Raw genomic sequence first — 71,665 nt, forward strand, 5'->3', positions numbered from 1 at the left:
TTTATTGTTACTGCTTTGTAATATAGTTTGAAGTCGGGTATTGTGATACCTCCTGCATTGTTCTTTTGACTGAGTATTGCCTTGGCTATTCGTGGCCTCTTGTGTTTCCATATAAATTTAACAGTAGATTTTTCAATCTCTTTAATGAATGTCATTGGAATTTTGATGGGAATTGCATTAAACATGTAGATTACTTTGGGGAGTATCGACATTTTTACTATGTTGATTCTACCAATCCATGAGCATGGGAGATCTCTCCACTTTCTATAGTCTTCCTCAATCTCTTTCTTCAGAAGTTTATAGTTTTCCTTGTAGAGGTCTTTCACATCTTTTGTTAGGTTTACACCTAGGTATTTGATTTTTTTGGAGGCTATTGTAAATGGAATTGTTTTCATACATTCTTTTTCCGTTTGCTCATTGTTAGTGTATAGAAATGCTAACGATTTTTCTATGTTGATTTTATATCCTGCTACCTTGCTATAGCTATTGATGATGTCTAGAAGCTTCTGAGTAGAGTTTTTTGGGTCTTTAAGGTATAGGATCATGTCGTCTGCAAATAGGGATATTTTGACAGTTTCTTTACCTATTTGTATTCCTTTTATTCCTTCTTCTTGCCTAATTGCTCTGGCTAGGAATTCCAGTACTATGTTGAATAAGAGTGGAGATAGTGGGCATCCTTGTCTGGTTCCTGATTTTAGAAGGAATGGTTTTAATTTTTCTCCGTTAAGTATAATGCTGGCTGTAGGTTTGTCATATATAGCTTTTATAATGTTGAGGAACTTTCCTTCTATTCCTAGTTTTCTTAGAGCTTTTATCATGAAATGATGTTGGATCTTATCAAAGGCTCTTTCTGCATCTATTGAGATTGCATCATTTGTTGTAAAGAGAGCATTGTTTATCACTTAACAGATATCAATTTGTGAAACAGCTAGAAATGTGAAATCACCCTGTTTACTGTTTCTTAGGAACTTTCTAAGACCAAAGCTCAGATTTAGTCTCAATAGCATAAAGTTTATTAGTCTCAGGGTGAGGTTTGCTTCAGGAGGCCCTTCAAAGTTATATCTGTCCTTTCTCTTTGGTGCATACACCCTGGAGCAAGCTCCAATGCCTGTAATGCTGAGAGCCACACCTATCAAAAGCAAGTACATCCCCAGCTCCTACCTCTTCATCACAGGTAGCATCAAAGGCCATGAAATCAGAGAGTGAAGAACAGTCGTCTTGAACCTGAGGTCATGGTTTGTGATTTCAGGCTGAAGGTTCTGAAGAGATGGAATCAGCCTTGAAATATGGATGTGGAGGCTAAGAGGTACCAACTTCCAAGAAGAATCATTATAGGAATGGCCAGAGGTGCTATCTGAATCGGAGAGCAGCCCTTACCAGACAAAAAATCTGCCAGTGTCTGACCTTGAACTCAGTCTCCAGGACTTTGAACAATACATTTCTGTTGCCTATAAACTGTCTAGTCTAAGATATTTGTTATAGCAATCTAAATGTTTTAGCAATCTGTCTAAATCATGTCAAATGATCTAAACAGGGATCATGGCCAACAATCAATATCACCATTGTGACTATCATTCTTTTGTATTGGCTTCAGTGGGCTTTTGTTCCTTGTGATCTGGCCTTGCTTGAGAGTAGCTCAGAGCACAGTAGCCTGGGTAAGTCACTTCACAGAATTGTTGCAAATATTACATGGCTGATCCCAAGCACCTCAAATTACCATGTTGGAAATTCCACTTATCATCTCATTCTCCAACTTGCTCCTCTTCTCATTTCTGAACTCATGCCTAAGCCAGCAACCTTGTCATTGCCCTGACGCCTTCTTCCTTCATCTCTTATCTGCCTTTCCACACCTTAAATCATTCTCACGTCTACTTCAGTTAGCTAGTACTATGTAAGAAGTCATCCCCAATCTTAGTGGCTTAAAAAGCACACAAAAGCTAGGTGTCTGTGGCTCACACCTATAACCCTAGTTATTCAGGAGGCAGAGATCAGGAGGATCGCAGTTCGAACCCAGCCCAGGCAACTAGTTTGATAGATCCTATCTCAAAAGAAATCAAAAGGCTAGTGGTGTGGCTCAAAGTATAGGCCCTGAGTTCAAACCCAAGTACCCCAAAATGTATATATTTATATATATATAATTATTAATATATATGTATCTATACATATATATTAAGAAGAGTAATGTCAAGGCATAGTGGTGCATGTCTGTAATCTTAGCACTTAGGAGGCAGAGGCAGGAGGATTGTGAGTTTGAGGCTAGCCTGGGATACATAGTGAGACCCTGTCTTAAAACATAATGAGAAACAATGCTTGTAATCCTACCTCCTTGGGAAGTAGAGACTGGGAGAATCACAGTTTGAGGCCAACCCGAGCAAAAAGTCTGTGAGAGCCCATCTCAACCAATAGCTGGGCAGGGTGGTATGGAACTGCCAATTGCAGCTACATGAGAAGCACAAATAGGAAGATCAAGGTCTAGGCCAGCCCAGACATAAAACAAAACGCTGTATCAAAAATAACCAAAGCAAAAAGGGCTGGTGGCCTGAGTAGTACAGTGTTTGCCCTAGCAAGCTCAAGGCCCTGAGTTCAACCCCGCAGTACCACAAAAATAAACAAATAATATTAAAATGAAAATTAAATGAGTTTTACCTATTTAAAATCCTGCAGTGTTGGGCACAGCAGTGCACATCTATAAACCCAATGCTCAGGAGGCTAAAACAGGAGGATTGCAAATTGGACAGTAGCCTGGGCTATACAGGGAGACCCTGTCTCAAAAAGTAAAATACATAAAAATAAAAAAACAAAACCCTGCAGTGACTTCCCATTGTTCTTGGGATAGTCTCAGATCCCTAAAGCCTATGAGGCCCTCCATTAGGGACTCCATTCCAGGGTTCTTTCTGCCCACCTTCTCACTCCCTGTGCTGCCATTTCCCCATCCTTCCTCCAACCACTTGAAGGGGCCACACTCCCATCCCTGGTCTTTGCACTTGCTGTTCACTCTGTCTGCAACATTTTTCTCCACCTCTTCACCTAACCAACTGCTGCTTTTCCTTTAGACCTGAGGCCGTCCCTGGCACTTTGGGTCGGTGGTACCTTTTTTTGTTGCAAGTAAGAAGAAAGTCAGCTCAAACCAACTCAAGCAAAAAGGTAATTTATTGCCTCATGTAACTAAACCATTGAGGAATAAAAGTCCAGCACAGACCTGATCCAAGAGCTTAAAAATGTCCCTGGAAGTCTGTTATGCTTCAAGTCTCAGTGGCGCCCTCCTAGGCTTGGCTGCTTCTTTAGGGGGCTCTTACTCTTTCACCCTTTTATCCCCCCCATTACTGGTTCTGCCTCCTCTGCCGTGTTCCTTGATGTGTACATCTCTAACTGGCCAGGCCTGTAGTAAATATGGGATAAGCCCCACATTTGCTGTATGTACTGGGAGTGACAAAAGGATTGTTCCCCAAAGGAAGAATGGAGTGTTATTACCTGAAGAAGGAAAATGCTTTCTAAGCAGGCAAAAAAAAAAACCCAAAACACAGAAATTTCCTTTCTTTCCTTTGCTAGCACCCAGGCTCTTTTTTACCTTAGGATCTTTGCCCAGCTGCTTCCTCTCCTGGAATGCTTTTTTAGGGAAAGAGAATCTTTTTTAAAAAATGTCTTATACCCGGCCTGGCGGTATACATCCATAATCCTAGCACTCGGGGGGCTGAGGTGGGAGCTTAAGTCTAGCATGGGCCACATAGTGAGAACCTGTCTCAAAAAATCAAGGACTGGGGGCGTGTAGTTCAGTGGTAGAATGCTTTCTTAGAATATGCAAGGCCCTAGACTCAATCCCCAGCACCAGAAGAAAAAAAAAAGTCATATTTTGAAATTCATTACAGAAAATTTCCAAAAGTAGTGCATACCCTTTACACAGATTTCCCCAAATTTTAACATTTTTAAACACATTGGTTTTCTCAGTTATATGTATATGTGTGTGTGTGTGTGTGTGTGTGTGTACACAGATTGCAAATCTATTGATATCTATATTACCTGTCTACAAAATTTATTTTTCCTGAACTATCTGAGAGTAAGTTGGTGACATAATGCCCCGTGATCCCAAAGTCCATCCGTGTGCATTGTGCCTGAAATGTGCTTCTTCTAGATGTCCCCACATCTCACTCTACACATGGTGCACTCTGACCAACTCCAAGTATTTGTTCTAACATCACCTGTCAAGATTTCAGCCTATCCCTATACATAATTCCCCTCCTCTTACCTCTCTACCTGTTCTTCCTCAGCACCTTTCATTCTCCAAGATACTTCAGAATGTATACAATTAGTTTGTCTTAAGCTCCCTAAGGACAGAGATCTTTCATCTTTTTGATCACTGAAATGTCCCAAGCTCCTAAAACAGTGTTTGGCATATAGCAGATTGTCCATAAATACTCATTAAGTGAATGGATAAGACAATCCAAGTTCACAGAGAGTAGCTCACTGCTCTCATTGGTCACACACTGCTCTAAGAGCTCTTCTGTGATGTCTTCCTGGGCTGTCCAGACTCTCAATGGACCCATTTGTGATGCTGTTTTATGTACCCTTAGCCACTGTGTGGTTTACCCAGACAAAATTATGAGATCTCAATTTTGTCATTTCTACCTGTGACTTTGCTTTCTTACCTCTTCCCCACCTCAAAATCACTCCTCATGCAAACATGTTTCTCTCACATGGCAACCATCCCCTCTCTTGCAGCAGGAGGCAGGGAAAAATTGTGCAAAGAGCACTGGACAATGAGTCCTTGGAAAATCACTTTCCTCTCTGGGTCTCTGTTCTCTCCTCTCTGAATCTCATGAACTCTGAGACTCTCTGAGACTCTGATATCATTGACCATCTCCCTACAAATCTCCCTGGGGCACCTGAAGTAAGATTTGTGAACTTTTCTTTTTCTTTTGAATTTTTATTTTATTCATATGTGCATACAATGTTTGGGTCATTTCTCCTCCCTCCCCCCCCCACCTCCCTCTCCCCCCCACCCACTCGCTACCAGGCAGAAAATATTTTGCCCTTATTTCTAATTTTGTTGTAGAGCGAGTATAAGCAATAATAGGAAGGAACAAGGGTTTTTGCTAGTTGAGATAAAGATAGCTATACAGGGAGTTGACTCACATTAATTTCCTGTGCAGGTGTGTTATCTTCTAGGTTAATTCTTTTTGATCTAACCTTTTCTCTAGTTCCTGGTCCCCTTCTCCTGTTGGCCTCAGTTGCTTTTAAGGTATCTGCTTTAGTTTCTCTGCATTGAGGGCAACAAATGCTATGTAGTTTTTTTAGGTGTCTTACCTATCCTCATACCTCCCTTGTGTGCTCTCGCTTTATCATGTGATCAAAGTCCAATCCCCTTGTTGTGTTTACCCTTGATTTAATGTCTGCCAGGCTAACCTCACTCAGAATGATGTTCTCCAATTCCATCCATTTACCAGCGAATGATAACATTTCGTTCTTCTTCATGGCTGCATAAAATTCCATTGTGTATAGATACCACATTTTCTTAATCCATTCGTCAGTAGTGGGGCATCTTGGCTGTTTCCATAACTTAGCTATTGTGAATAGTGCTGCAATAAACAGGGTGTCTCTGGAGTAGCCTGTGTCACATTCTTTTGGGTATATCCCCAAGAGTGGTATTGCTGGATCATATGGTAGATCAATGTTTAGCTCTTTAAGTAGCCTCCAGATTTTTTTCCAGAGTGGTTTACTAGTGGGTACTAGTTTACATACCCACCAGCAGTGTAGGAGGGTTCCCTTCCCCCCACCACCGCATCCTCTCCAACACCTGTTGTTAGTGGTGTTGCTAATGATGGCTGTTCTAACAGGGGTGAGGTGGAATCTTAGTGTGGTTTTAATTTGCATTTCCTTTATTGCTAGAGATAGTGAGCATTTTTTCATGTGTTTTTTGGCCATTTGAATTTCTTCTTTTGAGAAAGTTCTGTTTAGTTCACGTGCCCATTTCTTTATTGGTTCATTAGTTTTGGGAGAATTTAGTTTTTTGAGTTCCCTATATATTCTGGTTATCAGTCCTTTGTCTGAAGTGTAGCTGGCAAATATTTTCTCCCACTCTGTGGATGGTCTCTTCAGTTTGGAGACCATTTCTTTTGTTGAGCAGAAGCTTTTTAGTTTTATGAAGTCCCATTTATCTATGCATTCTCTTAGTTGCTGTGCTCCTGGGGTTCCATTGAGAAAGTTCTTGCCTATACCTACTAACTCCAGAGTATTTCCTACTCTTTCCTGCACCAACTTTAGAGTTTGGGGTCTGATATTAAGATTCTTGATCCATTTTGAGTTAATATTGGTATAGGGTGATGTACATGGATCTAGTTTCAGTTTTTTGCAGACTGCTAACCAGTTTTCCCAGCAGTTTTTGTTGAAGAGGCTATCTTTTCTCCATTGTATATTTTTAGCGCCTTTGTCTTTGGACAAGTTGGTTATAGTTGTGTGGCTTCATATCTGGGTCCTCTATTCTGTTCCACTGGTCTTCATGTCTGTTTTTGTGCCAGTACCATGCTGTTTTTATTGTTATTGCTTTGTAATATAGTTTGAAGTCAGGTATCGTGATACCTCCAGCATTGTTCTTTTGACTGAGTATTGCCTTGGCTATTCGTGGCCTCTTGTGTTTCCATGTAAATTTAAAGTAGATTTTTCAGTCTCTTTAATGAATGTCATTGGAATTTTGATGGGAATTGCATTAAACATGTAGATTACTTTTGGGAGTATAGACATTTTTACTATGTTGATTCTACCAATCCATGAGCATGGGAGATCTCTCCACTTTCTACAGTCTTCCTTAATCTCTTTCTTCAGAAGTTTACAGTTTTCCTTATAGAGGTCATTCACATCCTTTGTTAGGTTTACACCTAGGTATTTGATTTTTTTTAAGGCTATTGTAAATGGAATTGTTTTCATATATTCTTTCTCAGTTTGTTCATTATTATTGTATAGAAATGCTAATGATTTTTCTATGTTGATTTTATATCCTGCTACCTTGATGTAGCTATTGATGATGTCTAGGAGCTTTTGAGTACAGTTTTTTTGGGTCTTTAAGGTATAGGATCATGTCGTCTGCAAATAGGGATATTTTGACAGTTTCTTTACCTGTTTGTATTCCTTTTATTCCTTCTTCTTGCCTAATTGCTCTGGCTAGGAATTCCAGTACTATGTTGAATAGAAGTGGAGATAGTGGGCATCCTTGTCTAGTTCCTGATTTTAGAGGGAATGGTTTCAGTTTTTCTCCGTTAAGTATAATGCTGGCTGTAGGTTTGTCATACATAGCTTTTATGATGTTGAGGTACTTTCCTTCTATTCCTAGTTTTCTTAGAGCTTTTATCATGAAATAGTGTTGGATCTTATCAAAGGCTTTTTCTGCATCTATTGAGATGATCAAGTGGTTTTTGTCTTTGCTTCTGTTAATGTGGTTTATTACATTTATTGATTTTCGTATGTTGAACCACCCCTGCATCCCTGGGATGAAGCCTACTTGGTCGTGGTGAATAATCTTTTTGATGTGTTACTGAATTCGGTTTGCCATTATTTTGTTGAGGATTTTTGCATCAATGTTCATTAAGGAGATTGGCCTATAGTTCTCCTTTTTGGAGGTGTCTTTGCCTGGTTTTGGGATAAGTGTAATACTGGCTTCATAAAATGTGTTTGGCAGTTTTCCTTCCCTTTCTATTTCGTGGAACAGTTTAAGGAGGGTTGGTATCAGTTCTTCTTTAAAGGTCTGATAGAATTCAGCAGAGAATCCATCAGGTCCTGGACTTTTCTTTTTGGGGAGACTCTTGATTGCTGCTTCAATTTCATTTTGTGTTATAGATCTATTCAGGTGATTAATATCCTCTTGGTTCAATTTTGGATGATCATATGTATCTAGAAATCTGTCCATTTCTTTAAGATTTTTGAATTTATTTGAATATAGGTTCTCGAAGTAGTCTGATGATTTCCTGGACTTCCATGGTGTTTGTTGTTATCTCCCCTTTTGCATTCCTGATTCTACTAATTTGGGTTTTTTCTCTCCTCCTTTTAGTCAGGTTTGCCAGGGGTCTGTCGATCTTGTTTATTTTTTCAAAGAACCAACTTTTGTTTCATTAATTCTTTGTATGGTTTTTTTGGTTTCTACTTCATTGATTTCTCCTCTTATTTTTATTATTTCTCTCCTTCTATTTGTTTTGGGATTTGCTTGTTCTTGTTTTTCTAGGAGTTTGAGATGTATCATTAAGTCATTGACTTGGGATCTTTCAGTCTTTTTAATATATGCACTCATGGCTATAAACTTTCTTCTCAAGACTGCCTTTACTGTGTCCCATAGATTCCGGTAGGTTGTGTTTTCATTTTCATTGACTTCCAGGAACTATTTAATTTCCTCTTTTATTTCATCAATGACCCATTGTTCATTAAGCAATGAGTTATTCAGTTTCCAGCTGTTTGCATGTTTTTGTCTTTATTTTTGTTGTTGAGTTCTAGTTTTATTGCATTGTGATCAAATAGAATGCATGATATAATTTCTATTTTCTTATATTTGCTAAGGTTTGCTTTGTGACCTAGGATATGATCTATTTTAGAGAAGGTTCCATGGGCTGCTGAGAAAAATGTATATTGTGTAGAAGTTGGATGAAATGTTCTGTAGACATCAACTAGGTCCATTTGATCTATGGTATATTTTAGATCTAGGATTTCTTTATTGATTTTTTTGTTTGGATGACCTATCTATTGATGATAATGGGATGTTAAAATCTCCCATGACCACTGTGTTGGGGTTAATATATGCTTTTAGGTCCTTCAGGGTATGTTCGATGAAATTGGGTGCATTGACATTGGGTGCATATAGATTGATAATTGTTATTTCCTTTTGGTCTATTTCCCCTTTTATTAGTATGGAATGTCCTTCTTTATCTTGTTTGATCAATGTAGGTTTGAAGTCTACTTTGTCAGAGATAAGTATTGCTACTCCTGTCTGTTTTCAGGGGCCATTGGCTTGGTAGATCTTCTTCCAGCCTTTCATCCTAAGCCTATGCTTATTTCTGTCGATGAGATGGGTCTCCTGTAAGCAACAAATTGTTGGATCTTCTTTTTTAATCCAGTTTGTCAAATGGTGCCTTTTGATGGGGGAATTAAGTCAGTTAACATTAAGCGTTAGTACTGATAGGTATGTGGTGATTCCTATCATTTAGTTGTCTTAGTTGTTTGAAGGTTTGATTTTGTGTTGAGATTACTCTCTACATTCTTTCCTTTTCCTGTAGTTTGGTGCTGCCTGTCCTTTCATGGTTATGTTGGGTTTCACTTTCTGTGTGCAGAATCCCTTGAAGAATCTTTTGTTGTGGTGGCTTTGTGGTCACATATTGTTTTAGTTTCTGCTTATCATGGAAAACTTTTATTGCTCCATCTATTTTGAATGATAGTTTTGCTGGGTAGAGTATCCTAGGGTTGAAGTTATTTTCATTCAGTGCCTAGAAAATCTCACCCCACGCTCTTCTTGCTTTTAATGTTTCTGTTGAGAAGTCTGCTGTGATTTTGATGGGTTTACCTTTGTATGTTATTTGTTTTTTCTCTCTTACAGCCTTCAATATTCTTTCTTGGGTCTGTATTTGTTGTTTTAATGATAATATGCCCTGGGGTAGTTCTGTTTTGGTCTAGTCTGTTTGTTGTTCTGGAGACCTCTTGCATCTGTATGGGAACAGGTTTCTCTAGATTTGGGAAATTTTCTGTTATTATTTTGTTGAATATATTACACATTCCCTTTGCTTGCACCTCTTCTCCTTCTTCAATGCCCATGATTCTCAGGTTTGGTCTTTTGATGGAGTTAGTGAGTTCTTGCATTTTCTTTTCACAGGTCTTGAGTTGTTTAACTAATACTTCTTCGGTTTTTCCTTTAATTACCATTTCATCTTCAAGTTCTGATTCAGTCTTCTGTTTGTTCTATTCTGCTGGATTGGCCTTCCATTTTGTTTTGCAATTCTGTTTCATTCTTTTTTCTGAGGTTTTCCATATCCTGAGTCACTTCCTCTTTAATGTTGTCTATTTTCATCCTGAGTTCATTTATCTGTTTATTAATTGCGTTCTTTGTTTCACTTTGGTGTTTATACAGTGCTTCTATGGTTTCTTTTATTTCTTCTTGTGCTTTTTCAAATTCTCTATTTTTGTTGTCTTGGGATTTCTTGAGTGTCTCCTGTACATTTTGGTTGACCATATCCAGTGTCATCTCTGTAAAATTCTCATTGATTACCTGTAGTATTTCTTCTTTTAGATTATTTTTGTGGGCTTCATTCAGTTCTTTGGCATGGTTTATCTTCATTTTGTTGGAGTCTGGATCTGAGTATCTGTTTTCTTCATTTCCCTTTGGTTCCTGTACTAATTTTTTGCTGTGGGGAAACTGGTTTCCCTGTTTTTTCTGTCTTCCCATCATTGTCCTTGGTGTTGCTATTGTCCCTGTACTGTGTGCAATTAAGTATTTTCTAGCTTGTAATAATAACAATGGTGATATTTAGAATGGAAGGGTGAGAGGAGAGGGAAAAAAAAGAAGTTAAAGAAAAAGGGAAAAACAAATAAACAAGTAAAACAAAACAAAACAAACAAAAGTTTCAAAGATATAAACAGGGAGAGATAGTGTACTAATCAACAATAAGCTAAACAGGCATTAGAGAGACAGAGAGAGGATTGAAAAAAAAATCTCCAAGTTCAAATGCAATAAAGTTTCTGTCTTAATAATTTTGGTGTTAGTCCCTCAGCCTCCAATCCTGAAGATGGTGTCTCAGAAGTAGTTCTGTCATTGTCTTATCAAAGGGGAAAAAAACCAAACCAAACCAAACCAAACCAAACAAAACAAAAAAAACCCACAAAGTGTCCCAAGTTCAGATGCAATACAGTTTCAGTAAGTTTTTCAGCATACAGGTGTAATTCGGTTGTTGTCTCATCAAAGGAAGAGAGGAAAAAAAAAAGAGTCTGGAGACAGTTCTGTGAATGTCTATCTGAGGCTGTGGCTCACCTGCCCACTGGTGTCAGCCTGCTGTTGTTGGAGGCTTTATTTATGCAGATCTCAGGAGTGAGCTTAACACTCACCTGGCTCCTCAGGCTTTGTTTACTTAGAGTTCTCCTGGGTGTGACCGCCACTGCTACAAGCTTTCCCCTTTCCAAGCACACTGGGGGAGGTGGCGCTGCACCCGCTTTCTCAGGCCAGCGTATTTATTTACAGTTCACATGGAAAGTGAACTCCTGTGGAGTTTTCCTCCCACCATCACTTTTACAAGCTTTCCTGCTCCTGGTTGCTGGGTGTGTGCCACCACTCCTGCCTTCTTTGGTCAGCTTGTTTATTTACAGCTCTGTAAAGGATTGCCCCTCCCCCCTTTGGTGCTCAGGGCGCCCCACCCTCTTTGCTATGTGTCTTTTTGGTTGTTGTTTATTATTCAGTTTCTCTTTTTGCCCTGGGCGGGGGTCAGTCTGACCAGGGGGCTATGCTGATCTGGCCCAGGATTGTCTGTAGGAGTAGCATGTGCCTCTTAGCTCACCTTGTGGTCTGCGTCTTCCCAAGTGGTCTGTGTGCTGGCGTCTGGCAAGGCAGGAGCCCTGCTGGATTCTCCATTTAATGTGAAGTGGGAATGCTATGCACAGGCTGGAGGTGTGGAGGAGTCAAAGTTTTGCCTCTTCTGGGTGTTTTTCCTGTAAGGTGTATCTCCAGCATCTCTCCAAGATTTTACTTCAGGAAGCACGCTTTCTGCTTCCTCCCTCTAGCTGCCATCTTGGAATCTCCGCCATCTTCTGTGAACATCTCTGATCGCAGAACGTATAGCTCATTATCTTATAAAAAAGAATCACCCTGTGGTTTTGTCCAAGTTTTGTTTGCTGGGACACTATGCAGGTAAAATTGGTTAGGGTTATTCTAGGGGAACTCCTGGTAGTTACAACTCAAAATGGCTACAATCATGTCAAGCTGAATCTACACAAAGAGTAAATAAAAAGATGAATGCAAAGTACTTTGCATATCACCCGGCACACAAAAAGATTCCTGGGTGGATTCCTGCTGCAGCTGAGTACACACATGCACAGCAGGTGTTTGTCTGGGCCTGTGCAGCTTTGTAGGCTGTTTAGTAGGTGGGGTCTGTGGCTATTTTGGAGACACTAGTTCCTGATTCTAGACAGAGCTCCCTGCCCCTTATCTCCCAGTCTTAGAGGCTGAGACCAGAAACCTGAGTCACAGAAAACATTTGAAAGTCCCTGGGAAAAAAGAAAAATGAGACTTGTTGAAACTATTCTAAGAAAGGGGGAAGGAGGATAAAAGGAGAATGAAGGAGGAGGTGTATTTGACTAAGATACATTGTAAGCACTTTTGCAAATGTCACAATGTACCCCCAATACAACAATAATATGATAATAAAAACTTTAAAAAAAGAAGAAAGTCCCTGGGAAGACCATTTGGGCCAGGAGTACTTTGAATATTTTCACCACATTTCAGTCTACTGAAATATCATCATTTATTGCTACATAGCAAATAACTTAGTGATTGTAAACAACATTTGTTTTTTGTTTGTGTGTTTGTTTTTTATGGTACTAGGGTTTAAACTCAGGTGTTCAGGATTACTAGGCAGGTGCTCTTACCACTTGGGCCACTCTGCTACCCCAAACAACAATTTCATGTCTCACACAGTTTCTTTTTCTTTCTTTCTTTCTTTTTTTTTTTTTATGTGTGTGTGTGTGGTACTGGGATTTGAATTCAGGGCCTACACCTTGAGCCAATCCACCATCCCCTTTTTGCAATGGGTTTTGTCGAGATGGGGTCTCACAAACTATTTACCCAGGCTGGCTTCAAACTTAGGCACTCCTGATCTTTGCCTCCTGAGTAGCTAGGATTACAGGTGTGAGCCACCAGCACCCGGCTCTCACACAGTTTCTGAGGGTCAGGAATCTTATGAGTTTGTGGTCAGGCAGTCATGTAGAACTACACACACCTGAAGGCCTGAACTGGGTCTGAAAGATGCACTTGGAAGCTCATGTCATGCTGTGGGGCAAGAGGCTTCAATTCTGTGCCACATGGAGTTTTCTACAGGGATGCTGAACATATGACCTACTCCAGAATAAGTGAGGAGAAACAGAGGAGCCAGAAAGAGAAAAAGAAGACAAGACAGAACTCCAATGTCTTTTATAACATAATCGCAGAACTGACAATGCAGCATTTCTACCATATCCTCTGGGCCAGACAGACCAACGTGATACAGTGTGGGTAGCGATGACACAAGGAATATACACCAAGAGGCAGGGGTCATTGGGGGCTGTTTTGAGTGCTGCCTGCCTGCCACAGGCATAATTTACATATAATGAAATTGACAGATCTTAAGTATACTGTTTGATCTTTTTGTTTGTTTGTTTGTTTGTTTGGTGGCACTGGGGTTTGAACTCAGGGCCTCATCCTTGCTAGGCAGCCACTCTTACTGCTTGAGCCACCCTGTCAGCCCCAGTTTGATTATTTTTAACAACTGGACATTCTAATATAACCCATTCTTCTATCAAGGTTCAGAAGATTTCCATTGCCTTTCTTTCATGCCCCTTTCCACTCAATCTCCCCTCACCTCAAACAACTAATGGCTTTATTTCTATCCATATATAATCCATAGTTTTGCCTGATCTGGGACATGATGAAGCTGGAATCATACACTATGTACTCTTTCTTCTCCTGCATAAAGCATAATGACTTGCGATTCATCCACATGGTTGCCTGTGGCTACGATTAATTCCTTTTAATGGTTGAGTTTTGCATTCTTCCTTTGTGTGATCTTACAGTAAGTATGCCCTGTAACAGGACACCTGACAATTGGCTCCGTATGTTTCCTTCCCACTATTCTGGGACCTATTCAAGCACACAGGTTGTACCTCATTTATTTCTGAATCTTCAATGAGCTCAATGCCTGGCAGAAAGTAGATGCTGAGAACTGTCAAATCCTGGGAGTTGGGAGTTCAGCATGATGGGAGGAAGATTGGCAGGGAGTTGTGAGGAAGGTAGGACATCTGCAAGAAACCAGTGACCCCAGACCCCATAAGTTCAGAGGGATCTTCGGTCAGAAGTTCCAGGACAGACATGGGGTTCCATGCCAACAAACAGAAAGACAACAGAAAGTCCATGGCTTTCACCCCAGGGTCAGCCTTCCAGCCACTGGAAAGCTCATTGACTAGGGACAGGCATGAAAAGAAAGTAAAAATCTATTCTCCTTCTCTTGTTTCTCCTCCCTTTCACTTCTAATGTGCATCTGACAACTAGCCCCAACCTTCAGACTCATATTTGTAGGGCCTGCCTCCTATGAGTACCTCCCTCCAGTCCTAATCTCTCACATTGTTCACCCCCCCCATCTTCATAGGAGCCCTGAAGACACAAGGGATTAGGCTCCTACACCTGTAGGTTTTCTGGAATTCCAGGGCCCCTGAAGCATGGACATAGGGGTCAGAGCTGGCACTGAATTCCTGTTGTACCAGCTTGCAGGTGTGGCCTCCTCTGTAAAATGGGCTCATAATTCCTAGCTAGGATGAAGGATGCAGGATTAACAGAGGAAAAGGACTAAGTACAGTGACTGGCAGAGAAAGGGAGGGGTGACTTGGTGGGGTGAGGTGCCAGGTGGGACTTCCTGGTTTTTCAAAGGTAGGATCTGTACCAGCATCCTCAGCTGAAGACAAAAGCAAGAAGCACTCCACTTTCAAGCCTAGAAGGAGCTGGCTGCCCTCAAGGCAGGATAGGAAATGCCATAACAGAACTAGCACTATGCACAGTACTGGGCTCATGCATGGCTTGTGAGAAGAAGCCACTTGTCCCTCGCTCCCCCAAGAGCAGTTCAAGGAACAACAGATTGTTTTTTCTCCTCAAGGCAGGGCAGGTTTGGCCAACTATACTGTGCAAAGGTGGCTTTTGTAACATCTTCCATCACACTTGCTCCTCTGCAACCTGACCATATCACTCCTCCATCAAGAAGACCAAATTTCCCTTCCTTTGAATGCAGACTGGCCTTGGTAACTCTCTCGTAACCAAGAGTATGCTGCAGAGGTTACTCTGCACTACCTCCCAGGCCAGACCAAAAGAAATTTTGCAATGCAGCCCTTTCCTTAATCTCTTGCAAGCTAACTCTACTGAACACTACTGGAACACAGCTGCCCTGGAGAGGCCACATGTGGGTGTTCCAGATGACAGTCCCAGCTCAGGCACCACATGTGTACATGAAGCAGCTTTCAGAAGATTGCAGGCCTCAGCCATATGAGTCCTCCCAGTTAAAGCCTAGACGTCATGGAAGAGTGTATTAATTATCTACTGTTACATAACAAATCTTTCTAGAACATAATAGCTTAAAACAACACTCAAGCAGTTTGTGAAAGTCAGGAGCTTAGGAGTGGCAGATCTGAGTGGTTCTGACTCAGGATCTCTCACAAAGTTGCAATCACACTAGCCAGGCTGCGGTCATCTATAACTTTTCAGCTCATTCACATGGCCATTGTCAGGACACCTTAGTTCCTCTCTAGATAGCCTTTCCACGCATGAATGTTCTCACAAGGATTACTCAGAGTGAGTGATCTGAAAGGCAGGGAGCTGAAGGCCACAATATCTCTTAAAAAATCTGGACTCAAAGTGACATACTAGACCAGTCTGCTTTCTGCTGCTGTATCTGAGGCAGGGTACTTTTTGAAGAAACAGTTTACCTCAGTTTTAAGACTGAAAGTCTACATTAGGCATTCCCATCTGTTTAGCCTCTGGTGAGGGTCTCATGAAGGAGGGCATCACAATGACAGGAGTGTGTATGGAAGAGATCACATGACAAGACAGGAAGTGAAAGGATTCAGGGACCAACTTTGCACTCTTTATAACAACTCCTTCTTGGGAAAATTAACTCACTCCACAAGACCAACATCAATCCCTTCTGAAGGGTTGCCCCTATAACCCAATCACCTTCCACCAGGTTCTGAGGCAGGATGGGTAGATAAGAAGATGGGAAATTACATTATTTTTAATAAATATTAAAAGGGCCAGACTCAGCCAGGTGCTGGTGACTCACACCTGCAATCCCAACTACTTGGAAGACTGAGATCAGGAGGATTGGGGTTCAAGTCCAGACCAGACAAAGTGAGATTCCATCTCCAAAATAACCAGAGCAAAATGGACTGAGTATGTGGTGCAAGTGACAGAGCTCCTTCCTAGCAAGTACAAAGCCCTGAGTCCAAACCCAGTACCAAAACCACCAAAAAAAAAGGAGGGGCCAGATTCAGACATTAGAATGAGAAAGTAAAAACTAAAAAGCCAGAACAGCTAGACCCCCTCCCATCTCCTTTTAGATGTTAAATTACAAAAACAGGGAGATGTAAAGGGTCTATCTGTATGTGCCTTCCTCTTTGAAAGATTTAGAAGCTGCAAGGCTCCTTAGATGAGTAGAGAAAAAGAAGAAATGAAAGGCACTGCAAAAGGAAGTCCTAAAACTCACCTACTGGTCCTGTGTTTTGGGTAGGCCTAGATAACATCTCCATGTTTTAGCATCCATCTTACCCAGAACCATTGCCTATGGTTAGACACATGCATCCTAGCTTAGAAAGTATAAGACTACAGGTAGGAACCACCATTTGTAGTTGTTTTTCTTTCTTTTTTTTTATTCATATGTACATACAATGTTTGGGTCATTTCTCCCACCTACCCCCCACCCTCTCCCTTAACCACCCCACCCCCCTCCCTCTCCCCCCACCCCCTCACTACCAGGCAGAAACTATTTTGCCCTTATGTCTAATTTTGTTGAAGAGAGAATATAAGCAATAATAGGAAGGACCAAGGGTTTTTGCTAGTTGAGATAAGGATAGCTATACAGGGAGTTGACTCACATTGCTTTCCTGTACATGTGTGTTACCTTCTAAATTAATTCTTCTCCAACTAACCTTTTCTCTAGTTCCTGGTCCCCTTCTCCTATTGGCCTCTGTCACTTTAAAGTATCCGCATTAGTTTCTCTGTGTTGAGGGCAACAAATGCTATCTAGTTTTTTGGGTGTCTTACCTATCCTCATACCTCCCTTGTGTGTTCTTGCTTTATCATGTGATCAAAGTCCAATCCCCTTATTATGTTTGCCCTCTAATGTCTGCATATGAAGGAGAATATACGATTTTTGGTCTTTTGGGCCAAGCTAACCTCACTCAGAATAATGTTCTCCAGTTCCATCCATTTACCTGCGAATGATGTAATTGTTTTTCTTGTGGGGAGCAGGAAATGTTTCTCTTCCCCTCCTAATTCTCCCTACTTTATTCTATTGTACTGAAATAAATCCTGCTAAAACTTTACCTTATGAGACTCCCCTTTTTATGAGACACCTCGAAAGGATTTTCACATGTGGATTTCAAGTACCTGTGATTTTGCGTGGAAACTGGGAAGCTGTGGGAAACTCCTCATCCTTCCTCCAGGAACAGTTACACAATCTCAACACAGCCACACCGGGGACCAAGCTTCTAGCACATGAAACTTTGGGGAACACACTCAAACCAAATCCAAACTATAGCACACACTATTTCTTCTGCCATATTCTGTTGATAATACAGACCCATGCAATACAATGTGGGAGACAACTTCACAAAAGCAGGGGTTACTGGGGCCATTTTTGAGGCCTCATGCTACAAGTAGAGACCAGTCATGCCTTAGCAAATTCCTGACTCAAACTCTACAGGCATGATAAAATGGTGACTGTGTTATGCTACAAAGTTTGGAGTGATCTGTTACATAGCTATAAATAACTGGATCAAAGGCAAATGAATTATTCATCTGGTTTGGGGTACCACCAGAGAGCATCTGACTTCTCATTCCTTGATGGTGTGTTGAGTGATTCACAATGCTGATGACTGATTACTACTGAAATAGGGGATGGGGCAGTGAAGAGAGAAGGTCAAGGATATGACCAGGTAGGAAATGGTCAAGGAGTGGTGGGAAGACCAATTTCTTCCACATCCACAGGCCCCAGGGTTTGGGCTGCAGAGAGATGTGATGAGGGCAGCTGGCCTGCTGTAGGCAAAGAAGTGAGCTGCCAGTGGGGAACAAAAGAGAGGCCACCAGCAAAGGAGCCTCTCTCTTTGGCACCCAGCCCTTAATCAGTCAACCTGTGGGGATTCCCCCCACCCCCGCCACACATACAAATCATTAATATAGACAATGTGCTGAGCAGCTGTGATGACAGATTGAACAGGAGCACAGCCATCTTGGGAGCTGAGAAGAAAGGGTGGACCAAGGAAAGCAGGGGACACCTAGACAAATAAGTCCTTTATTTCCTTTTGATTCCTGCCCACCAGAGGGCAGGGCACAGTGCAGACTATGCCTACTTCCTTTCCCGCCTGCTAGATTTTGAATCAAGTAGATTTACCTTTGAAAATGGAAAGACAGTTAATACCTGAAACAAGAATCTGCATTAGTAACTAGAGGTCACTGAAAATTTTTAGATCAAGCTGGAGGTGTCATCAGGTGGCCAAATGCACATCAGGAAAGGGGGAATGACAGATTATAGTTGGTAGAAATTATTTTAAAGAAAATAGTGATGTTTAGTTTAAGATGTTGATATTCCTCAATCAATCTTGTTTTTAGGATCATCGTTATTACTGTGCTTGTCTCCTTCTCTTTTACCTCATTCATTCATTTATTCACTCATTAGTATTTATTGGATGCCAGGAATTGTGTTGGACACTGATCCCAGGATTCTCAGATGAGTAAAACAGACTCAGTCCTCATGGGTTTTTGATCTACTTGGGAAGAGAGACATAAAACAGCTAATTGCACAAGTAAATAAATAGTTTTGGACTATGTCACATACAGTTAACTAGAAGTATAGCCAGTTGGTCACTATGTCCTGTCTATTCAATTTTCACATCATTTCCCCTTAAGTTTTTGGTCACTTCTCCCCATCCCAGATGTCTCTGCCTTTGTTTAAGTCTCAGTTTCTCTCATTGGAGTTGTTTCATTGGCTCTGATATCTCACCACCCAACCCATCATCCCTCTTTCTCCAGAGAGATCATTCCAAAAGACAAATAGGATTGTCATTCTCTGCTGCAGAAAGCTAGTCATCCCCCAGCATCCATTCTTTCTTTAGTAATAGAACCTCTTCCTTTTAACTGAACATATGTCTGCTCATAACAAAAACTACACTGACCAACACTTTGGTAGCTAGTTTTGGCCTTGTGACATGAATGAGGGTGATACTGCAATTCCACATCCTTTAGAGGGGAAGGGTGGTCTTAACAATCCCTTTTCTCCTCCCTGCTAACTGAAATGCAGAAGTTATGGTTGAAACTGGAGCCACCCTCTTGGACCACAAGAAGGAAGCTGCATGTTGAAGACATCAAAGCAACCAGCTAGAGGGAGCCAGGACTATTTATAGGAGAGTCACCATGCCTATTCTCACTTGCCTTCCAGAGTTTTTACATAAGCAAGAAATAAAAGTTTTATCTTGTCAAGATCATTCTTATTTTGGAGTCTCCCTTATAAAGACTAAGCCTGTTTCCTAAATAATAAATACACCAACTCAAAACCCTTCTACTGGCTCCTTCTCTCTTCAGGTTAAACCTGAGCACCTAAACCCTGCACTTAAGGTCTTCAAGATGTATCCCTTATCAGTCCAGTCTCCCATACTCTTTCCTGTCTTTACCCCTATGCTTTAGTCATGCCAAATGACTTGCACTTATCCAGTGCACTAAACTGATTGAGACCTCCAGGCCTTTGCTTAAGCTGCTCTCTTGTTCCCCTTTCTTCTTTGCTGCCTCCTTCAGTTTTGGGGTCATATTCTTTAAAAAGTTATCCCAGGACCCTGCCCTCACACTAGTCCAAAACCCTTGGCCCTTTGTACCTACTTCTCATGTCTGGTAGACTCTCAACTTCAAGAGGACAAGGATCATCCCTGTCTTGTTTATACTAAATGCCCTGTCCTTAGCACAGCATGAGAGCTCAATAAGTAAGCATCAGATGAATGAGTGAATGACTAAATTAACTCATCCTAGCAGGTGTGTCTTAGCACCCCTGATAACTTATTTGTCTGTCTCCACCATCAACTGAATTTCCTGACTCGGGGACCATAGAGTTGTGACTGCAAGCCATAGTAGATGCTCAATAAATGTTGTTCTAGTAGAACTTCACATCCAATGCTTTTGCTGTGCATTGTCACTTTCCAACAGAACATCTGGCTCATTCCACAAGGGTTTCCTCACAGGCTGTGTCTAATGTGTAACATTTCTCAACTGAACGTGTTATTTGTTGAGACAAGTATTCTTTGCTTGGTCAAACAGTAGTCAGGATTTGGAATCTTTGCTAGGCCCATATGTGTACTTTCTCATGAAGTCTAGGTTTAGTAAAGAATTCAGCTAAATCAGCTTAGCAAAAACTTACTTTACATCTGATCATCCTTGGTATCTGGTAGTTCCTCATCTTCCATCATCCCATAGGAGATGTCTGATCACCCTGGCCTGTTTTCTGCAAGAATTCCATTAGATGGATTTAACCAGAATACCCCTAATCTTTCATATTTCTTCTTGGTAGTTTTCCATCCTCCTCTCCACCCTTCAGTTATAAATTCCCACTTACCCCTGCTGTATTCAGAGTTGAGCCCAAACTCTCTCCCCTATTACAGTGGTCCTTATACCTATTACAATGGTCCTAAACAAAGTCTGCCTTACCTCACATTTTCTTCAACAGTTGCTGCTAATACCATAAACCTTTTTTTGGTGGGGGGTTGAAAGGAGGCTGGCAAATTTTATAGAAATCAGCATTTGGCCACAGTGACCTCAAAATGGTAGCAGAAAGATTTTGCTTATTCAGGTGGCCTGAGCTTAGTCAGTTCTTTAGAAAGCCACATTTCACTGCTGTCGCTTGAGTGGCAAAGAAGCAGAAAGTATATTACAGAAGTTGGAAAGGGGCACCAGGTCAGGTGGGCTTATGAAGCCCAGAAAGGGCACAGAAGGAAGCATGTTCCCTGTGAGGTGGGAGTAAGTTGGTCTGTGCAAATCCAAGCCCCTAGAATTCAAAGTCTATGCCTCCAATGACCAAGGTAAGTAGATCTTGACCCACTTTGTTAAAATGTCCTGTCCAGCCTCTGTTCTGACTCAGTGAGGAACAGATCAGTTAGGATGGCTGAGTTTTGCTGCAGTAAGAAACACCTGGGAAAATCTCAGGAGCTTAAAACAATAAAACAATTCTTGCTCACACTATATGTTCATTTGACTTCACTAGGAGGCTCTGTTCACTGCAGTTTCTCAGGTTGATGGCGATTCCATCTTAACACAAGCTTCCTTGACCACCGAGGGAGGAGAAAAGGGAACATAACAATCCTTCCTAGGCTCACAAAAGCTTCTGCTCTGAAGTCATACATGTATTACTTTTGCTCTGCTCAAGTCATATATGTCCTATCCAAAGTTTAACAGAACAGAGACATACAATCCTCCTATCAGGAGAGATAGCAAATGTTTGTGAAAAACTGTATAGTATACCATAAAGCAAAATGCTGTGTGGTAGGAGATTTCACTAGCTGCATGATTCCACGCAAGCCAATTGAACCTCAGTTTTCCCATGCATGAAACAGGAATAACAGTAGTTTTGACACAGCAAGAATATTGTGATGATTCAGTGAGACTTTATATGCCAGGGTGAACAAGGGCCTGGTACAAATTCTTGCCCAATAAATTGTAACTTTCCAAAATTAAATTATGAAGAACTTCAATTGCACAAGAGGAGACAGTAAAATGGAAGCCTCTGACACTTCTGAAACTGAAACTGCTCCCTTGTTAAAGATCATGGATGATGTCCTTGAGGCTGATTCCAAGAGGTTTCTCTCAGTTCTTACCTTTGATGCTCCATGAAGACAGATTGGTTTTTTGGGGGTTTTTTGTACTGGGGTTTGAACCTTGAGACACTCCACTAGCCCTATTTTTGTGAAGGGTTTTTTGAGATTGAGGGTCTCACAAACTATTTGCCTGGGTTGGTTTTGAACTGAAATTCTCCTGAGCTCTGTCTCCTGAGTACCTAGGATTACAGGTGCGAGCCACTGGTGCCTGGCTCAGATTGTATTTTTATTCTTTAATACTCACTGTCTCTCTGAGGGGACTCTCCCAGTGGGAGAAGCTTCTGGCCCCACTGGCAACAGCTTGGCTATGAGATTACTTTGGCAAGTAAAATAGAGTGCATGTCACCATATCACATGACACTGCTGTGACCTGTGCCACTTGTGGACAGAAGCTTTAAGGACCTATGTGCACACCACTGTCTTTTTCCAGTGGTGTGCTGGCAAATGTCTAAAAAGCAGCTATTCAAAGCTGACTTTGGTAGTGTAAATACAGCCACCAAGCTGTCAATGTGACATCATTGAGCATGGAGTTGGAAAAAGATGTACACCACCAGCTCTCTTCAATGGAAGCCAACTCCAGCACATCATGTATCTTTTCCTCTCCCTGAGAACAGCATTGATCTAGACATGACTAAAAACTGCTCCTTCAGCTTATATCCCTGATATGCAACAGAGCCATACCTGATCCACATTGACATGTAATCCTTTCTGTAAACTGAACTGTGGGGGTTATTTGTCACTGCAGCACAACCTGCCTAAAGCTGACTAGCATATTCTCTCTTTTTTGACTTTGGTTAACACTTGTCATCTTTTCAGTCAACAAACATTTATCATCACCCACTGCCTAGGAGAGACGACACAAAAGGCAGACCATCTGAACTTGTAGTCCAGCTCTGCTACTTTCTAGTGATAACCTTCAGCAAGCCACTTAACCTCTCACTTCTTAAATTTCTTCATCAGTAACATGGACTAATAACAGCACCTACCTAATCAAGTTGTCTTGAGAACTGAATGATTTAACACATGTAAAGCACTTAGCACAATGCCTAGTATCAAATCATAGCTTTTACTCTTACAACTACTACTAGGCCCCAAGTGAGAGCAGGAGATTCAGTCAGGGGACCTCTGCTCTCAGGAGTTCATTCATGGTCTGAAGCAAGAGACAGATTCAAGAGCAGAAAACCACAATAAACCATAACATATTCAAGAAGGGCAAGCTTTGGGACACAGAGCATTAGAACAACTAACTTGGAATATGACACTGGGGGCCAAGTGCCCAGGAACACTTCACAGAGAAAGGGATTTTCATTCCAGATTTTAAGAATTAATAGGAGCTTTCCTTGTGAAAAAAAGGAATAGTAGGTAGAATGAAATGTCAGGTTTCTCTCTTAACTCTCTAATCATTCCCTGACTCCTTGGCTGTTCACCTCACCCCTCAAGGGTTGGTTCCCCAGATTTCAGTCTCCATTCTCCTCTCTAACCTCTCGCAGAACAAACTCATTAACTCTGTGGTTTTGCTGAGTGCTGGGCTAAATACTTCATATGTTATCTAATTCAGCATGCACTATGATCCTGGAGGTAGGTACCATCAACCTGATTTTGCAAAGAGAAACTGAAGCCCACGGAGATCAAATGATTTGCAGTGTCATATAAGGTGCTTTCAGCAACAGGTTCCCAAATACTCAAATAAACATGGCTTGAACATTAGGGGTTTATCTCCCATCACAAGAAGTCCAGAGAAAGGTGATACCCAGGTCTTTTAATTCAACCGCCCAGTGACATCAGACCCTCATTCACTTGGCTCTCCCCTCAGGGTCCCAAGATAGCTGTTGAGCTTCAGAGATTGCATCCTCTGTCAGCATTCAAAGGCAGAAAGGGAGTTTTTCCTCCCTGGCACCTCCTTTTTTACTGGAAAGCAAAGCCTTCCCCAAAAGTCCCCAGAAGAAATTCCCATGGGACCCTGCCTCCCCTCTCTCTTTATTCTTCCCTGACCCTATCAGGTTGTAACTCCAGTCAGAGTGATCCTCTCCTGGCTCAGTGTTCTTGGTGGCAAAACTCAGCAGTGGGTGAATTTCTTGAACAATGTGGAGTTCTCACAAATTCCAAACCCAACTAGGAACCAAAAGTAATTAGTCTGAGATGTAGTTCAGGCAATACCTGGCTGGACGGACACCACTGGCTACCAACTGGTGCTGGACTCTCTCCACACCAAGACCAGGCCAGGCCCCCACATCTCTCTCCTTCAAAGGTCAGAATCCTGGGAAGAAATATCCAGATGCCACACCTGGGCACGTGCTCACTCCCCCATTGCCAGGTGGCAGGCAACATTCACCCTTTACGCTGCTGCAGAGTGAAATGTGGCTGTGTTGTCCACCGAGTCCCTTGCAACAGAGGATTTCCACAACAAAAAGAGGTGTTCTCCTCAAGTGTCCACAGTCTCTCTTGTCTCTAGGCCTTTGGACACACTGTTCCCCTGGAAGTCTGCTTCTCTCTCTTCACTAAGCAAATCCTCCTCATCCTTAAGGCTTTATCTAGTTGGATAAAATTTCCCTTCAAATCTAAAGAAGAACCAGGCACCAGTGGCCCCACACCTATAATCAAATCCTAGCTGCTTGGGAAGCTGAGATGGAGAGGATCAGAGAATTGCAGTTCAATCCTGGGCAAATAATTCACAAGACCCCATCTCCAAAATAACCAGAGCAAAATAGACTGGAAGTGTGGCTCAAGCAGTAGAGCACCCGATTTGCAAGCACAAAGCCCTGAGTTCAAACCCTAATCCTGAAAAAAAAAAATCTGAGCTAGATGCACCTCCATTGTGTTCTCTCTGAAGCTTGTACTTTCCTCAGCATGGCCTCCACACTTACTTGCATTTTCCTGCCTTAACTCCAAGTTCTATAAGAATGGACACCCCACCCTCATTCATCACTGGATCCTCAGCACCAACCACAATACTGGACACATACTAAATGCTCATTAAATGTATTTTAACTGAATCAAGAATAAGAGATGAATATTAATGGTATCACTCCCCCACACCATAAAGAATGGTATCAGACATTCTTTATCCCTGTCTGGTCTGGAGTCAAGTACCGTTAATTCTACCTCCATAGTCTAGACTCTTGTTATCTTTCTCCGGGACCCTTGCAGTAGCTCATCCGTTGCAGAGTACATCTGTTGTTTCTGCTTATGCAATAGCTCTTTCCTGTTATTTAGGAAACTGCCACCATTTCCTTTTTTTTTTTTTTTTCAGTACTGGGGTTTGAACTCAGGGCCTACACCTTGAGCCACTCCACCAGTGTAATGGAGTTTTTTCAAGATAGGGTCTCACAAACTTTTCCTGGACTGGCTTTGAACTGTGATCCTCCTGATCTCTACCCTCTGAGTAGCTAGGATTACAGGCATGAGCCACTGGCACCAGGCTCACCGTTTGCTTTTAAAGAACTACTTCTCTCATTCATTTCTTGGATTTTTTTTTTTGAGGGAACTGTCTGTATATAAACTGTGGGATGAGTCATAAGGAATTGTTCGTGGGGTTTGGGAGTGGTCTCACCCAAGTTTAGAGCCAAATAAAGTGATAGCCACAGTAGTAAGGCAGAGGAAAATGTAAATATCATCTTTATTCCTGACAAAGCTGTTTGAGATATGTCTTTACTGGTGGACAAGTGGGATGATTAGTACTGAACACCAAAATTAAATTTCTCTACTCAGTCCCAGGTAGTACTAGAAAATCACAGTCCTTTTGGGCTCAGTGGTACATGTCTATAGTCCCAGCTACTTCAGAGGCTGAGGCAAGAGGATCGGTTAAGCCCAGGAGTTCAAGGACAGCCTGGGCTACATAGGGAATCCCTGTCTCAAAAGAGAAAAAAAAACCATAGTACTCTTTATAATGGCTAGACCCTGGGAATTTTTGAGCATGTAGGAGCACAAGGAAAAAAAACATGTCATTAGGAAGATCTAAAAGAGAGGAAAAAAGGAACAGCTAAAATAATCTCAGTTCATTCTTCCAAAACTCACTAATTAGCGATTGTATATCATTCCTGCTCCTCTGAGAACTAACAGGTAGATAAAGGGAAGAAGCAAAAATCTCACACTAAATCATGCACCATTGGCTGTAATCCTAGCTACTTGGGAGGCAGCAACCAAGAGGATCACAATTTGAAGCCAACCTAAGCAAATAGTTCTCAAGATCCTATTTCAAAAATACCCAATGCAAAGATAAGGCTGACACAGTGGCTTAAGTGGTAGAGTGCCTGCCTAACAAGCTTGAAGCCCTGAGTTCAAACTCCAGTACCACCAAAAAAAGAGAATGTCACACTAAAGTAGGTTCCTTCACATGGAAAAGGGTGGAACAAGGAGTAAATGTTCCCCTTAGCAGGATTCACTTATTTCTGGTATCTAGATTAGTGACCCTGGTCCCTATCATTCTTGGGGACCATGATTCTACAACTATATCCTCCCAATAAATTCCTTTTTTGCTTGGTGTAGCCAGATGCTATTTCTGTTATTGGCACACAAAGAACTTGTACTAGTTTCCTATTGCTGCTGTAACAGTTACCACAAACCCAGAGCAATACAAATTTATTGATACAGTTTTGAAGACCAAAAGTACAAATAGGTCTCTGGGGCTAAATTCCACGCATCAGCAGAGCCATGCTCCTTTCCAGGAGGAGAATCCAGTTCCCTCCTTCTCCAGCTTCAGAGGCTGCCATCATTCCTGGATTTGTGACCCCCTAAGCCAGCAATCATGTCACTCTGACCTCTGTTTGTGTCATCACATCTCCTTCTCTGACTCTCCACCTTCCTCTTTCCCCTCTGAGGACCTCTGTGATTATATTGGGTTCAGTCGGATAATCCAGGATAATCTCCCCATCTCAAAATCCTTAATCACATCTGCAAAGTCGCTTCTACCGTGTAAGGTGACATAGTCACAAATTCCAAGGATTAAGATGTGGACATCTTTGAGGGGCTATTATTTTTGACTGCCACAAAACATTAACTAAAAGACTGTGCTTTTTGTTGTGGTACTAGGGTTTGAACTCATGGCCTTGTGCTTGCTAGGCAGGTACTCTACCACTTAAGCCATGCCCCCAGCCCTCTTTTTGTTTTAGTTATTTTTCAGGTAGGGTCTTGAATTTTTTGCCCAGGGTAGTCTGGACTGCCCAGTCCTCTGATTTATACCTCCAAAGTAGCTGGGATGACAGGCATGAGCCACCTGACGCGGCTCACAAATATCTTTTAACTAGTCTTGCAACTACCACTTTCTCTCTCTCCAGTCTGTCCTCTACATGATGTCTAAATAATGCAAATTTGGTCATGATTGCCTTACCTAAGAAACTTCCCAATTCCCCAAAGCCTACTTAATAAAACCCACAGCACACTTGCTTTTCCCTGCTCCTGAAGGTTTGCTCTGAGTGTTCTCTCAGCCTGAAATGTTTTCTGCCACAAAGTCAAGTCCTCTCTATCTTTTCAAGGTCCTTCCATTTCACTCTAGCCCAGATGGACTGTGAGCTCCACGTCTGTTACCTGACAGTGCTGGATACTAGCCAAGCAACCAGATCTAGCCTCAAATCTCTGCTAAGCCACAGGCTAGTCATGTGACTTGAGCAAGGTACAATATTTAACCTTTCTGAGCTTTAGTTTCCTCTATTTAAAAAAAAAAAAAAACTACTGATAATAGGTGGCTATAAAAACTAAACAAACTAATGCATATAAATCTCTTAGCCCAGGGCTTGGCACATAGTACCCAGTATTAGGTAGATGGGAGCAGTTATTATTAAAAAGTAATAGTTGAGTTACTAAATGAATGAGAGACTCCCTCAATGGAGCCTCGTTCCTTACCAGTCCCCAAAGCCTAGAACATTTTAAATTGAATGAATAAGTCTTTCATTTTGTGTATTTATGTGTAGTCTTAGTTGCTTTCCCTCCTGGGGGTCCATGCCGGTCAGAATCATTACAGGGATTGGTGATGGAAGGAGAAGGTTGCTCCTACACCCCTCACCCAATGCCTTGCTCAGAGCAAAGCTCAACAAACTCTTTTTATTAGATTGACATGAGTTTTGGCTACATAGATGCTTCCACCAAAGAGAATGTGCTTGCTCCCCATAAGCACTGTGCTGTTTAGGGCACCAATTTGTCATTCCCAGTCTTAATTTTAAGTCTGCTATGGTGTAACTTTGGACTGATCACTGCATAGCTCTAGACTTCAGCTTCCTTTCTGAAAAATGGGCAGAACAATCTCTGCTTCCTTCAAGGTCACTGGGAGGATCTAACAAGATCAAGCAGACACCATGTAAAAGAGCAATGTGGAGATGAGAAATGAATATTAACTTCTTCTGTGATGTAAAGTAGAAGAGACCATAGTTTAAGGGATAGCAGATTCATTACTGAGTGTAGAAAACAGTTGCTATGAGCCTGTGGGGACACATAACGGTTTCCTAATCACACTCTCACTGAAGGCCCAAAGGGGTTTGGGGGGCTGGATGAAACTTTCACGTACCAAAAATCTGTAGAAATTATTTCCCTGTCCAAGCAGGGAAAAACTATCTTCTTCCTAACTTAAAAAAATGTTGTTGTTTTTCTCTTAAAGATATTACCTGTGTATTACAGAATTTATTAGAGGAATTTTTGGAAATATAAAAATGCACAAAGGAGACATTATGCATGCTAGAGAGGTCTCCACTTGTTACTGTCAAACGAAATTGAGATTTTGTTGCAACTGCAATTTTACATCCTGTGGATAAATGTTTTCCCATGTGACTAAATAGTCTTATGTGACAGGGGAATTTAGTATACAAATTTGTTGCAATTTCTTTAACCAATCTCTTCTTGAACATTTAGGCTATTGCTGTTATTTTTTGGTTTAGGGTTTGGGGGCTGTATCAGTGAGATAACCTTTGTTACACAAATCTTCACAAATCCTTTGGATTCCTGGAAATGGAATTGCTGGACCAAAGAGTATGTGATTGATACATACTGTCAACTTATTTTCTAAGAGTGAGTTCACCCATTTACACTCAATTTCATAGTACTTAAATGGAGTTGCGGTTGTCATTAACTGTCAAATGTAGAACTAGAACTCTGCGCCCAGGCTCCTGCCTTCCTTCACGTTTTCCCGCCCCGCTTCATGAACACCCCGCCCCACTCTGTCCATGCTGACCCGCCTCTTCCTTACTGCTGCACCTATTTCATCCAATCAGAAGCAGTCTTCCTCGGAGTCGCCACACGATTGGTAAGATGAAGTGTCCGTCGCTGTCAGGGGCGGGCGGAGAGGGCTGACGGACTCCGTAACCGGCCAGTATGAGCGTGGCGTGCGCGGTGTGCGTGGTGCGCTGGCCTGGAAGCTCTGGACCTGTGAGGTGTGCACGCAGGCGGGCGGCGGCAAGAGCGTTTGGCCGACATGGCTCCCAACGTATTAGCTACTGAACCCGAGTATCCTAAAGGCATCCGGGCGGTGCTACTGGGGCCGCCTGGGGCTGGCAAGGGTACCCAGGTGAGTGTCCAAGCCGGGCTCGGCGTTTGAGTCCGCGAAACTCCAAGGTCAGGGCAGTCAAAGCTCCCGAGAGCCCCTTTCTTTCCCAGGACCCGGCAGTGGGCTAAGGCTGGTGGGGGTGAGAAAAACCTTTGCTCGGGTCTCGAGTTCTGGTGACGTGTTTAGTGTGTTCAAATTGGAAATCGGGGAGTTCGGATTACGATTGGAGTAAGGGATCGTGTTAGAGGATCTAAGGGCTGTTAGATGCCTTGGGGGTTAAAGATTGAAAGGTTCAAGGGGACAGGGGCGCCCGAGGCTGAGGCTCTGAATTACAGGCTGAATGGAGACTAGAAGCGTTATGGCCCAAATTCCTTGTCAATTGGGAGTGGGTTGTCCTGAATCGGGATTACATCCAGCAGTAGGGGTAGCAGAACTTTTTTGATAGTGATTAATGACTTGGGTGAAGGACTGACGCAAACACATGCGGCAGAGTGGGAGCTGGTGCGTGCTGATTAGGAATATTGCTTAGAGAAATGAGGTATAACCTATGTGAGCCACTTATGTTGGGGGTGGGGGGCGGATGGAGAAAACCTGAAGCCCTTCCTGTTACCTGAAAGCTGGGGGTGGATGTGTAGATCTGGTTGGGAGATCAACATATGGCCTTGGGAGTCTGAACCACTGAGTAGTGCCCAAATTAAGAATTGGGAATGCTTATGCAATCTCTGGTTATAGTTGGGATCTGAGACTGCTGAAGGCCAAACAGATTTGGATGACTCAAATGATTTTAGATGAGAGGGAACTTTAAACAACTTACTGGATAACAGGTAAGGAAACAGGCCCAGAGAGGTCAAATGGCTTTTCCTAGTTAGTAAAATTGGTTCCGTGGAGCCTAGGATCTCAGAAACCTTGGATCTCCAGAGGATTGGAGTCTGCAGTTGCCTTCTGCCCTAGCAGACTGCAGAGCCTCACTTGGCATGATCTGGGCCATAATGGGGCCATAGATCAGAGTTGGAATTTATTATCTTATTTAGGACTTGAAAACCTATAGGTTGGGTTATTGATGTACCCTTTCTGCCTGGGGCTTGGCATTGTCCCCCCAGGCTTTAAGTGTTGGGCTCTTATTCATTATTAGTCTTTAAAAAGGGAATTTCTGAAAATTTGGACTCTAAGTAAATGAGGACGACTCTGTGCCCACTTCAACTGGCACTTGCCAAGTTCAAAAGTTTTGGCAAATAGAGTATCTTACTAATTCTTGGAACCCTGTGACATTACTTGACACTTAATGGGATTACTGGAAATGGATCAATGACACAAATTAATGTGGGGAATTCTGCCTCTGGGCACTAGGTCAGGAAGGACCACTTTCCTTTGTTTCTCCATCAACTGAGTTGATTCTTCCTTGGGGTTCCACCAGTACCCAATGTACGCAGTGTATTCAGTGATGTTGACATCTCCTCTTTCCTGTTGCTGCCAGTTTCCGTTATTAGGTAACCTGCAGCTTAGGGATATTTAATCCTAGACTTGGTGGACTTTTGCTGTGAATGGTGAAATATAAACAGGGTAGTTCAGGACTGGAGGTGTGGCCCAAATGGAAGAGTGACTGCTTTGCAAGTGTGAAGCTTTGAGTTCAAACTTCGGTCTCACCAAAAAAAAAGGTTAAACAGGGTAGCTCAAATGCATTGATTTGAAGTTGATAGTTTGAGTAGTTGTGAAATGAACAATCCATCCTGAGACAGGGGTTTTATAGTCTAGCAAGCTATGTGATTTCTGGACCTCAGTGTTCTCACCTAAAAATGAAAAGTTTACAAGGATACTGGCAGATTATGTTCTGTACATGTATAAAGCTCCCTTATGTGCCTACATGATGGTGTGGCAAATAACAGGTGCTCAGTGAATGTTGACTCTCTTTTAGTAACGCATCTTCCATCCCCCAACTCCAATTTATTTTGGTGTAAAAGCTGATATAGTCAGAAAGTTTTGAAGAAAATTAGACTTATAAGCTGGTTGGTAAGGATATAGGAATGATGGGAGTAGTTCAGAGAAGGTTTTATGAAGTAGAGAAGGTTAGAAATGGCAACTATGAAAAAAGTAAGATTTACACAAGTCATTTAACCTTTGTATACCTCCCTATTCATAGTGGGAACAATAAAAATACTGGTGGTTGTAATTTTATGGCGTTGAAAGGAAGTTCATAAATCATTGGTTGCAAAGTGGCAGTCTACAGCATCATTTAGCCTGAAGACACACCCAAACTTTTTATTATGAAGACCTTTAAATACACAAAAGAAGACAGAATGGTATAATGAGCCCCAGTAACCATCACCTGCTTCCCCATCCAGTCTCCCTACAAATTGCAAATTATTACAACTTATTATAAAGCAGCTCTCAGGTGTCACAATACATCATTTGTAAATATTTTATTTATTATCTCTAAAAGACAAATTCTTTGTTAAAAAAAAAAAGTATCCCTAAAAAGTTAACATTTCAATAGCAGTTAGTGTTCAAATTTCCATTGTCTCACAAACTATATAAAGTCCCTTTTAATTTTTTATTCCTTTTCCCTTTTCCTATCCTGTAGTTTGTAGAAGAAACTAGTTTGTCCTGGGAATATTATCTCTCCTAATAGGAATTTTCCATTCTTTTCCTCAGTATTTAACATCTTTCTCTCTGTTCTGTTTCCTTGTAAATATTTAGTTTGCTGCAAATGCTTAATCAGATTCAAGTTCTTTTTTTTTCCCAACTACCACAGGTGCTCCATTCTCCACTAATAAGCACTTGATATCTGCTTGTCTCTGGGATATTTGTAGCTATTGCTATTAAGTGCCTAGGTCCAGTCATTCATTATGGTTGGTAAAATGGTATTGTCCTAATTATATCATTCCTTTTTCATTTCTTGCCTGAGATATTTCTAAAAATATTCCTTCCTTTATTCATTTACCAAGTGCTATGGTTTGTATAGAAAAGTCAAGATAAATGCTTGATTTGTTCCCTTTGTCAGCTTTCAAAATATTAAGATGACCATGGGCGTGTTTTCAGTTGTGAAATTTAAGAACCCAGAGCTCCAGTTTCTCTTGAGAAATCAGATCTGGAGCAGTGGGTCTCCATTTCAGGCTGGCAGAAGTCCCTTGCATCTGAGTGATATTACTACTTTGGATGGTCCGTGTGCTCTCCTGTACCCTGTACAGTCCCCCTTCACTGATTATTGCTTACATCACCCTCGTTTCATTCATTGGCATTGCTTGTCTGGTCCCCATTGGCAGATGTTCGCAATCATTGATGTAAAATCCCTAACCTGGGTTTAGTGCCTAGTGCCTGCTCAGTGATATTTGTTTTCTTCCCACTACTTCTTCCTGTTATATCTGCACAACTCAATATTTCATGTGTTTTAGTTGGTATGAAATAATGTTTCTTTTTAAAACTCCTCATTTAGAAACAGTCATTTGAAAACTGCCTGCTTTTGTGTCAATGTAATGTTTTAAAACATCTAGAATACTTGATCATTTTGTTTGTGTGTTTACTTATTTATTTCTTGAACTCAGGAACTAGTGCTTGCTAGGCAGGTGCCACTTGAGCCACACTTCAGCCCTGTTATTTAAATAACTTTATTTTACCCTCTGTTTCCCTTCTGATATTGGATGCTCCTGCAGTGTGGTCAAAACCAAAAGTGTGTTTCTTAGCCAGATGTGGTGGAGCATGCCTGTAATCCCAACACTCAGAAGCCTGAGGTAGGAGGATTAAGAGTTCAGAGCCATTCCTTGTTTTTCTTTTTAAAAAGAAAAGAGAGTCTGTGTGCCAGGTGGCTCACACCTGTAATCCTAGCTACTCAAGAGACAGTGATCAGGAAGATAACAGTTCAAAGCCAGCCCTGGGCAAATCCTGGCAAATCGTCTTTGAGACTCTGTCTTGAAAAAACCCATGACAAAAAAGGGCTGTTGGAGTGACTCAAGTGGTAAGAGCACCTGCCTAGCAAGCATGAAGCCCTGAGTTTAAACCCTAGTGCTGCCAAAAAGAAAAAGAGTTCAAGGCCAGCCTGGGCTACATAGTGAGGCCCTGTCTCAAAAAACCAAGGGAGGGAGGAAGGATTGGGGATGCAGCTCAGCAGCGGAGTACTTGCTTAGCATGTACAAGGCCCTGAGTTTGATCCCCAGCACTGCCAAAAGAAAGAGAAAGAAGAAGATTCCCTAAGGTAGTACCTAAGAACCCCTCCATCATAAACTGTAAGGGTGGGCCTGGCATTGTAGTTTAAGCAAGTACCACAGGTGATTGTGATAACACAGATGCTTCTTGACTTTTTATAGGGTTACATCCTGATAAACCCATCAGAAGTCATAAGTTGAAATACATTTACTACATCTACCAAAGATAACTTAGCAACACAGAGTATCAGTTGCTTTAATTTAATACTGTAGAACATCAGTTGTTTCCATTCATGTGGCCCAGCACCACAAAAGAGGCATACCACATCTTGCTAGCGTAGGAAAAGAACAAAATTCAAAGTACAGTTTCTATCGAATGCAGATCTCTTTAAGGGCATCATAAAGTCGAAAATTCATAAGTTGAGAGGATTGGGGAGGCAAGTGTCATATCAGGCTGCAAAGGTGGCAAGAAGAAGCTCCTGAAACAGCCAAAGAAGCAGGCCAAAGAGATGGACAAGGATCTGGCAAAAATTAAGCAGTTCCATAGGCCTGAGATGATGGTGACCCTGATTCCATTCCTATTTAAATGCCTGGATTCTCTGCCATATCTTTTGCTACCTATAACTAGAATGAAATACTGTCTTGGAGTCTGGTGTCCATTTAAGAATAAACTTGTATTTAAAAAAAAAAAGAGAAGAAGAAGAAGAAAGAAAGAAAAATAATTCTAAGAATTTCATTCTAGTTATAGGTAGCTAAAGATGTATGGCTCCAAAGTAATTTCTTTGCTTGAATTGAATCAGCCCATGAATCACAAACCAGAATTTCCTGCCTTGAGCCTCATCTATTTACCTTTATTGTGTGCACTTAAGAAAACTCCCAATGCACTGGCTTAAACTGGGATCCCAGCTGCTTATTTTCTAAAACTGAACCAGAAAGCTAGGTATTGAGCTCCTTGAACTGATTCAGTTCCCTGTGAGATCTGCATCCTGGTTTATAGTCCATCAAAGTATGAGCTCTTTTTGCAGTGCTGGGTTTGATTCCTACGGCCTTGCACATGCTAGGCAAGTGATTTACCACTGAACTATATCCCCAACCCAAACTATGAGCTTTGAGGATAGGATCTATGTCTCCTATTCATCCATTTCCTTGACTCTCAATAGGATTCTTGGAAGAGACATGAGTAACATAAATGTTTCTTCCTATAAATGAAAGTAGAACTAGAGAAGAGCTAATTCTCACTGAAGACTTACATACTGTGCCTACAAATGCCAAATTCTTTAGAATCTGCTCATCAACACAGTGATATAGGTACTATTACCGTCTCCATTTTACTTAAAGGAAATTTTTTATTTTCTTTCTTTCTTTATTTTTTGTGGTACCAGGACTTGATCTCAAGGTCAGCACCTTTAGCCATTCCCTTTTTGTGTGAGGTATTTTGGGGATAGGGTCTGGCAAACTTGTTGCTCAGTCTGGCTTCAAATTGCAATCCTCCTGATTTCTGCCTCCTGAGTAGCTAGGATTACAGGCGTGAGCCACCAGCACCTGGCTTTAGGGGAAATTTGAAACCTAGAAAGGTAAAGTAACTTCTCAAGTCACATATGTAGTGGTTAGTTTACCAAGAGTCCAAGACCCAAGGAGTTTGACTCAAGTCCGTGCTCTTAACCAAAAGGCCATACTGAGCTAGATGTGACCTGTGACTATAATCCTGTCTACTCAGAATCATGAGTTCAAGGCCAGTCTGCACAAAAAAGGGGGGTGGGGCTGCTACATTCCCTCCTAAAACTAATTCGTAGGTGTTTATTATTTACCAAGTGTTTTGCTTAAATATCTCATTTAAGCCTCACAGGTACCTTCTGAGAAGGATCTTTTTTTGCTTTATGTTAAATAGATGAGGAAGCTGAGCCTGTGAGAAGTGATTTGGCCAAAATAACAGAGCTACTTAGTGACAGGAAAGGGGGAGGAACCCAGTTCTGCCTGGGGGGGGCAAATCCATGTTCTTCACCCTGCCCCTCGCTGCCAGGTCCAGTAGCTGTGATACCAGACAAAAACACATTCATTCCTATGGCAACACTCATTTAGCATACTATGTGCCAAGCCTTGTGCCGTGTGATTTAAGCTTCACAGCAACTATGTGAAGTGTTGAGAATACTGCTACTTTATTGTTCCCATTTATAATAGGGAACAATCTTAAGTGTCACTAGTGTGTGTAGTAGGAGTAGTATAATAGGTAATATTTATGGTTTTCTGTGTGCTAGGTATCCTGTTGTAAGTACATATTTTATCTCATATAATTCTTGCCATAATCCTGTGATCATTTTACGTTAGAATATATTGTAAAGTACTTTTATCCCTGTTACAAGTGAGGAAGTAAACATTTGCTGAGTTCACAGAGCAAATAAGTGGCAGGACTTGGTTAATCCCAGGCAGTCTGACTCCAGGATTTGCAGTATTAACTCTGTCTTGGTTTTTACCTTTTTTTCCACAGGCACCCAAATTGGCTGAAAACTTCTGTGTCTGTCATTTAGCCACTGGAGACATGCTGAGGGCCATGGTAGCTTCTGGCTCAGAGTTGGGAAAAAAGCTTAAGGCAACTATGGATGCTGGGAAACTGGTAGGTTTGGTTTGTGCCAGTGAATGTTGATATTCCTCAGAGTGCAGATTTGCACTGTCCAGTTAAAATTAAACATGTGGCTGTTTAACTTTAACTTAATTTAAAATACAGTTCCTCATGTGTACTAGTCACACTTAAAGTGTTTGGCAGCCAACACAGATACAGAACTTTCTATCTTCCTAGAATGTTCTGTGGTAGAGGTGTTTTGACAAACTGACAGGCAATATGAACTTTTAAGGTAGCAAATTACTTGGTTTAGTCTGAATTTATGACAGTTTATTCATAGTGTGAGGTTACTTTGAGCTAATGCTTTTTGTACTGCACCCAAATTTTAGGACCAAAAATGAAACTGCCATCCCTAGGCCAGACCTTAGGGGTCTATTCAAGAGAAGACTTAGATGGTCACAGAAGTGTTTGTTTTTTTCTTTTGTGGCTCAGTGTTCTGTATCTCTAAAAAGGGAGTTAGTTGGCAGTTGTGACAAAAGTAGTCCTCCTACCTGAAAAATAATGACAGCATTTTTCCTTGGTTTTAGGCCAATTGGTCTAATTGGAAAAATACAATGTATTGTCTACTAAATCTTTTATTAGTGCCAGAGTTTAATTCTAGCTCTTGTTAGAGAATTTGACCTCTGGAAATCACTTTCAGAAGTCATTTTGTGCTTGGTCCTATGCTTTTTTTTTTTCTTTGTCATGCTGGAAATTGAATCCAGGGCCACTAAATGATACCTCTTAACCTCTCTGGTCTTTTGTATCTGAGAATGTTGGTAGAATAAAGTCTGAAATTTGCTTTCATCCCCAGGTTACATCCTGTTAGGCTTTGAGATACTACAGTTGCATTGAATAGTATCATTCCCTACCCACTCACCTGTCCATTTATTTTTCTTACTTTCCCTTTATGTTTGTGAGGCCTTGAATCAAGCCAGAAAGCTAGGTATTTTGGACTTTGGGTCTGGGCAGAAAATTCTGTACTGAGAAAAAATTGGGATGTGGCAATGAGATTGCTTATCTCAAGCCTTCATTTAGTCACAGAGTTTATAATTTGTCCCCAAGTTCATAGCTGGTCCTGAGAGATAACGGGCTGTCAAGATTGGCAGCCTTCACTGTAATATAGGGCGGGAACTTTTATTTCTATAAAGGCTCAAGAAAAAAAAAAAGTTCTTGAAAGGAGGGAGGGGTCCTTACTGGGAATTTTAAGGAGGCTCAAAAGTGTATTAGATAGGAGCTAGGGATCTAGCTCAGTAATAGAGTGCTTGCCTAGAATGTATAAGGCCCTGGGTTCCATCCCCAGTACTGGGAAGGGAGAGGGGAAGGGTGTATATTGAGTTGGTTCTTTTTTTTTTTCTTTTGGTGACCATGGCAGGACTTGAATTGGTTCTTTTGTTCCTTGTTTCTGACCCAATTTTACCAATTCTGTGAATTTCTTTGTTCATGTCCAGATCAGCCCAAACTTGTGACCAAGCATACATCTCAGTCGTGATACTATTAGCCTAATGAAAATTGTGAATCAGGGATAGTTGGTACCCTTTCAGTCTAGTGGCAGGATAGGCCTTCAGGACCTAAGACATGAAACTCTCCTACCAGACAACAGGCTGTGGAATCCCTTTTCTTTTATTCAGCTTATTGGAACACAGGAGAGTTTCAAGGGAACTACAGAAGTAGTCATAAAAGTGGGCAACAGAGCCTATGTTAATCAGCTTTATGTCACAATGACAAAATACCTGAGAAAAATCAACTTAGAAGAGGAAATATTTATTTGGCTCACAGTTTCAGAGGTTTCAGTCCAAGGTTGGTTGGCTCTATTGTTTCTAGGCCTGTGGTAAGGCAGAGCATCATAGTAGAGAGCACGTGGAGCAAAGCTGCTCGCTTCGTGGCAGCCAGGAAGCAGAAAAAGGAAGAGAATGAATATACCTTTAAAGGCACACCCCCAGTAACCTACTTCTCCCAACAAGGATTTACCTCCCCTAAAGTTTCCACCTCCTCCCAATAGCACATTAAGGTAGGAATCCGTAAATGGATTAATCCACTGATAAGATGAGACCCTTCATGATTAAATCACTTCCCAAAGACCCTATCTCTGTATACAGCTGTATTAGGAACCAAGCCTTCAACACATGAGCTTCTGGGGGGCATTTAAGGTCTAAACCATAACAGAGATACTCCTCATTCGCTCTGATTCTTGCTTCTTCCAGGATAAGCCATCTTGTCATTTAGTAATCAAGTTATATCCACAAACTCTTGACCTTTTGAAGTTGAGATAATGTCACCTACTTATAACAGAATTAAGTATAAGGCTGTTTTGTTCTTCTAGGTGAGTGATGAAATGGTAGTGGAGCTCATTGAGAAAAACTTGGAGACACCTTCATGCAAAAATGGCTTTCTTTTAGATGGCTTCCCTCGGACTGTGAGGCAGGCTGAAATGGTGGGTAGTTTAATGTTTCTGTTACTGTTGCATGAAGGCAAACTTGGGCTCTTTATCTCTTAATTCTCTGAAGGAGATGGGTCTGACCTAGCTCTGGTAGCTTAGGTGGATCACATACTCTCTTACAGCTTGATGACCTCATGGAGAAGAGGAAAGAGAAGCTTGATTCTGTGATTGAGTTCTGCATCCCAGACTCTCTGCTGATTCGGAGAATCACTGGAAGGTATTTGTTCCCTGAAAGCCCCTCCTTTTTATGCTTCCTCAGAGCTTTGTCAGACTACAAATTTATTAGTCTGTATTCATTGTACAGGGGGGATTCATTGTGCTGATTCTCAATAGCCTTACATTGGTTAAATCGTCCCCAACGAATTGCTCTTAGCCTAATCACAGCCATGAAGCTTAATGCCATTTCAGCAGGAATTAGCCTTATTTGGTAACATATGAGGGATATTCCCTCATATGTAGCATGAGGTTAATAGTATCTGCCTTAAAGAGCTATTATGCATGTTAGGTAACATAAAATACATAGCTCAGAGCTTTGCTTATAGTGTGTGTTTAAAAAATGTCACATTCTTTAAAAGCATGTCTCTTATTTTTAGTGCTTTCTAATTTGGTTTCAGTTGGAGTTGCCATATTTTGATGTAGGCTTTTTATTAATTATAAAAATACTGTCACTACACGCAACTTAGGAAATGGAGGAAAAATTTGTTCATAGTACAGCCACTTTACTTTTGTGCGTTTATTTCTCAGGAATAGGGTCAAACACAGAAATGCTCTGCTTCTTAGTAAATTTGTTCTGAAAGATTGCTTTAAGCTGCATTATCCTCTTCCCTACTTCACTAATCACTTTGCCATCTGCTTTGTGCCTTCCACAAATGTTAGAAGCTGTCACTACTATTGTACCCTCCATTCTTTTCTTTATTGAGAGCTGTAGCATTTTTATGTCTTTCGTTTGTTTTTGTTTTTTGAGTTACTGGGGCTGAATCAGGGCCTACACTTCGAACCACTCCACCAGGCCTTTTTTGAGATGAGTTTTTTCAAGATAGGGTCTTGTGAACTATTTGCCTGGGCTGACTTGGAACCATGATCCTCCTGATCTCTGCCTCCTGAGTAGCTAGGATATAGGCGTGAGCCACCGGTAGGTAGGCTGTCTTTGTTATTTTGATGAAATCTCAGGAATGTGGTAAGCCCACCATCTTGAACCAGGCATTTTTTGTGATGGTGGTACTGGGGGTGGAACTCAGGACCTTGCACTTGCTACGCAGGCACTCTACCACTATGAGCCACTTCCCCAGCCCCACAAATATTGTTTTTTAATTGTTTCATATTTCACGGTATTAGGTGAGCCATTCTTTACTTAATTATTCCCTTACTGTGTGCATTTGTGTTTCTTCTAATTACCCACTGTTAAATTGATGCTATGATCATTAGACAGTATGTCATTTCTTTCTTTCTTTCTTTCTTTCTTTCTTTCTTTCCTTCTTTCCTTCTTTCCTTCTTTCCTTCTTTCCTTCTTTTCTTTCCTTCTTTCCTTCCTTCCTTCCTTCCTTCCTTCCTTCCTTCCTTCTTTCCTTTCCTTCTTTCCTTCTTTCCTTCTTTCCTTCTTTCTTTCTTTCTTTCCTTTCTTTCTTTCCAGTATTGGGGTTGGAACCAGGGCCTCATACTTACTAAGCAAGCACTCTACTATTTGCTATTTGAGCTATGCTCCTACCCCTTTTGTTTGTATTTTATTTTTGAAATTGAGCCTGACTAATTTTGCCTGAGTTGGCCTCAAACTCACAATCCCCCTGCCTCTGCCTCTGGATTAGCTGGGATTACAGGTATGTACTACCATGCCCAGCTAATTTTGGAATTTAATGAGGAAGAAAATGTTTTGATTTCCTAATGAGGTTAGACATATTTTCATGTGTCTATAGTCCATGCCTTCAAGAAGAGAGGCAGACATGTGGATAGAGAGGAGAGTGTGTGTGAGAGGTGTTATCCTGGAAGGCTATATGAAATACAGTTGGATCTACTTTGTGTTAATTTTCTTTTCACATGTCCAAGTTTCATGTTTTCAGCTTTGCTCTAGGCTCCTTCAATGTGAAGGTTTTTGTTTCTTTGCATCCACAGAGTAGACACAGTTAATGGAGGCTGAGAAGCAGTAAGGTTGACAGTAAGGGACATCACCATGTCTGGGGTCCCTGAGGTGCAAAGCAGATGTTAACAGAACCAGGAGGCTCTGAAGTCCTTTGATAGGATGGATCCAGCATCCTGAGTACCTGCTCCCTGCATAGCACAATACTAGCCCAGGGGACAGAGGACCAGGAGAGAACAATGATGCTCATTTCTGACCTCAGAGAATCATGTATGAAATCTGGGTTCTAGATGTTTGGTTCAGTGTGCGGTAGGAAGTCCAAGATGAGAGCCTGGGGACAGGTGGGGAAGGCTGCCTAGGAGAGCTATAACATCAGCTCAACTTGGATGAAGAGAGTTTTAGTGAGGCTTTCCCAGAAGGGAGTAGAAATAGGAATGAATATGGGCTGAGGGAGGGGTTATTAAAGCTGGGGCCCAGAATTTGAGGTGTGCTCCGGAGGATTGGAGATGGAATATGTGCCTTTGGGAAGAAAGGATAGGAACTCAGCAGGTCTGCTTGACAAAAGAGTTAAAGTCATGGTATTGGGGCAAAAACAGCATTCAAAGAGCATTGCCTCGGTGCTGGCAAATTTACAAGGTAAATTTGGGGAGAGGAGAAACATAAGGACCCCATTCAGGAGACTGCTTGTGATCCATAGGAAGTAAATGGAGGCCTCTGACTGGTTGGGGGAATAGGACAAAAAGATTCTGAACAAGCTGCAGAATTGCAGTAGTGGGAGGATGGGGAAGACTTAGTCCCTCAGTTTGGGAGTGGTGGTTTATTATGACCCCCTCCCTCACAAAAGAGGACCCACCCACTCCCTCACAGGGCATATCAGACTGGTGAAGGTGTTTTTCCAAGTTTACTTGGCAGGTGAGTGAGGGCTAGCAAAAGAAACCTGCTTTCTGCTTCCTAGTATGCTGTGCTGATGGTTGGAAGAAAGTAATACTTCCTAATCAATTTAATGTGGATGTCGTTTAAGTCTGAGGTGATACGGACCTCACTTTAACGTCTTCTGAATTAGCTGTGACCTCACTTTTAATAATTTTCAGTCATTATTTTGTTTCTTGAATACGTGTGGTTGGTGGTTTTGTTTTGTTCTTTTTTTTTTTTTTTTTTCCACAAATTCAGTATTGGCTCTCTGGTATCACTACCCTGATGTCCAGTACCATCTAAACTGTAGATGAGAAAACATGGGTCTAAAGTGCCATGCTTAAGGTAGCAGTAACTGTAGAATCCCAGCCCCGATTGCTTCCCTCCTGTGCCTCTGCCTGAAGGCTGGCCAGCGGAGCTGTTTTGGTTGGTACTTGAGACCAGTCCTATTTTGAGAACTCGGAGAATTGATTCCTTTGATTTTTCCTTTCTTTGATTTTTACCTTCTATGTTATTCTAGGGAATGAGCCTTGCATTCCTCTTAAAAATGATGTTTCTGAATGGGGAAAGAGCAATGTATTATATGTAATCAGGGTGCTGAGGGAATGTGGAAATTTATGAGCAGTAGTATAGAACTGTGGAGAGGAGAGAGTCCTATTTGTTGTAGTCTGGCTGCCAGGTGCCCTAATTCCCTAGAAGGGGAAGAAATGCCACTGGTCCACATCATGCCCCAGCCCTTCACAAGGGGCAGCAACTGAGCCCAGCAGCCTATGCTCTCCCTCATCCTAGACCTCCCATTTCTGAATGGCTGTGCCAGAGGAACCCTCTCAGGGACTCAAATAATGGAGGCCTAACCTCCCTGTACACAACTGCAGTCACAGGTCCACTCACTGTTCAGTGTAGCTTATTTCTGTGCTGTCACTTCACCTCCCCCCATTAACCCACTGTCACCTTACGCCAAAATGGATCACGTTGACCCTCCAATATGCTGTATTAAAATGCAATATTAAATTTTGCTGTTAAGTGGCTTTGATAGTATAAATAGAATTTTCTAACCTATGTGCTAAGATACTGACCCCCCACAGCCTTCAAAGCAACTTGGTAGGCCCCCTGAGGGCTGTGCAAATACTGTGTGCATACCAAAAAAAGGGAAGTGTTAGGACGAGCTAATCTAACAGACCTTCATGAGGAGAACAGTCATCAGTTAAATAAGCAAACACTTGGTGAGCAGAGAGTTAGGAAAGTACACAGCTCTGGCTGTTGAGCAGAGTTTGGCTGCCTCTACTTCTTCAGTTTCTGGGCCCTTCTATGTGGCCATCTCCAGGCAGGAACATGGACTTTTTGCCTAAGGGGGTTCAGCACAGATGCAGCTACCAGCCAGATTCTAGTGCCGAATGAATGCTTATTCTTGAGCTCTCTTTCATGTCTCGTGCTTGTTTTGTGAAGAACCTATCCCTCTTGCACTGACTGATCTCAAACTCCTGGGCCCAAGTGTTTCTTCCCACTTTAGCCTCCCAAGCAGCTGGGACTACAGGCACACACCACCGGGCCCAGCTTAATGATTCATTTAATAATGTTGTTTTTCCTAATAACCTGAATATTGCCCCACAATGGTTAGGCTGTCCTTTATCTATATGGTCACAGAGTGTGTTGCATTGTATAATGTCTATATTTGCATCCATAGAACATCTTTTTTAACACTTTTGTGCTTTTGAAACCAAACTAGGTTAGAAAGTAGGGTTAAGCCACATACAGTGGTGCATGCCTATATAACCCCAGCTACTTGGAAGGAGGCTGAGGCAGGAGGATCATGAATTTGAGGCCAGCCTGGGCTGCATATAATCTCAAGAGAAATAAAGAAAAGAGGACTGGAAATGTGACTCAAGTAGTGGAGCACCTGCCTAGCAAGCATGAAGCCCTGAGTTCAATCCTCTGTACTGCCAAAAGGAAAAGAAAACAGGATTAAATTTTCCAGCTTCTGTCCTCCATAGTACTATGTACAAATCTCTGTTAAAGGATTGTCCTTTTGTTGTAGTTACTTATTTCCACAATTGTATCCCCCACTAAGCACTGCTTATTGAGCAGAGAACTCAACTCATTGCTTCATAGCCCCTGGATTCAGCTTAAGATCTTAATTGCACTAGGAACTTATTGGCGTTTGTCAAGTAAGTGAAGAGAGTGGGTGGCTGTGTGAGATCAGCACCACAGTTCCTTCTCTCAAGTCCTGAACTCTGCTATTGGTAGTTATTGGCCTAGTTATTTTCCTAAGCAAGGTCAGTTATTTTCCTGAGGGGTGCCAATAGCTGGGTTCTTTGTTGGGTGAAAGTCTTAACATCAGCTTCTGTATCTCTGCTTGTTGTTCTGGATATCCCTGGGACTCAGGGGCACTTCCAGGCAAACTGACTCATGGTTATTTGCTGTCTTTCAGGCTGATTCACCCCAAAAGTGGCCGGTCCTACCACGAGGAGTTCAACCCCCCAAAGGAACCTATGAAAGATGATGTATGTAAACTCAGCACAGGAAATTTTCTTTCTTTCTTTGCTGTTTTCTTGTTGTTGTTGTTGTTTTCTTTGTTCTTCCCTTTTACCAGTATTACTGACTTCACCATGAAGAATATCCCTGACAAGTAAATCACACGGCCTATGACAGACCTGTAGTGTCTCCCAGATGGTTTATTGCTTAATCAGAGTAGCTGCCAGAGCACAGATTGTACTGTTCCTTTCCAGAGCAGCCCCATGCTGGTGTCATGGCCTTCTATGCAGTTACCTAGTCAGAATGTTAATAGGTGTGAGGGCAGTTCAAAAGAGAAGTTTTTTGACCAGTCCTGCTCCAGAATATGTTCCTCTCAGAATATCCCAGTGACCAACCATTCTGTTATGTTCTGGGGTCTTGTACACGATCACTAAAATAGACTTGTGGTCTATTTTAGAGCATTCAGGTAGCAGTGAGAATTTCCCAGATTTACCTTTGTCGTATGAGACAAGTTCATCAGGTCATCCATGTTCTCTAAATACATGTTCCAAAGCTATCATATCAACTTAAGTCACATTTCAAAAAATTGGTAATGTTTACCCTTCAGAATTCTTTCCCACTTTACTTGCTGCTTTTAGAATGATTAGTGAGTGATACCCTAGTAATTGTGTTGAATATTTAGGCACCTAGGATTCTACTTGATAATGCAGCTCTGATTTTGATGTACTCTTCTAGCCTCAGAGGCCTCCATCTTCCTTCTTCTGACCCTAGAAGTGTTCATCTTGGAAGCTAAACTGCTTGAGCACAGAGCTGTGAGAGAAAGGCATTGCCCATCTTCCTCTCATGAGTCCCTTTCCTCATGGTTGCTGTTTGTGACAGGGCTCTGTGACTTCTCTGAAACAGGTGGTCTGCTTCTAGGAGTAGCACGGTTCTTCGTTGGAGAGGATCTAGATTGTCTGTCTTGGCCTCTGATGAACAGTGGGATCAGATAGCATTCCAGAAAGAATAGTCCCATCTCAAATCTGCATCTGCCATGGGTAGGGAAGCCTTGCTAATCGTCCTAGCCTTTCACTTCCCCTTCTTATTCTCAGATCACTGGGGAACCCCTGATCCGTCGATCAGATGATAATGAGAAGGCCTTGAAGATCCGTTTGGAGGCTTACCACACTCAGACCACCCCACTCGTGGAATACTACAGTAAACGGGGGATCCACTCTGCCATCGATGCATCCCAGACCCCTGATGTTGTGTTTGCGAGCATCCTAGCAGCCTTCTCCAAAGCCACATGTAAAGACTTGGTTATGTTTATTTAATGTCAGGGTCAAAAGGAATTTCTATCCCTATTAAGGGAGTGGGTGGGAATGGCAGGGCAGGTAGAGGGAAGCTTCCTTTCTCATTCTAGCAAGAATCTCTTTTGATGTATTGATTAAAAGGCACTTACTTGATATATCTTTGATGTGTGTGCAACTCTCCTCTCATCTCTCTGTGTGTGTGTGTGTGTGTGTGTGTATGGTATAACTATGTGTTCATTCCTGCTTTCTATGGGGCTGGGTTGCTTTACCACCTATTTACTTCCTTAGCCATGCTGTATTTAGACTATCACATGTATCTGCCAGGTACCCTATTTCAAAGCCTCCATATCATTTATCCCATCTCCAGCAGCTGATTAGAAGACCAAGGTCACATGAAGTCAGGCAGGGTCACGGTTTCTGATGCACATTGTTGGCAGAGAATTCTACTTGTTTTCAGCCTTCATGAGTCAGTGGGTGGAAAGGAATTATTAGCTTTTTTCCCCTAAATGGAAGAAAGAAGGCACATTACAGATTCCAGAAATTATTAAGAGAGGATATCACTGTAGAAAGAGCCAGGCCAGGTTGAAATATTTCTGTGATCTTCACTGTGGTGCTCTAAAGTTGAAATCATTTGGGAATTTGATTAGAAAACTAATCAAAGAGAATTAAGCCACGTGAAGGATCCTTTGGAATTCAGATTGTCTTCTGAACATCCAGGCTGGGCATCTGAGAGCCACCAAATCCACTTCCCCAAAGAGAAAATATGTTAGGTTTGTTGGTTTGCTTTGGTTTTTAATGTTTGCCTTTTTCCATGTGTGAGCAAAACAGTAATTTGGGGGTGATCCGTTTTTTATTTCATTTTTATCAAAATTTATTCTAGCCCAGTCTGTCCAGGATATAAAACTCAAATGTGTCCTTAATAAACACAGACCCCCCTCCCTCCCAAATCCAAATCCAACCCTTCACCCCTTATTTCATGGCAATAGTGCCACAGACTCCCCAAGAAAAAAAATCATCTAAAATAAGATCACCTATGTCAGCAACTAGCATTTTTTTGTTTTTGTTTTGTTGTTTGTTTGTTTTTTGGGTATTTTTTTGTGGTGGTATAGGGTTTGAACTCAAGGCCTCATGCTTGCTAGTCAGGCACTCTACCACTTAAGTCACTCTACTAGTCTTTTTTGGTGTTGGGTATTTTTGAAATAGGGTCTCGTGAACTATTTGCTCAGGCTGGCTTTGAGCCTCTATCTTCCTGATCTCTACCTCCTAAGTAGCTAGGATTACAGGCATGAGCCACCGGTGTCCATCTAGTCACCAGCTTTTATTTGTAACCTTAGCTCTCTAGCCATTTCCTAGGGTCTATGCTGTGCTTTTGGTCTCTTAAGTCTGATTTGTAACAGATGAATTACTAGGCACTGTGAAGCGATCTCAAAACCTGTGGACTCTGGAAAAACCATTAGAAAGTCAGTGGCACATCCAGTACACACTGCTGCCTACCTCAGCATAATCTGCTGCTGACTAGGTACAGTGAGCTGTAAAGTGCCTGGTCCCCATCTGATCTGAACTCTCCTGCTGTCTTTGAGACTGCCAGAGGGTTTGTCCCTTGTCCACATGGACAATGGTATGAGGCCCTCTTGCTTCCCATTTTGCCTGTCCAAGTGAGTGTCTGCCGCCTCTCCCCTGCCTTGTTTCCCTGGCTCTATGCTAACTCCACCCACTCTTAACAGAAAGCCAGTGCTTTATGTGTTTCTGGGAAACACATGACTGCTGGGAATGGGCAAGGAAAAAAAGAGTGAAACCAAAACTATCAGCTGTGCCTACAGGAGTATGGAATCCTGAGGGTGACCTCATGAATCTTTGAATTGCCTTCCCTTTGACTGGGAGTGGTTACAGGCACTTGGCCTGAAAGACGGGACCCTGAATATTTTCTAATTGAATGTGCATATCACAGGCATGTGCTTGTGATATTTGGGCTGCAGGTAAGAACTAGAAGATTACAGGCGATACCTATGTCCTTCTGAGGGTGGTTAGAATTATATCTTTGCTTCATTTAATTGCAGTCTTAACCTCAGCAGGCATGAGAGCTTTCACCTGGCAGAGAAATGTCCACTGTTTAATGCATTTGGATGCATGCCAGCCTTCCCTGATATTTACTTGGTTCTTAAAAACCCATTTTGTTCTCTCTTGTTTCCTCTTTCAGCCTAGTAACAGAAGGCCAGGCGAGACTGCAGCACTGCTCATCACCCTGCGGCATGATCCCTGCTCTTTCTTAGGTGCTGGGCGGAGGGAAAAGGGTGGCCAAGGGAAGGATGGAAAGGAAGGGGTGGTGAGGGGCTTGAGAAGTATTTGGAAGAGCAGCAGGGTTATTGTAGTGCGTGGGATTTTTTTACACATAGCTGGAAATTTTAAAAGTATAAGGAGAAGATTAATTTAAAAAAAAAGAACACTGTGATTAGAGGGTGTGGGTACAAATAGGGAGATACAGTATAAGCAAGTGGGTTTTTGTTTACTCTGGACTGATGACAATTTTTTTTAAAGCCAATTCTCTTAAGACCTCAGTTTTTATCTCAGAACCTCATGAGGTGCTGGGCCAAGAACACAGGAAATCAAACTGTGGTCCTATCTGTCCTGTAGCTTGGAACAGGGAGTGTTTGACTGCTGACTGGTTCCTCACACCATAAGATCAAAATATCATCTCACATTTGAAAGAGATAAGAGATGTGTTTGTGCAGGTGGTAGCTCAACAAATCAAGTTTACTGTAGTCATGGGGGAAGGAGGAAGCAGATCTCACTCTCATCCCCTCAGCAGCTACCACAATCCCACAGTCTTGCCTTCTTTCATCCATGGTGTGTGAAGGAACCCTTTTAAATGAGCAAAGAAAGGGCTGGAGGTGTAGCCAGAGGTAGAGCGCTTGCCCAGCACATGCAAGGCTCTAGGTTTGATCCCCAGGACTGCAAAAATAAATAAAAGCAGATGAGCAAGTGTCCTAAACTGTATCATCCAAAGATTATCCTTCCATCCTCAAATCCTGTGACCGGGATCACTCGACAGCACTGTGATGTATTCGTTTCAACAAGGTGCCTTTCTTAACTTACCAAATGCTGCCTTGTTTGGCCCCTAAGTCAATAAAAAATGTTAAAAATTCGTATCCCCCTGTTGTGGCATTTTTGGGGGAAATTTGGGCTACAACAGTGACATTGAGTTCTGGGCCTGGCATGGAAACCCTTTCTTACGATCACTAGCAGCTGTGTGATGTGGGGGTGAGCCTGCACCCTCATGACCTTCAGTTCAAGGTAGCGTGGTTGGAGTTCAGGGTACCCAGGACAAATTCCAACAGCTAGTCACCACTGTGCTCTTATATTCTCATCTGAAAAAGGCCTGTGATGTCACCCTCTCAGACTTACTGGCATTAAATGAAGTTTATAAGGAAAAGCTTGGCTTGGTGCCTACCACACAGCACACACTGGATAAATGTTAGTTGAATTGGAACATATGCAGAAAAATATCTGCTTCCTGCAGAGCTGGCTAATTGTGGAATGGACTGTTGTCCACAGCCTAGAAAACCAGTGCTTCTAACCCCTAAGCCAGGTCTTTGGCTGCATTTTCAGCTGCTCCTTTTAACACCTTTGGTTTCTGCTTAGTGTGTTCTAGTTTAAATTCACTTACTCCCCCAGCAAAAGTGAGCTTAAATCATTGCTCCAAACTGAAGCTCTCATGCTTTTAGAAAGCTGCCTTTGCCAGTGAGGTTTCTGAGAAATTGCTGCTGTTCCCAAAACCAGACGGAGCTGGACCGGAAGCCCCACCATTCTTCAGCCATCTTGTGACTGAGAGGCAGAGTCCTTGCTGGCTCTGAGCCAGCCCCTCCCTCATCTGCTTTTCTGTTCCCCACCTAAGTGGAGTCTCTGATGCCAACATGACTGATTTGCTCAGATCTTTTCTTTTAAATGCCAGTGAAAAATGTCTTCCTTTTCTTGGTCACCATACATCTAGTTGAAAGAAAAGTTAGTTAAACCAGCCTGGTTGAAAGGAATTAAACTGAGAGAAGACTGAGTGAGCTGTTAATTTATAGGGCCTTGGTTTCCTCCTTGCAAACCAATATTGGATGAAAGAAAAATTGATAGCCCTCCTGACATCTTGCCAGGTACTATGCAGAGACCTCACACCCTGCACATCACCCTCACAAAGCACTCCAGACAGTCAATCTGTCCTCCTGCTTTACAGGTGAGGAAGACACCTGTAAACATTGCTCAGGTCACACAGAAGAGGCAGAGTTGGAACTCGCATGCAGTTTCCAACACCAATCGATTCTTAACTTTGTTGAAATAATTTGGTGATTTGTGCAGCTGTACAGACAAGACAGGCCCCTCAATAACATTCTTAATGTGGACACTCATGCTGTCAGGTTGATTTCGAAGAAGTCACTGCCATTTCTGAGGACCCAGAATATGTCTTAAGATCTCTTGTGTTCAGAGTGTCACAGACAAGAGTGGGGCAAAGAACAGTGTCCTCAGAAGTCACAGTCTTTCCTCAGAAGATGTTTCAGCAGCAGCTCCTCCCTGAGAGTTTGGGCACCTTATCTCCCCCATTGGTGGAATGGACTGACCCCTACTCTCAGACAGGCTGAGGCCTGACTGGTGACTAAAATGCTCATGTGGGTCGGGATGGCCAGTACACAGCAGGTGCTCAGTAGATGCCGAAGAAATTCAAAGAAAATGTAGGTATTGGTGAGAGCTGATAATCCTCTTGGGTATAAGGAACCGACTAAGAATTCTTCACCTGAGGATCCACTAGAAGTCATGGACCTCCAAAATTCTTTTTGGAATTTTTTTTGTGTTTTCATAACTAATAGTTTAACATAAATGGGATGCTTATTGTGTGGAAGGGTCAGCATACATTATTTGTACCACATGGATGTAAGTACTGCTGTCATCTTCATGTCATGTCCATGCACTTTGAGGTGCATGGCAGAACCAGAGCCTGAGCTCAGGTCTATGACTCCACATCTAGCCTTGTTCCACTGTGCCAGGGGCTCTGACATTTTGCTGGGGAGGGAGAAAAGGTTCTCAGAAGCATTCATGAGATACAAAAGGCTATGAGCCATGCATCAAATGAAAGAAGAAAGCATGCAGGTGTGCTCTGTCACAATAAAGGACCTGAGTGGGGAACATTACCACAGGTAAGGCCTTTTCCTATTTTATCGTGCTGTGGCTTCCTTCCTATTGGTGCAAAACTCCTGGAACCGCCCCATTCCAGAGCAGCAAGAGGAGTAAGTTTCCCCACCTCTGGTTTTGGAAAGGGTGGCGGCAGGAGGGCATGTATACTGGCTCTATTTTACAGTTATCTGTCTCGGACTGCAGCTGTGTGTGGCTGCTGGCATTGCGTCATTCATAGCTGCAGAGGGAGCACTGCGCTGCTGATGTTGCAGGATGTGACAGCCCTGTGTTTGGAGTCAGGTAAGACACTGGTGATGAGCTTCCTGCACAGGGGCCCCTTCCGGGTGCTGGTGGGGGTAAGAAGGGGAAGAAAAGGTATGGGAAGGCGAGGCCAGACTCAGATCCTGTACAGGTAATCCTCCAGCCTATTAAACCAAGCAGGTATAGTACTTTTGTGATAAAGTTGTGGAGCAAATCATCCCATTGAACAGCGTCCCTTAAAGAAAGACTTTTAGGGCAAGTTCTTATGACATTAGACTAGGAAGTACTTATGCTCCCTGTTTAGCTGGGCTGCATTCTTAAAAGTAAGAAGCATTCACTTCTGTGCTTTTCCTTTTTGCTCTGGCTGTGAGGAAGCTTGGAACTAAGTCTTGTATTCAGCTGCTATGCTTTTCTCTGCTAGAGTTTCTTAATAAAATTCTCGCCCCACCCCTGTCTCAGTTTCTTTATGTTTAGTGTTTTTGTGTTCGTGTGTGTTGTTAACTGCCTTAAGTCTACTCTGGAAGAAAGCAGGTGTAAAGGAAGGGCTAATTATTTGGTACAGGAGGTCAGAGGCTCCATGCAGTGGAGGAGAGTCCAGCAGGTCAAGGGAAGATACGGAGGCCACTGTACTAGAGATGCTCTAACCTAATGACTAATCCCTAGAGTTCTTGGGAAATCTTCTGGTCAGAAATAGTATTTTTCTCTTCTATGGAAAATAGAAGAGAATATTTTTAGTTTATGAATAATGTCAAGAACCCAGAAGAGCAGAAGACAAGGATAGGTACACAGAGAGTTGATGGCCCCTTTAAGTTCAGCCCAAGTGCCATTCTTCCTCTTTCCTGACACACCATGGTCTGTGCTTTTTTTTTTTTTTTTTTTTCCTTTTGGCAGTACTAGGGTTTGAGCTCAGGGCCTACACCTTGAGCCACTCAACCAGCCCTTTCTTGTGTCGGGTGTTTTTGAAAAAGGGTCTTGTGAACTATTTGCCCAGGCTAGCTTCGAACCTCAATCCTTCTGATATCTGCCTCCTGAGTAACTAGGATTATAGGTGTGAGCCACCAGCACCCGGCATGGTCTGTGTTTTAATGATGAATCAGGAGATTCTCTGCTGTAGGACTGAAGAGAAGGGATTCCTCAATTTTGTTGTCAGCTTTGTGTTCCAGGCATATGCCCAGTGGTGTGGGCATGAGTTCTGGGGATGACAAAGATGATCTGTAGTTAGATCCTGGCAATGGCAGTAACTCCATGTGTGCCTTAAGGGAGACACTTAACCTCTAAACCTCAAAAAACTGATTGTAAAGTGAGAAGTACAACACCCATGTAGAAAGGTGGCAGAGTTCATATAAATTGAAAAATAGCTGTCCAATAAAGAATCCTTTTATCTCTTTTCCTTTTAATCCTTATAATCCCTTTATCTCATTGCCGTTTGCCAAGGAATAAAGGACCTCACATGGTCACCACATATTTCAGAATGGATATTTTCTTCCATTCCTGTTCCCCCAGAAGCCAGAGTGGAATGCTTTACATTGGGGTGTTTTCTGAGCTGCCTGATGTGGGGATGGGAATCATTTCTCTTCCCTGGAGCCCTAGGGAATTCTTCTCCAAGTTGGCTGGAGGAATGTGGACCTGACATGGCAAGTGGTCAGATAGGAATGGTAAGTGGTCAGATAGGGATGGTTTTGATACCCACAGGCCCAAAGCTCCCTGAGCAAGAAATGTATGGTTGAAGATGAGGGAACTGGAGCCGCTGCTGAAACCATCCCTTGGGGTGGCTGCACCTGCTCAGTTTCCACAGACCCACTGCACTGGCTGTCATGGCTGCCTGCAGAAACTGCCCTTCAGGCCAACCTGGGCAGGAGCACAGAAGTATGTGATAAGATCTGTGAGACTATGACACAGGGAGGGAGTGGTCAGGAAGAGGAGTGAGAATCTGTTGGCTCCTGTTTTGAGAACCTTTGAAAACTGCCCTGTGTAGTCTTACTCCCATTTCCTGCATGGGGAGCAGGAAATGTTTCTCCCTTTTTCTCCCATTCCTCCCTATTTTTATCATGTTATACAAAATTTCTTTCCTAATAAACTTTACTATCATTTTATAGTTGAGAATAAAGAAAAAGAACACTGCCATGTAATGGAATGAGAGAGTACCTCCTTTTTGGTGAGGTGGACAGGCCCAGGTGGTAAAGATCAGGTGCTGTAGGACAGTGGCACCCAAGTGCTCAGCAAGCAGTCCCTAGCTAGTGAACCTAGCTTGTGGATTCCAGTTTGTCTTTATCCTGAGGACATGAGTAAGTAATGTGCAGAAAGCACTTAGAACAGGGTAAGAACTGGAAAAAACCTAAATTTCCAACAGTGACAGATTGATTCATTTATGGGATGGAATAGTATGTGATCAAAAAATAATCATTTCAAAATAAAAGTTTTATAAGCTACTATAAAGTTATAAAACAATACAGAATGGGTTTATGTTTTAAAGTAAACTTTTTTGAATAATTCTTAAGTTTACAAAAAAGTTCCAAAGGTAGTTAGCATTTCTGTCTGTCTATAGGTCATTATTTCCACTAATGTTAACATTGTCCATAGCTATGGTACATTTATCACAGCTAAAAGATAATATTGGTACATTACTAGACTGACTATATTTTTTACTAGCTTTCCATTAATGTCCTTTTTTCTTTTCTAGGATCAGCCCTTGATACCACATTGCATTTACTATTTTTGATTTTTAAAAGCTTGAGTATCTAGAAATGTGTCTGGCAGGGTAGAAGTGAAAATGTTAACAGTGATCATGGCAGAGTGGTGGAACTAAGGGGGATATTTATTTAAAAAAATAATAGTGCTTTCTCCTGGGCGCCAGTGACTCAAACATGTAATCCTAGCTACTCAAGAGGCAGAGATCATGAGGATTGCAGTTTGAAGCCAGCCTGGGCAAATAGTTCCATGAGACCCTATCTCGAAAAACCCTTCTCAAAAGTAGGGCTGGTAGAGTGGCTCAAGGTGAAAGACCCTGAGTTCAAGTCCCAGTACTGCAAAAATAAAAAATAATAGTGCCTTCTAACTTTTCTGTGTTTATTGTGTCACATAATTTTAAAACATTAAAAACCCATCTTGAGGCAGAGTTGGTGAACTCTGATTATTCCTAGTGTGGTTACACTGAATTGTGATTGCTTGTTTGCTTGCCCTTCTCTTTCTTTTTCTTTTTTTTCCCTTTGGCAGTACTGGGGCTTGAACTCAGGGCATCATGCTTGCTAAGCAGGTGCTCTTACCACTTGAGCCACTCTGCCAGTCTTTTTTTGTGTGATGGGTTTATTTGAGATAGGGTCTTACAAACTATTTGCCTGGAGCTGGTTTTGAACTGTGATCCTCCTGATTTCTGCCTCCTGAGTAACTAGGATCATAGGCATGAGTCACCGGCACCCAGTCTGCCCTTCTCTTTAGACAGAGCTCAAGAGAGTTCCCCTTCCCCATCTCGAAGCACAGGGCCAGGCATGAGAGAAAGCAGTCTTAGCACTCTGTTTTTAGCTTAAGGAAACTCCAGGTTTACGTTTCCTGTTCAGTGACCCCAGCCGAAGGACAGGACATGTTTGTAAAGTTTGCAGTCTTAAGGCTGACTCTCATGCCTGTCACTGAATGAATCGCTATGGCCAGAAGCAAGTTGGACAGGCCTTTAGATGACTTCCCAAAGAAAAGTCAGGGTTCTTCTATACAAAGGAGAGGAGTAGATGCTGAGCAGGTTAAACACAGCACCAGAGCCAGACCCTGAAGCAGGCATTTCAAATCTAATTCTTTTTTCTTTTCTTTCTTTTTTTTTTTTTTGTGGAACTGGTGTTTGAACTCAGGGCCTACACCTTGAGCGACTCCACCAGCACTTTTTTTTTGTGATGGGCTTTTTTTTTTTTTAGATAGGTTCTTGCAAAGTATTTGTTGGGCCAGGTTAGAATTTCGATCCTCCTGATCTGTGCCTCCTGAGTAACAGGATTACAGGCGTGAGCCACCAGCACCTGGCTTAAATCTCTAATTTTTTCCACCAGACTGTAAGCTTCCTGATGAGAGTAGGACCACAACAGCTGAACCTTAAGTCCCTTGCATGCAGCATAGTTTGTGGCATGTAGCAGAACCTAATTATTATGTAAGTGAATAAATACATCTTTTGGTAAATGAAACAGTTTAACTAGATGGCATTTCAACCAAGATGCTTTGAGTTAGAAATAACAGAAAAGTTGCTTAACAGTAAGGCACACACACCTGTTGGTTCATGTCTAGTGGAGCCTGGAAGTGAGGCATGGTTCTATCAGGCTTCCCATTTCTCTTTTAGTCTCCTGACTTCCCTCAGTATCATTCTCAAGTTGCTTTCAGGTAGCAAAATGGTTGCAACAGTTCCAGACATCATATTTGGATTTTGTGTCATCTAGATCAAGAAAGAAAATAGAATCTGTATCCCAGAATTCCTAGCAAAAATCCTGACATTCACTGTGGACCAAATAAAGTCATGTGTGAATTAGCCATTAAAGTCAGGGGTTGTATTTTGGCTTAGCCTAGATCTCATATCTGGCTAGCACCTTCAGCCTGTGCTTCTGGTTACTGTGCTGAATGGACTCTGAAGGTCATCACCTTGTTTTTTTAGATCATGTTCCATGCAGCTGTGCTCTTTGCACTTCACATTGTTGCCTCTGGTTTAATCAGGTTCTAATCAGTTTGGTCAAAAGGACTCTCAGCCTGGAGACTGGCCCCGGAGTCTATAATCCAGTGGAGACATTGCTCCAGGTCTTCTTTCTGAGTTGCCCATGGAGAAGTGGCCTGGCTGTCTCCCCAAATTGCTGATGGTGCAACCTTTGGCAGGGGCAGCCAAAACCCCATGCTGCTGTTGGTTGAGAGCCCAGCCAAAGGGAATGAGCCAGTACAGACTGAGCAACTGCAAGGCCTGGGCCCCTGGGGCCTCTGACCCCCTGGGTTAATGCCTGGACGCTGTTCTCAGCTGTCATAGCCAGAGCTGGAGACCAAGTGTCAGGACCACTGGGTTCCAGGCTCAGCTTGGTGGCTGGTGCACTGTGGGACCTTGGGCAAATCTCTAACCTTCCATGGGCCTCAAGTTTCCTGGAAGGTAAATGAGTAAGAGCTCCCCTGCCATTGGCCTTCCTCCTGAATATCACTCCTGACAGACTAGACATTTGGAGTACCACAGAGTAGTCCTGCCTGTCTAGAAACCAGCCCCTAGGTTATTTAGATTCTCTTCTTGGTGGCAGACCCTGCTGGACATTGGGGTCACAGAGGGAAGCTGAGCTGATGTCTACCTCAAGTAGCACACAGATGGCTGCAAAACCAGCCCAGGGTGTTAAAGTTTGTTACTTCACAGAAAAAAGGATGCCCACGTAGTTGTGGGGCTCCAAGGGGAGCAGCTAATTGCCTGCAACAGCCTGAAATCCTTCCCAGTGGGAGGAAGGTAGAGTTGAATTGTACGTAGCATTTTCCATGTGGAAAAGGAATGTGCATTCCTGTTGAAGGAACAGTGTGGGCAAAGGCTAGAGCAGAAAGGACTGCAACTGTTGAGGAAAGGGTGGGCCCCATGTGACAGGTGCAAGGAGAGAACAGTGTGTATGTTCGGGTGAGGAGACAGAGCTAAAGGGGAAGGAAGGAGACAGCAGGGGCTGACTTGAGCACAAAAGGATCTTGAGCCACAGCTAAAGCCTCCAAACTTAGAATGAGCAGACCATAGGACTTACAGGCATGGGGAGGGCCTAAGCCTCTGGAGTCCCAGCTCAGCCCACACCACTTCCTCCCATCCCTGGAGGCCAAAGGTCATACTATGCTGTCTGTTCAGGTCACTGTACCTCCCCCAATCTCAGATAAAGCTCTTCACAAAGCAGCCCATCATCCCAAACACCTCACAGTGGGCATATCTTCTGCCTTCTGGGCTTTCCCAGCAGCTTGGCGAGACAGCTGAGACACAAAGAACCCATAAATTGGTACAGAAACGGTTATTGAGTTCCGAAGGGCCAGGCCCTGACTTGGCCTCTGAAGAGCAGCAGACACAATTCCTGCTGGGAGCCCAAGTGTGACTGGGGAGACAGATACAAATACATAATCATGCCAATAATTATTTACAATTATTTATGAGGTAGTTGGAGAAGTTTTTAACAGGGAGTTGGCTAACCGGGGAAAGTGTCCCTATGGAAGTGACGCTGCAGTTTGAACCTGAGGATGCAGGGATGCGAGTTACTGAAGCAGCAGGGGGAAAAAGGTTATGTTATCAAGTGTAAGATGACCTCTCAAAGGTCATCGGGCCAGCAAGAGGCATCTGGGGCTCAGACTCTGGTCTGACCTGTTAAACTTCAGGCCTGCTGCCTCACAGACCCCTCTCATTGGTATTTTTGTCTCAAAATTCAAATGTCAACAGCAAAGAATGTTTATCTCCTTGGTCTCGGTGGATCCTCAGTGAGGTAGGGCCCTTTCTCCCCATTCCAGTGCAAAATGAAACTTAAGAAGTCTGAGTGATTCTTTCGTGTCCACACAGAAAGTCAGAACCAAGACAAGAACACACATCTCTGCACTCAGAGATAACCTGCTGAGATCATGGGAAAAAACTGCCCCTCTTCCCAGTTTTGCCTTGGATCAGGCCATCCCTGGGATAACAGACACTCAAGGGACTTTCCTGAGAAAAACTTCTGGAGACAGATGAGAGTAGCTCCAGAGATACGTTTCACTTAGGGACAGCCCCATCCTGAGACTGAGAGTGCCCAGGAACCCCAAGCAGTTGTTTTCCCATCCTCACTGCACCCCAAAGCAGACACTTGGACTGTGGTTCTTCCTGATCTTGAGATGTTGAACAGGGTTGCTTTTGGATGAAATGGAGTCGCATGAGCCCCAGACTGGGCAGACTGGGCAGGCAGTGTAGGCCTCTCGTTCAATCTCCCTAGGATGTGTGAGCACTACCATCAGAGAGACCTGAAAGCTGCAGACAGCTTTGGGTCCTAAGAGAATTTCAACCACCATTCAGGGACCTCGAGGTCCCATTGAGAGTATGTCTAGATCCTTAGGGAGAGGAGCTTTGGGGTCTGACAAGGGATTGGGTTGACTCTGGAGAGAAAATTCCAACAATAACAGATCACTTGTCAACAAGACAGGAACAGTAGAAGTATTTGAGTATATCTGGGAAATATATATTTGCTGTGTCTGTAGTTGTTTCAGTCCCTTTCATTCCCAAAGCACTCTCTCCCTGATTATCTCATATGTTCCACACTGACCCTCAGAACTGCCTTTTATGGAGCTAATGAGATTAAAGATGGAGAAACAAAGAGAGCTGCCCAAGGCTGCACAGAGAGGAATGAATCTGGACTCAGATCCATCCCTTCTTGACTGCCTCAGATCTGACCCTTTCCTGCAGCCTCTGTCTGCCCCTGCACCCTCTGCTGAGCTAGAGGTCTTAGAGGCCAAAGAACCAACCCCTACTCCTCCCTAGAGATCTGCCCAGGGAGGTAGGATGAACTGGACCAGATTTAATTCTGGTTCTGCCTTCTTCCCTGAGTGGCTCTGAGTTTGAGAATGTGGATCCAAAAATATTTTCATAAACTGAAAAACATTGAATCAGCACAACGAAGGGGAACCATCACTCTGCTGTTGGATACCGACATGAGTGACTTGGAACCAGGCCTTCCACAGGCTCACAGTCTTGGGGGAGGCAGATATGCAGACTCACAGCCTCAGCATGGCACATATAATGCGACAGCCAAGCAAGACAGTTCCTAGGAGAGTCAGAGAAGGCCCTGAAAGGAGTACGTGTTGGAGATGGGCCCCAAGAGATGTATGGGAGTTAACCAGATAGAAGAAGAGAAGAGGTGCATTTCAAGGGAAGGGACAACTTGTGCAAAGGCACAGGGGCTAGAAAGGGAATGGAGTCCAGTTGGAGCAACCAATCATGATGGAAGAAAATGAGTCTTGGCAAGGCTGGCCTGGACAGGGCAGAGAAAAGAAGATTTGGAGTTCTCAGTAAATAATGGAAGGGGAAAAAAGCAGGGAAGTGGCACTTGTACTAGGAATTACTTCCTTTTTTTTTTTTTTTTTTTTTACAGATTTAGAACAAACTCAAAGTGAGCAAGCAGACTGCCCAAGGCCTATGAATTAGGGAAACAACCAATAGCAGCTACATATAATCACATGATTATAGAGACCAGCAAGTCCCAAGGTCTGCAGAGTGAAATGTCAAGCTGGAGACTCAGGACAGCCAATGCTGTAGTTCCAGTATGAGTCTGAAGTTATCTGGACACTTCATGGCCCAATCAAGTTGATACCATCAAATTATCAAATGGCTAAAATTAACCCTCATAGCCTCACATCTACAAAGTGCCAGAGCTGGGGTTCAAACCCAGGTCTGTCTAACTTGGGAGTTCTTTGCTGCTGCAGCATTAGGCAGAGATTCAGGACTATCCTTTCCTAGCCTGGACTCCAGGGCTGAGCCAACTGGAGAGAAACAGTCAGTCACCAGCCAGGTTAGGCTATAGGCCAATTAGGTAACAGAGCAGGGCTTGGGCAAGGAGCTAACCAGCATCCTCTGTTTTAGGCAAGACTCCACAAAAGGCTTTACACCCTCTTGTTGGTGGGAGGAGACACAAGGACAAGGGATGGGGCTTCCTACCTCCACAGTCAAGCATCTAGACAGCTGTTTTTGTCACCCTTCTCCATTCGCTCCCTAGCTTGGAGAGCCATTGCTTTCAAAGTGGTTGGAACTGGAAAAGCTTGGAACCTGCCGTTCAATTCCACACCACGATGTAGGAGGCAAAATAGAGGCCCAGGGGAATAGGTGGGGGGCTTCCCATGGTCATTCAGTTTGTCTAATTCTCCAGCCATGTTTATAGATATTACTATAAAATTCCTATAGCAGACCTATAGGTTCTACTTGTAGGGGTTTAATATGTAAAGAAAGTGAAAGCCAAGAGGCAAGTCCAGGATTGTGGTTATGTGACCTTTTCCCTGCCAGCCACTGAGAAAAACATAGACCCACCTGTGTGTCTCCAGTGTCAGCACAGTGCCAGCCATAGAGAATATGTGTGTCCATTCAACTGTGTCCCTACATGTTCCTAGAGGTCTGGGGTACATATGAGAGACACAAAGGATAGGTTTTCAGCAGAATCTTCATGGCTTGGGGCTTGTTTAAATGTGGATACAGAGAAAATGAGCTGAGGATAATATAACCCAGGGTCCATCCCCCAGGTACATGGGTTAGCCTCTGATTTTAAGAACAGTGGAAAAGGAGCAGAACTGAAGGGACATTGATAAGTACAAGTGGACATTGAAGCGTAATGGTCAGGCGTTGGAAAAGTACAAGCTTGTTTGAGGAAGGTTTTTGGTGTGTCTTAGAAAGCAGGAAGAGCCAGGCAGGGTGGCTCACACCTATAATACTCAGGAAGCAGAGATCAGGAGGATCACAATTTAGCCCCAGGCAAGTAGTTTGTAAGACCCTATCTCAAGAAAACCCATCAGAAAAAGGGCTGGAGGAGTGCCTGCCTAGCAAGTGTGAGGCCCTGATTTCAAATCCCAGTGCTGCCCCCCAAAAAGAAAGCAGGAAGAGTTAGGGGTAAGTGGTAGAGGGTTTTGAATGGAAGCTAAGGTTGGTCTTGGATCCTCTGGAGCAATGGAGAGCTGGTGAAGGTCTCTACATGGGTCCTCAGGGAGAAGATTCCAGCATGCACAATGGGGACAGTATATGCCAGATTCCTCAGGGAGAGGGGAAGATGAGGCTGGGCGGTGCCCAGATTAGTGTTTGCTTCTTTCTTTCTTTTTCTTTCTTTCTTTTTCTTGTTTCCTCAGTACTGGGGTTTGAACTCAGGCTCCTGCACTTGGCTAGGCAAGTACTCTCCCATTTGTGCCACATCTCCAGACCTTTTTTGCTTTAGGTTATTTTTCAGATAGGGTCTCACTTTTTTGCCAGCGCTAGCCATGAACCACATTCCTCCCAGATCTCTGCCTCTTGAGTAACTGGGATTATAGACATGAGCCAATATACCCGGGTTTTTGTTGTTGTTGTATTTTTTATTTTGTTCTGGGTTTTGGTAGTACTGGAATTTGATCTCAGGGCCTTGCCTTTGCTAAGCAAGCTCTTTACCACTTGAGCCATGCCTCCAGCTTGTTTTGTTTTTGTTGAGACAAGGTGTCACTGTGTGGCCAGACTTGAACACTTGCCATCCTCCTGCCTTGGCCTCCCAAGTGCTGGAATTATAAGTATACACTACTATGCCCAGCTATTGTACAATTTTTTTTCCTGCTCGAAACACTTTTTATGCCTATCATCCATTTGAGCTCAACAGCCCTAAGATGGTGAGGAGAAATGCACCCAGTGAACAGATGGAGAAACTAAGATGCAGAAAGGTGCAGGGGTTTGTCCATGACACAGCTGCAAAGCAGATCACAGACAAAAGACCCTTGAAACTCCCTCCACCTCCTGTTTTACAAAGAAAGAAGGGGCCCAATGGGGAATGTCCCCATTTTGCTAATGAGGAAGTAAAAAAACAAAGTTGGGTCTTCTCTAAGCCACTCAGTGAGAAGTGACCAAGCCCTCCAACTGTCCCTGGTATTTTTTGTTTTGTTTTGTTTTGTTGGCAGCACTTGGGTTTGAACTCAGGGCCTCACACTTGCTAGGCAAGCACTCTTATCACTCTACCAGCCCTTGTTTTGTGATGGGTTTTTTCCAGATAGAGTCTCATGAACTATTTGCCTTGGAGCTGGCTTCAAACAATGATCCTCTAGATCTCTGCATCCTGAGTAGCTAGAAATACAGGCAGGAGCCACCGGCCCAACAGTCCCTGGTGGGGTTTTTTTGTTTTTTGTTTTTTGTTTTCAGCTCTCCACAGGACTAGGCCTTTCTACTATCCAACAGCCCAGAATCTTGGCCACAGTATCTTGGACTCAAGATCAAGTCACTGCAGACCCAGATGTAACTGCACTGCTACTCCCCAAAGAGGGGAAAGGAGGACTTCCCATGTCACCCAGCAAATCAGGAATTAACTTCAAAGGCTATTTCCCTGGCCCATCCATTGGAGTAGCAGAACAGAAGCTTAGCTGGTGATACTAACCTCTGAATGAGTAACTGTTAGGGAGAGGGCAATTCTGAAGGCCGAGATGGCAAATAGCTCCACCAGTTAAAAGACACCTTGCTGTCCTGGTACCGCCAAAACAAAAACAAAAAATACCTTGCTGCTCTATCACAGCACCAGATGAACATCGGGTACTTTCTGATGGTAGTGGAGGATGGGGCGGGCCGTTGTGCCTGTCCACTTCCCACCGTGAGAACAAGGCAGGAGCAGGGCTTTCCACCCAGATCCCCGCGAAGTTGCTCCATCGGTCTGTCTCACCACAAACATTTCCTTCTCAGAAAACTCCCTCCCCGCAGGCATCCCCATTCTGGCTACTTAGCTGTGACCACGCCATGCTCAGGAATGTCGCAGAAGGCCTCCCATCTGGCCACACACTGAGGGAGTGGGGGACCCTCTGGAAGGGCTGGGTCCGAAGCCCCGCCTCTGAGAGTAAGAGTAACCTGCTCCCAGCCCCAGAGAGCAGGCCTAGTGCCACCGTGCCCTCTCCTCGCAGCCGTCCCTGGTGGTGGCAACAGTGGTTAGCCCTGGCCATTTTCAGGTAAGGAAACTGAAGAGAAGCGAGCTCAGGGTGACCCCGCTTTCCCGTGTCCCCCTCGAAAGGGGCTACTCAGTGAATTCAAAGTATTGAGTATCAAGGTTTTGATTTTGCTTTGCCTTCGGAGAAGATTTTTGTAGGTTACCTGGAATAGAGTTACGTTTCCTAATCATGGCAAAGCCCACAGCCGGAAGGCACCCCGGAATGGGGAAACGGAGGCAGGGTGAGGTGGGGAGCAGACGTGCCCTAACTAAGATCACACAGCAAGAGAACTGGCTGGCAGCAGGAAGCACCTGCCAGGCTTGGGCTGGTGGCCAGGCTCGCCAGCCACTAGGCTGACGCCTTCCATCTCCTCCAGGTGTCAGTTTCTCCGCTATCTAGGCCGGGGGCCCTCTCGGATATCACCCCTCGAACGGGGCTGCAGACTGCCGGAGCTGCGTTCCCACAGCCGTAGTCACAAACTGACCCAGGGCTGGGAGCTACCCCTCCAGCCGCCCCTCCCCCCACCCCGCCCCGCCCCCCCCCACACCCACACCGGGGCGGGGAAAGGCTCTGTCTGTCCCCAGACGCTCCCGCGGTGAGGGGCGGGGCCGCACATCCCCCGCTTTTCCTGCTCCTGACAAAGCCGACGTTGGGAGGTGTAGCATCCCCTCCCCCAAGGAGTAAGAGGATGCGTCTAGTGGGTGATGCCTGCTGTACTGACTCATTCACCCACTCATTCACTTACTCATTCAGTCTCCCAGAAGTTTATCCCTCAACACATCTTTAACCAACCCCTTCTCACTCTGAACCTCTTGACACTCACACGAGATCACATACTCTCTTTGGACCCTGGGGACACAGAAATGAATTATGTGGATATGGTCCTCTGTCCTGGAAGACCTTACAGTGGAAGGGCATACAGCATGTGTCTGATGCGGGACAACGTTAGACAGAGGGTGTGAGAAGTGTGGGAATAGCCAGGCCAGAAAGGATAAGAAGAGGGTGGCATCTGACCTGGATGTGGAAAAGAGCAGCAGTTGACCAGGTGAGAAGTTCCTAACAGTACATCAGTATAAGCTCTTTGCAGGCATTTACTGTGTGCCAGAGTTTTTTTGTCCATTCATTGCTACATCCCATTTTACAGATGATCAAACCAAGGAGGTTCCAAGAAGTAAAAGAAATTGTCCAAAGTGATATCATCAATAAGTACAGAAGCCAGAATTTGAAGCAGGTCTGTCTGTCTCCAAATCCAGTGTTAAATTTAGATGTAGATTTAAGTTTAAAAATACAGAGTGTTAGCTGTATTAGCCCAGAGCTATACACAAAGCATTAGCAATGGCAGTCTCTGGGAGATGGTGTACATTGTTATGTTGACATATGTTTGAATTATGAGACAAAAAATATCCACATACATTAGGATTCACAATTATTCCATGGTACATTAGTTTTGTTTTCTCCAACTCTTTTTCTTTAGCCAGAAATGGAAATTTCTTGTGTGTTTTTTTTCCCCCTTGAGTACAATACAGGATCAATTTTTGAAAATCAATTTAAAAATAGTCATAGAGCTGGAAGTATTGCTGAAGTGGTAGAGCACCTGCCTAACAAGCATAAGGCCCTGAGTTCAAACCCCAGTACCGCCAAAAAAAGAAACCATTACCAGTAAGTTTTTTTCCCCCTGTGTTATCCTAACTTACTGTATCAAGCATGTGTTCCTTTTGTTTGTGTGTTTTGTTTATTTTTGAAACAGGGTCTCACCTCTATGTAGCCCAGTCTATGTCTTTGAACTTGCGTTGACCTCCCAGTGCTGGAATTACAGCTACCATGCCTGGCACATGTATTATTTTTATAATTTGAAAGTAGAGTTATTTTTAAGAAACAAATGTGCACGTCACAGACTGGGGTGACCCGATCAACCAAAGCATCTGCAGTTCCTGAGAAAAAGACCTGGGGTTTTTGTTTGACCTCAGACCAGAATGAATCAGCAGGGTGAAGTGACTGCCAAAACACCAGGCAAACAGAAACATCACCCTACCAGAGAAGGAAACGTCCCCTTGTTTCAGGGCTGATCAGGCCTCATTTGTGGTTCAGCATGTAAGAAAACTGTCTTGAAACCGTAGACTTCTACACAGCCAAGGGACTTGGAGAAGAGGCCTCCGGGCAAGGTCTTCACAGGGCACAGCAGAGTCGGCATGCATGTATGGGCATAGCTTGGCCAGGGCCCTAACCTGCCCAGATGACTAGTAAGCTCCCTATTACTAGAACTGCACAGGGTGAGGCTGAAAGACCTACCTCATTAACAGGCAGCTGTAGGTGATGGGTTATATTAGCAGGCCACCCTATACAGCGATGGGAGGAGATGAAGGGGGAGACATAGGGGAGAGATACGTACCCTACCTAACATCACAGGGAATGTGCTAGAACTGTCACAGTCAACAATAGTGACAACAATGAGAATCCTTTGCTGGTACTTATTGTGTGCCAGGCTCTTTATGCTTAGCGCATTATATCTGTATCAGTGGTTTCCTAACTTGAACTATACCCAAATTCCCTGGAAGCTGTGTTGTAACAGATGCTGTCCCATGTCCAGAATCTCTGATTCAGTATGCCAGGGGTGGAGCTAATTCACAGATGACATTAATGCTCCTGATCTGGAGACCACATTTTGAGAATATGCTTTATCTTACTTATTTGTCACAGCCACCTATGATAAGTACTCTTATCATCCCCATTTTACAGATCAACACACAAACAAACAGAGCAAAACCATCAACCGGAGCTCCTCACAGAGGTAAAATTACTGCTTACAGCTACTAAGTAGAAGAGCCAATGTTGAATTCAGTCTTTCTGGCTCTAAAGTTTAACCAATCAGTTCTTTTTTCTCAATTAATTGATAAATTAAAAATCAAGATTGTGATTATTTCATAACAATAAACTTTGCAAATTAATCCTTCAAGAGGTAAAATAAGAATAAAAAATTTCGATCCCTGGAAGAAGTTAGAGCAAGAGTTACCACATGAGGCCCTAAATTCAAACCCTAGTACTTCAGGTTACAGGGAGGGTGGCAGGGGAGAGAAAGTATTCCAGGAGCAGGGAAACAGTAATACCTTAAAGATGGGGGACTTGATTTCTTCTTCTCCCCATGTTGGGAGGGGTTGTGGATTATACGGTACTGTGCCTGTGATTTCACCATGCTTACAGCTCCAAGGTCCTCAGGTTGTGGACTCTCTGATGGGCAGCTTTTCTTCTTTTGTCATGATGCAATTCACCAAACACATCCCAGCATCTTGCTCAATAGAGCAAGGTATGATGTGTTGCAGCAGGATAAATAATGACCACCTCAAGATGTCAGGTCCTAAACCGGGCGCTGGTGGCTCATGCCTGTCATCCTAGCTACTCAGGAGGTAGAGATCAGGAGGATCGAGGTTTGAAGTCAGCCCAGGAAAATAGTTCACAAGACCCTATCTCAAAAAACCCTTCCCAAAAATAGGGCTGGTGGAATGGCTCAAGGCCTGAGTTCAAGCCCCAGTACTACAAAAAAAAAGAAGAAAAAAAAAAAAAGTTACGTCCTAATCCCCAAAGCCTGTGAAGGTTGCCTTAAATGGCAAAAGGATTTTGAAGATAGGATTAAATTAAGAATCTTAAAATAAGGAGCTCAATCTGGATTACTATCTGAGCAAGCCTGAAGTAATCACAAGGGTCCTTAAAAAAGAGCCTTAAAGATGCTGTAATGCTGGCTTTGAAGATAGAAAAGGAGGCTGGGTGCTGATGGCTCACATCTGTAATCCTAGCCACTCAGGAGCTAGAGATCAGAAGGATCCCCAGCCTGGGCAAATAGTTTGTGAAACCCTATCTTGAAAAAGCCCATCACAAAAAAGGGCTGGTTGGGTGATTCAAGGTGGAGGCCCTGAGTTCAAGCCCCCAAGAAAGAAAAAGATGGAAGAGGAGACCACAAGCCAAACAATACAGCTCTAAAAGCTGGAAAAGTCCAAGAAACGCATTCTCCCCTGGAACTCAGAAAGAGCACAACCCTGCCTACACCTTGATTTTAACCCCCAATAGACCCATTTCAACCTCCAGAACTGTAAGATAGCAATGTCTGGTTTTTCTGCAGTGTGTGAGCAAATAAAGTCACACATTCACATTCGCACTATTTCTGACCTTGTACATGCAGGGGAGCAGGTGCACAGAAGGTGAGCCCCTGGAGCCATCTAGACCCTCACAGACCACTTCTGGTGTTATTTTCACAAGTAAACACAAGTGATTCATTCCTTCAATAAATATTTACTGAGTACCTGCTCCGTGCTTGGCGTGGTGCTTGGTGTAAATAACAAGAGATGGACCAGATTCTCATGGGGCTTCTAGTCTGACAGCAGGGTAGGGGGCAGTGCACAGAAATTCAGTACTCTTTCATGTTCATAGTTACAGTGAGGGCATCTCTGAAGGAAGTTCAGTTTTAAAGGCAGCATTAGGTGAAAAGAGCATTATAATTAAAGACCTTAAATTAGGTATATAGTTTAATGGTACAGCATTTGCTTCACATGTATAAGGCCCTGGGTTTGATCCCCAGCACCAGAGCAAGAAAATAAGCTATGTAGTATAATGTATAATAATTTTTTTTGGCTACTTGGGCCTGAGAATTAGTGATTAGAGCTGAAAGATGTAACTCAAGGAAAGTATCAGATATCTGGACACTGAAGCTATGCCTTTAAGACAATGACACCATCTCCAGGAATGAATTGAGGCTGGACAGAGAATCCAGGAATGCTGACAGAGTCCTCAGGGCTGACTCTAATCTGTTTTTATATTAACCATCATCTTAGTGCATGCTGAAAGATTAGTTTGGTTTTATGAAAAGAATACCAGATTCTTGGGTGGCATCTTTAAAGGCTAGTGGTTGGACGGTAAGCTCTAAAGCTGGTGTTGGTTAAATGTGTCTCTGATGTGAGTTCACAGGGCAAACTGGGTCAGTGCTATTGTGTTAAAGAAAGAAGTGGAACCAGGAGAATCTATGATCGGGGAACTTGGAAACCCTCAGAGGCCTTCTCAGACGAAGTGACATTGAACTTCAGTGAGGATGGGTGAGCACAAGCCAGGCAAGATAATTGGGGGGGGGCATACATGTCACCTCACCCAGTAGCTAGAGTTGTAGCCCCAAAAGGGTGGCACACATAAACCCTTGTTGCCCAGAAGGATGCTAGGAATCTGCTCTAACCCAAGGACCTCTGGGAGATCATTGTCTGTGAATCCTTCCCACTGTTCAACTTCCAAAGAAATGCTGTGAATTTCTAAAGCCTTGGAATTCTTGTTTATCCACTGCTTCTGCTTAGGATACGTTTTGTTTTCTGGAGTGGTGTGGTAAGGCTTTGGGTACAGTATCCTAGAATCTGCCTGGAATTGACTTGCTCTGTGACAATGGGCCAGTCACCTATCTCTGGGCTTGATTTGATCTGCAAAGTAGGGGTTGGGGGCAGGTTGAGCCCTTTTAGCTTCAACATGCTCTAATAAGACTGTGGGGAAACAGCATCCTTTAGTGGTTAAACTCTGGCTCTGAGTTCAAATGCTGCCCCCATTTATGAGCTCTTGGGCAAATCATTTCTCCTCTCTGGGGCTGTTTCTTCACCTGTGTCCTTCATTCTCATCCCTCTGGATTATAGGCGGATTAAGTGAGATCATAGCCATAAAGCATTTGGAGTTGTGCCAGGCCCAGCAAATGGCAGCTACTGCCATTACATTTTGTAATGGATGTGAAATGGAACATGTCAGCTCTGCTGATTGCCACAAAACACAACACTATCCTCAGGGTTTACTCTTAGTGCAGTCTCTGCAAACAGCCTCACACAGTCCTCTGATGGGTATCCAGGAAAACACCCGGAGCTGGGTGGCTTCACTTTGGCAGAAATACAAGAAACTCCCCTGAGGGATATGTCTATTGGGTAGGCAGTGACTGCACTAACTTGTGGGTATGAAGACAATTCCCAGACTCAGCAAAAGTGGGCCTGGGGTGGAGTCTGGGAGGGCCCAGATTAATTAGGGTGGGAAAGGAATGTTCCTTACCCTCAGCTGGTAACCAGGGCCAAGAGAGTCTGGGGCAGGATGGGCAGGAGAACTGAGTCTTCCCTCACCCCTGAACTATCCTGGAGCCTCTGGTTATGCACCCTATCATTCTAATTCTTACCACCTGGTATCTGCTCATCTTGCAACTTATACAGTCTGACTACTTTTTATACAAGAGATGGGGAAACTGAGGCCCCGGCTTGCCTAACATCACACAGCAAAGCAGAGCCAGAATCTGGGTCTGTAGGCCTCAGATGCACATATGTCTGTCAGCATTTGATAGCTTCTTCGATTCTGTTCAATGAGTGAGTGCTTGGTTGTTGCATGGCGACCACAGTCACCCCAGATGTTTTCTATCTTTACATATTCATGGAAATCAGGCCACCCAGCAACAGTTGGGCTCAGACCTCAAAGAGAAAATGTCTCTGGTCTAAGGAGCTGCAAGAGGAGGACTTCTTATGTTGAAGTTCTGGCCATCAAGGATTGCTCAGTTCTGTTGGGTCCTGGGCCTTTCCCAGAGCCCAGAACTACCTGTCTTCTTGGCTTAGAGACCAGATTCACATGCTCTCTCCAGGCAGAGCTGAGCAATGTTCTGTCCTTACAGACAGCAGCAAGTGTGGGAGAGGAGAAAACCCTGTTGGAGACTTTTGGTCACCATTGGGAGGCACTTTGGGAGAGTAATTTGGAATCACTCCTGGGCCTGCACCCTCACTCTGCCACTCATTGGCTGTGTGACATTGGTGAAGTCACCTTGTCTCTCTGAGCTGTTTTCCTCATCTGTAAAATGGGATTATGTCTACTTCTCAGGTCTGCATAGAGTTAATGAGATAATAAGTGTTAGGTACCAGGTACACACACACACACACACACACACACACACACACACACACATACACACACACACAAATGTGTATCAGTCAACTTTCTCCATTGCAAACAATAGATGCCACTCTAGGTTGTCTAACAGAAAAGAACCAGGAAGCAAGGTAGCAAGCTACATAGCCAGGAACAATATCTCCAGAAAGCCACCCAGTGAATACCCTCAACCCTCCAGCTGTCAGCACACAGCACAGACATGGCAGCAAGCACCAGGGATGCTGTGCAGGCTTACTTCCACAGTGATATCCCTTGTCCTTCTCTCTTCCCTTTTGGGATTTGGTACAAGAGGAAGGAAGAAGCATAGTGACCCACATGACAGTTGCAAAGGGAAAACACAAACATCAGCACTATACAGAAGTAATGCTTAAAGTGCTAACAACAGATACCATTATTATGCTAATATACAGATTTGGAAACTGAGGTGCAGTTTTTCTAATTTTCCTGAGACCCCACAGCTGGTAAGTGGTAAAGCCAGGACTGGAACCCAGGCAGTCTGGTTACACACCCTGTGCTACCTTTATTCCCAATAACCTGGACTGGAACTCTCGGTGACCCTGAGAAACAGGGTCTTGATGGGAAAGTTACTTGATGGGAAAGTTACTAAGTAGATGAATGAGTTTAATTTAATTCTTTTTTTTTTTTCAGTGCTGGGGGTTGAACCCAGGGCCTCACACATTCTGGTCAGTGCAGTTCCACTGCTCGCATTCTAGTCAGTACTGTTTCACTGAATTACATCCTCAACCCTTATTAATTCAACTTTAAGTGTCCTCTTAAAGGCACTTTAAGAAGGGCCCAGGCTCTGATCAGCACCAAACAAGACTAATGTGGCCTCTGGCTTTAGGAATTTAAGATTAAAAAACAAACAAGAAATAATCAAACACCCAAATAAATTACAAATAACGATAAGACCAATGAAGGAAGCACAAAGCATAATATGAGAAAGAATGATTAGGGCAGCCCTGGGGGTCAGGAGGACTCCCTCCCTGGCTCATTCTGTTCAGTCACATTGACCTTGTTGCTCTTGGAAATCAAAAGTACATTTGGAGTTCTTCATTAGCTGTTCCTCCTGCTCAGAAATGGGTCCCCCTGCCAGTTACCTCCATAGTTAACTCCCTCACCTCTTTAAGGTTTTGTATGAGTATCACCTGCTCAGGGAGACCGTCCGTGATGCCAGCCTCCCTCCTCCTTGCTTTGCATCAGCACTCCTGTCTCCTCATCCTACTCTACTGTTTGATTTTTCAATAGCTCTCACAGTCCTTCTCACCTTCTAGCATTATGGCTTTTTTATGGGGGAAGGAGGACTGGGGTTTGAACTCAGGGCTTTGTGCTTCCAAAGCAGGTGCTCTACCACTTGAGCCACACCTCCAATCCATTTTGCTCTGGTTATTTTGGAGATAAGGATCTCGTGAACTATTTGCCCTGGCTGGCCTCGAACCACAATCCTTCCAATCTCAGCCTCCCAAGTAGCTAGGATTACAGATGTGAGCCACTGGTGCCAGCTTATTTACATCTTTATTATGTTTACAATTTGTCTGTTTCATCTTGTAGCATGTAAGCACCAAGAGAGCTAGGATCCTTGTTATGTTCACAGAACAATGTGTGGCACATAGTAGGTGCACACGGATATTTGTTAAATGAACCTAATTAACTTCCTTGGAGTCACATAGCTGGGAAGTGGCAAGGCTATGGTTTTAATTCAGTGTTATTTTGCTCCAAAGCTATAGAACCTACTTCCTAAGGCTGCTGAGGAACTCAGATGGGTTCACAAGTCAGCCACTTAGCACAATGTCTGATAGAGAGGCTAATGTGCCATAAACATTAAACAGTAAGTCGGGGAGGTGTTCTCCTCCTGAATTCATTCTTCTAAATTCCTTATTAAGGAAGTCCACTGTTGCGGTGGGATTTCAAGCCTAACTTGGCACACACACTGATGTCACCCTCAGGAAGGAGCAATGCAGGTGTGCTAGCACAGGAACCTGTGAGTCCAACCCCAGCCAGATCCAATGGCCTGCCCACTTTATAACTGACCTGAAATTGTACACCCACAGGGATTGCAAACACATAGTCTTCCTGTCTTTTGAGAAAGGGGAAGTCCAGCCAGTGATTTATCATGAGTCACTTGTTTAGTGAAGGAAGACTTGGCAGTTGGCAGAAGGTAGCTGAAGAGGAGAGCTGCCTGAAGAGACCTGGATTCTAGAAGAAATGCTGCTACTTTGGCTAACTCCATTGAGCAAGTTGCCTCTCTGGCTTTATTTTTTTCATCTGGAAAATGAGACACTGGCTTCTCTAGATAGTTCTACTAATATTGATGTTTGTGACCAGCTGGGGATACGTAAGCATCCTTCAGCTGGCAGGGCTTTGAAGTTCACAGGTTAAAATATAAAGACTATGAAGTCACTCAGATCTGGATTTAAATATTGTCCCCTCACTTTGTAGCTATGTCCCTGACAAGTAAAGGAAACTGTCTGAGTCTTGGTTTTTTTGTCTATTAAATAGGACTTTGGTTTCTTCAGCAATAAAAT

General features: G+C 43.1%; 1 protein-coding gene across 3 annotated transcripts; it reads left to right on the plus strand.

Moving 5' to 3' along the window:
- The first annotated feature begins 29,104 nt into the window (after positions 1–29,104).
- Ak2 (adenylate kinase 2) lies at positions 29,105–48,346 on the plus strand. 3 transcript variants are annotated; one of them, XM_020173959.2, is made up of 7 exons: positions 29,109–29,302; positions 35,903–36,028; positions 38,337–38,447; positions 38,576–38,670; positions 43,865–43,937; positions 45,000–45,195; positions 47,398–48,346. In XM_020173959.2, the coding sequence occupies exons 1-7, from the start codon at positions 29,210–29,212 to the stop codon at positions 47,400–47,402; spliced, it is 699 nt and encodes a 232-aa protein (XP_020029548.1). In that variant the 5' UTR covers positions 29,109–29,209; the 3' UTR covers positions 47,403–48,346. The 3 variants fall into 3 exon arrangements, with proteins under 3 accessions (XP_020029547.1, XP_020029549.1, XP_020029548.1); XM_020173958.2 differs by lacking the exon at positions 47,398–48,346 and having other exon boundaries at positions 29,105–29,302; positions 45,000–45,362; XM_020173960.2 differs by lacking the exons at positions 38,576–38,670; positions 45,000–45,195; positions 47,398–48,346 and having other exon boundaries at positions 29,105–29,302; positions 43,865–43,936.
- Positions 48,347–71,665: the final 23,319 nt, after the last annotated feature.

This window comes from Castor canadensis, chromosome 7 (genome assembly GCF_047511655.1).
Source record: "Castor canadensis chromosome 7, mCasCan1.hap1v2, whole genome shotgun sequence".
NCBI lineage: Eukaryota > Metazoa > Chordata > Mammalia > Rodentia > Castoridae > Castor > Castor canadensis.

Bases quoted from the DNA above. Each gene is read 5' to 3' on its own strand.
- Ak2 (XM_020173958.2), top strand. From the start codon at position 29,210: ATGGCTCCCAACGTATTAGCTACTGAACCCGAGTATCCTAAAGGCATC. The intron at 36,029-38,336 runs GTAGGTTTGGTT...TTGTTCTTCTAG, and splicing joins CTATGGATGCTGGGAAACTG to GTGAGTGATGAAATGGTAGT. The intron at 38,671-43,864 runs GTATTTGTTCCC...GCTGTCTTTCAG, and splicing joins ATTCGGAGAATCACTGGAAG to GCTGATTCACCCCAAAAGTG.